The 69,649-nt window shown below is 37.1% G+C and overlaps 8 protein-coding genes and 1 pseudogene across 15 annotated transcripts; 6 read left to right on the forward strand and 3 right to left on the reverse strand.

Moving 5' to 3' along the window:
- The first annotated feature begins 13,660 nt into the window (after positions 1–13,660).
- LOC108987654 (anthocyanin 5-aromatic acyltransferase-like) lies at positions 13,661–15,146 on the forward strand. The gene has a single exon (XM_018960605.2). It carries the CDS (start codon positions 13,682–13,684, stop codon positions 15,107–15,109), a length of 1,428 nt encoding a protein of 475 aa, XP_018816150.1. The 5' UTR covers positions 13,661–13,681; the 3' UTR covers positions 15,110–15,146.
- Positions 15,147–25,736: 10,590 nt separating this feature from the next.
- LOC108987989 lies at positions 25,737–26,830 on the forward strand. Of its 3 annotated transcripts, none has more exons than XM_018961082.2 (2): positions 25,737–26,136; positions 26,791–26,830. In XM_018961082.2, the coding sequence occupies exons 1-2, from the start codon at positions 25,751–25,753 to the stop codon at positions 26,798–26,800; spliced, it is 396 nt and encodes a 131-aa protein (XP_018816627.1). In that variant the 5' UTR covers positions 25,737–25,750; the 3' UTR covers positions 26,801–26,830. The 3 variants fall into 3 exon arrangements, with proteins under 3 accessions (XP_018816627.1, XP_018816621.1, XP_018816615.1); XM_018961076.2 differs by lacking the exon at positions 26,791–26,830 and adding an exon at positions 26,224–26,493; XM_018961070.2 differs by lacking the exon at positions 26,791–26,830 and adding an exon at positions 26,246–26,493.
- A 484-nt stretch (positions 26,831–27,314) lies between these two features.
- Positions 27,315–30,390, reverse strand: LOC108987982. The gene is made up of 6 exons (XM_018961065.2): positions 30,122–30,390; positions 29,862–29,914; positions 29,470–29,525; positions 28,863–29,372; positions 28,581–28,755; positions 27,315–27,787 (listed from the first exon to the last, which is right to left on the reverse strand). Exons 1-6 carry the CDS (start codon positions 30,267–30,269, stop codon positions 27,635–27,637), a joined length of 1,095 nt encoding a protein of 364 aa, XP_018816610.1. The 5' UTR covers positions 30,270–30,390; the 3' UTR covers positions 27,315–27,634.
- Positions 30,391–31,988: 1,598 nt separating this feature from the next.
- On the reverse strand, positions 31,989–37,314 carry LOC108988007 (E3 ubiquitin-protein ligase BIG BROTHER-like). Of its 3 annotated transcripts, none has more exons than XM_018961101.2 (9): positions 37,263–37,314; positions 36,315–36,368; positions 35,994–36,171; positions 35,270–35,492; positions 35,107–35,141; positions 34,185–34,229; positions 33,205–33,332; positions 32,396–32,504; positions 31,989–32,295 (listed from the first exon to the last, which is right to left on the reverse strand). In XM_018961101.2, the coding sequence occupies exons 3-9, from the start codon at positions 36,132–36,134 to the stop codon at positions 32,230–32,232; spliced, it is 747 nt and encodes a 248-aa protein (XP_018816646.1). In that variant the 5' UTR covers positions 36,135–36,171; positions 36,315–36,368; positions 37,263–37,314; the 3' UTR covers positions 31,989–32,229. The 3 variants fall into 3 exon arrangements, with proteins under 3 accessions (XP_018816646.1, XP_018816635.1, XP_018816655.1); XM_018961090.2 differs by having other exon boundaries at positions 36,984–37,283; XM_018961110.2 differs by lacking the exon at positions 34,185–34,229 and having other exon boundaries at positions 36,984–37,283.
- A 1,993-nt stretch (positions 37,315–39,307) lies between these two features.
- Positions 39,308–42,481, reverse strand: LOC108988027 (ADP,ATP carrier protein 1, mitochondrial). Of its 2 annotated transcripts, none has more exons than XM_018961123.2 (4): positions 42,341–42,481; positions 40,674–41,194; positions 40,204–40,575; positions 39,308–39,861 (listed from the first exon to the last, which is right to left on the reverse strand). In XM_018961123.2, exons 2-4 carry the CDS (start codon positions 41,190–41,192, stop codon positions 39,565–39,567), a joined length of 1,188 nt encoding a protein of 395 aa, XP_018816668.1. In that variant the 5' UTR covers positions 41,193–41,194; positions 42,341–42,481; the 3' UTR covers positions 39,308–39,564. The 2 variants fall into 2 exon arrangements, with proteins under 2 accessions (XP_018816668.1, XP_035546120.1); XM_035690227.1 differs by lacking the exon at positions 42,341–42,481 and adding an exon at positions 42,193–42,217.
- A 410-nt stretch (positions 42,482–42,891) lies between these two features.
- LOC108987659 lies at positions 42,892–43,680 on the forward strand. The gene is made up of 2 exons (XM_018960620.2): positions 42,892–43,143; positions 43,379–43,680. Exons 1-2 carry the CDS (start codon positions 42,927–42,929, stop codon positions 43,606–43,608), a joined length of 447 nt encoding a protein of 148 aa, XP_018816165.1. The 5' UTR covers positions 42,892–42,926; the 3' UTR covers positions 43,609–43,680.
- Positions 43,681–49,015: 5,335 nt separating this feature from the next.
- On the forward strand, positions 49,016–56,586 carry LOC108988036 (putative RING-type E3 ubiquitin transferase C3H69). 3 transcript variants are annotated; one of them, XM_018961141.2, is made up of 8 exons: positions 49,018–49,263; positions 50,116–50,203; positions 50,307–51,100; positions 51,464–51,533; positions 55,235–55,323; positions 55,426–55,486; positions 55,746–55,826; positions 56,106–56,586. In XM_018961141.2, the coding sequence occupies exons 1-6, from the start codon at positions 49,253–49,255 to the stop codon at positions 55,460–55,462; spliced, it is 1,089 nt and encodes a 362-aa protein (XP_018816686.1). In that variant the 5' UTR covers positions 49,018–49,252; the 3' UTR covers positions 55,463–55,486; positions 55,746–55,826; positions 56,106–56,586. The 3 variants fall into 3 exon arrangements, with proteins under 3 accessions (XP_018816679.1, XP_018816686.1, XP_018816694.1); XM_018961149.2 differs by having other exon boundaries at positions 56,189–56,586; XM_018961134.2 differs by lacking the exons at positions 55,235–55,323; positions 55,426–55,486; positions 55,746–55,826; positions 56,106–56,586 and adding an exon at positions 53,983–54,447 and having other exon boundaries at positions 49,016–49,263.
- A 1,047-nt stretch (positions 56,587–57,633) lies between these two features.
- On the forward strand, positions 57,634–62,490 carry LOC108988057 (annotated as a pseudogene).
- A 3,164-nt stretch (positions 62,491–65,654) lies between these two features.
- On the forward strand, positions 65,655–68,502 carry LOC108988067 (transcription factor MYB83-like). The gene is made up of 2 exons (XM_018961171.2): positions 65,655–65,993; positions 67,309–68,502. Exons 1-2 carry the CDS (start codon positions 65,701–65,703, stop codon positions 68,003–68,005), a joined length of 990 nt encoding a protein of 329 aa, XP_018816716.1. The 5' UTR covers positions 65,655–65,700; the 3' UTR covers positions 68,006–68,502.
- The last annotated feature ends 1,147 nt before the right edge of the window (positions 68,503–69,649 follow it).

Genomic DNA, 69,649 nt, shown 5'->3' on the forward strand with positions numbered 1-69,649 from the left:
CATGAAGGGGTAGGGAAAGATAGTATAGCTGCACATTCCCCCTTGCATAGGCCTTCCATTCTTCTAGAGAGTGCATCCGCCACCTTATTTTCTTTTCCTTTCTTATACTCAATAGAAAATTGATAGCCCATCAACTTGGCCACCCATTTTTGCTGCATTTCAGTTCCTATTCTTTGTTCCAGCAAGTATTTCAGCGCTTCTTGGTTGGTTTTAATAATAAAAACTTGACCAAGCAAATAAGTCCTCCACTTTTGAACTGCTGTCACCAAGGCCAAGAGTTCCTTTTCGTATGTTGACAGTAACAAGGCCTTCCCCTTAAGCCCCTTACTCATATAGGAAATAGGTTGCCCAGCTTGCATTAATATGGCACTCAACCCCACTCCACAAGCATCATACTCAATAGTAAAAGGACTATTAAAATCAGGTAACCTTAACACGGGAGGCTGTGATACAGCTTGTTTCAGCTCCTCGAAGGCCTTCCTAGCCTTGCCATTCCACTCAAAAGAATTCTTTTTTAACAATTCGGTCAATGGTGCTGCAATGGTTCCGTATCCTTTTATGAACTTTCGATAATAACCCGTTAACCCTAGGAATCCCCTTAGGGCCTTCACATTCTTAGGCTCGGGCCATTCTAGCATGGTAGCAATTTTAGAGGGGTCGGCCATTACTCCATTTGCATTAATGACATGGCCTAAGTATTCGATTTCTTCCACAACAAACCTGCACTTGGACCTCTTAGCAAACAATGAATTCTGTTTCAGCAATGATAACACTTGTTTCAAATGGTCCAAATGTTCATTTCTAGACCGGCTATACACCAATATATCATCAAAAAAAATCAGCACGAATTTTCTCAAGAATGGCTTAAAAACATCATTCATTAACCCTTGAAACGTGGCCGGGGCATTAGTTAAACCAAAAGGCATTACCAAGAACTCGTAATGCCCTTCATGTGTTTGGAAGGCTGTTTTTGGAATATCCTCCACCGCCACTCTCACTTGGTGGTATCCGGACCTTAAATCCAGCTTAGAAAACACAACTGAACCAGCCAACTCATCCAACAGTTCATCAATCACAGGAATGGGAAATTTTGCCTTCACTGTTTCTTTATTAAGAGCCCGATAATCCACACAAAGTCTCCAACTCCCATCGGCCTTTCTTACTAATAAAACAGGAGATGAAAAGGGGCTCATGCTTGGTCTAACAACTCCAGATTTTAACAATTCAGCAACAATCTTTTCTATCTCAGTTTTTTGATAATACGGGTATCGATATGGTCTATTAGCAATGGGCTGGGTGCCTTCCTTCAGGACAATTTTATGGTCAAATTTCCTGGTTGGTGGTAACCCCTCCGGCTCCTTAAAAACCCCTCCCAACTCAGCCAATAGTTTGGTAAATTCAGGATCTAACTCTTCCTCTTTTTGCTCTTTAACTTCTTGGTTCATGATTTGTAACAAAATACCCCTGCTCTTAGCCGTGGTGGCCTTGAGCAGCTTGTGTCCATCTTCTACCACAGATGGGTTTAGTTTCAACCCCTTCAATTCCACACTTTTTCCTCCATATATAAAGCCCATCGACAACTTAGCAAAATTCCATGTTATAGTGTCTAACGTAACCAGCCATTGAATGCCCAATACAATATCATAGCCAGCAAGATTTAATAAATGAAGAGAAGGTTGAAACACTATACCTTGCACTTTTAATCTCACTTTCTTGCATACCCCATCGCTCCTCAAACTTTGTCCATTAGCCACCCTTACATTCAAGTTGCTGGAAGTATCAATAGGCAGCTTTAACTTAGTTATCAAAGTGGACTCCACAAAGTTGTGTGAGCTCCCCGAGTCCACTAGGATTACTACAGGTTCTCCCATCAAAGTTCCAATTAAACGCATGGTACTCATGGTGGGTGTTCTTGTAATGGCTGCTAGAGAAATTTCAGGTGCTTCCACATTAGTCTCCGCCACTCCTATTTCGTCTTCCGTGACCTCTTCCACTAGTGGTTCTTTCCCAGCCTCAAGTAACTCGTCATCCACTTGCATCAAGTAGATTCTAGGGTTCTTACACATGTGCTGTGGGCTCCATTTCTCATCACAGTGATAGCATAACCCTTTTTTTCTTTTTTCATCCATTTGAATGGACGAAACCTTCTTCGTTCCTCCCCCCCATGGTTTTTGCCATTTAGAACTGTTTCCTTCACCCGAGTAAGATCCACGGCTGTAACCTCCTCCTACCATTGGACTGATTTTATCTACCCCCACCTTGCTGGATTTCCTAGAACTTGCAATGTATTCTTCATGTATTTTAGCCAATGCGTACGCAGCACTTAAACTCACTGGATTGAACATGCGGATAGGAAGACGGATCTCATCTTTCAACCCACTTAGGAAACAACTGAGCTTGTGCACATCGGATAATCCTATTAACCGATTGGAAAGGGCCTCAAACTGTGCTTGATAAGCAGCTATAGAACCTGTTTGTTTCAAACGAGTAAGTGCCTCCATGGGGTCATCGTAAGCTGATGGTCCAAACCGAATTAGTAATGACCTTGCAAAGGTATCCCAATCCCGAAACTGACCCCCTTCCAATGCCTCTTGGTACCACACAAGAGCCTCTCCCTCCATATAATAGGAAGCCATGAGCAAACGGTGAGGTGGAGGTGTTTGATGAAATTCAAAATAGTGATTGGCTTTAAAGAGCCAAGCTGCTGCATTATCACCATGGAAATGGGGAAAATCCAATTTAACACCCCTTAGGTTTGGCCTTCTGATGTCCTGTTGGTCATGGTCATTTTGGAAATGGATGTGTTCTTGGTGATGGTCTCTGTTTTGGAGAACTTGTGTATTTTGGGCTAGGACAATGGTACGTACCAGGTCATTTAATTGCTGTATATCTGTTTTCAGGTCTTGCATTGTTTGATGATGATAGATGTTCTGCTGTTGAATCTCCTGCACCTGCTGGTTGAGGGCCTCATATTGCTGACTTTTGGAGCGTGTGTTGTCGGCTATAGGATTGCTGGTTGCTGATACCACTGTTAAGAACTCAGTAATGGCTCTGTTGCTAAGATGATTGGTGTATAGTGAGTAATACTGCTGCGGACGTGTATGGATAAATGGATGATATATAGACTTATTTGTATGCTCGATATTAGGCTGTAAGCTTGCGGATTCCAGAATGTAAGAAGAATAATGGATGAACATGTAGTATATAGATGAAATGGAGATGATGAACACTAGATGTTTGATAAAATGCGGAAAGCCATAGTATTGATACGGGAGTACTTCGAGGGCTCCCAGACCTCCACAAAATCAACTTCCAGAAAATATTCTCGATACCACCTCCCACTACCTTCCCTGCCTTAAATCATTTTCCTAACAGAATTAAGATTAAACTAGCTTGACCTCCCCCTGCATGAAAGTAAATGACAGACCACTAATGAAAAACAGCAACAGATAGATGAACGCACCGTTTGGAACAATTCCAAACGCTGCGTTTTACAGACCCATTAACTAACCGACAATTAAAACGGTGCGCAGCACCCACACTATCTAATAAAAACATTCCTACGGTGCGATTCATTCTTCATCCTCACTGCACGACGTCGTTCCAGCTTATCCACCACTTCAAGTTCAAGTCTATCTTCATCAACACTTCGACAGAACCTATCTTTACTTCCGTAAGTCACTTCGGTCTCCTTCTCAGCCTCGGCCATAAACGGGACCTTAACACTAAATGCTTCAGAGATCACCATCTTCTCTTTCTCTCTTAGACTTTCCGTATTTTGGTGTTTGGTAAATTTTTCTGTGATTTGGTTTGTGAAACAGTGAGCTTTTGTGTTTCGGCTGAGATCATTGTTGTCTCAAAAATCCAAGGTTTTTGATCGGATTCTTGATTTATTGTTGGGTTGTTTGTTGAGTTTCCATCTAGTGTTTTGTCACAACCCTTGAGTTGAGAGATCGGTTTGGCAGTGTTCAGCAGTGAGACGCCGTGTGCCGTCACTTTTGGCAACACTTCTTTTCACGTGATCTTCCAGATTTTATCCATTTCGTCGTGTGTATGTAATTTTCCCGTTTAATATTATTGTTGTAAATTGTTGATTGTATTGGTTTGTCGAAAAATGGGCCTTGGGCCGTTAAAATGTTGTATTGTGATTATGGTTAGATTTGGTGTTGGGCCTTGGGCCGGATTGGAGGACTGGATTATGCGTATAGCTATGAAATTGTATTTCTGTATTTATTGAGAATTTGTAAAATAAATTATTTAAATGTGTATTCTAATAAACTGTTGAAAAGTATATTTATCGTCTTTAATAAATTGTACTATGATGTCATGTGGTCTGTTTGTAATTGTGACTAAAAATGTGGGAGCGTGTGTACCACGACCCCAAGTCGAGATGGGGCATTATCTCGGTGGAGCTCCTCTGGTCACTCGGAAATGTAACAGACTGACGTGACAACGAGAACGGACGAGACGGTAAGATTCCGTGACCTTTGGCTGGCGAGGTTAGGGGATTCTTGGCCATGTACGCGCTGAGCGCGAAACTGGGCATCGCTCGTTACGAAGTCTCATGCACGGACGTTACCCATGATGTGACGAAGAGAGTCAGGTCGTGTGAACGGTCCATAGGGAAGACCGTGGCGCATGCTTAATAAAATAATAGTTATGATTGGACCAAAATGGGATTTTGGCGTGAGTGGTTTAAAAATGGTATTTTGAAAAAAAGAACATGTGCTGTTATTTTATGTGGATTATATCCGTATGGGAACGCGTGATTTTTATATATCTCTTGGATGTTATTTTGGTTAATTACTTCCTGAGATGTTATAATCTCATTGTGGTATTTTACCCTATTGTTCCGTTTTATGGTGCCGTAAAGTCTGACGCAGAGCCCGAGTTTGAACCTGAGGGGCCGACTCCACCAGATATATAAGTTGCTGATTTGTTGTTTAGCGTTTTGGGATTTGTTTCTCCTATGTTATTTTCTGTATTTAATTTATCTGTCAGATGACTATATAATTCTTGTAAAGTTATTTTACTGTTTTTGAACAAATTCTGGTACTGAATAAAGAAAGACTTTTTATTTCTTCGCTGTGAATATTATTTTGTACACTTATTGCATGTTGTACACACTCTGAGCATTGGTCGATGGGGTGCGTGATCCGTGTGGTCATCATCCCGGTGTCACGAACTCCACTAAAATAACACGTGGGGGTCTAGAGCGCCACACGGGTCAAGCGGCCGGATCGGGTCAAAGGGTTTTTTGCACAGGCCTACCTAAAAGATCAAAGACCCAGTATTATATTGATAGTTTTGGTGGCCAATTTGATGGAGATGAATTATGTGATATTTGGAATCACAATGGCCATTTGGATCAAAAGGTTTTATCTGATGATCAGGGGCTCTGCTACCACGTAAGAAGGTGAAAGATAGATGAAATCATAGAAAGAAAAACATGTAAATCTTATGAAACCGAAAGAATTGGGATATCTAGCGAGCTGGAAATTAATGTGAAGAATATATATGGAAAAAGAGTATGGAGAAAACTAAGGAAAATTCGATTGCGTTTGCATATTCGTTTTCGTACTATTCTATTTAATTTCGCTCCATTCATTCATATATTTATTCTTTATGCATTTAACTAGCTAGCTAGCTAGGAGATGAACAAGAGATTCTGGCTCCACGGTGATGACAGCAGCTCCATTTCATACTTTTAAAATAGTCCAGGATTTCTCTCTTAATTAGCTAGGGATCTCCTAATGCCCCAGTCTAGATGCATACAATTAATTATATTTCTGGTAGATTGAGAGATAAAAGCTTTCTCTTGGAGGCCTGATCGATCTCTCTTTTCAGCTTCTGATCAATTAAAAGTACTCCTTGCTCGATCAATTGACTCTAGCTAACTATATCTTATATATATATTGGGAGTCATGGCTGGCAGAGATGAAAGTAGAATATATAAGATCTGCTGGCCAGCATTTTTTGTGATCAGGAGATCAAAACTTCAAGTAATCATTAGTTGCAAGAGTTTAGTTTGTAAATAAAACCTCTAAAGACATGAATATATATTAATTTTGACAGATTAATGTTTCTGATCCTCATGATCTTTGATCCTTGACAAAGTAATCTGGCTTGCCTACATTCAGACATTAGTAATTATATTTGTACGTAATTTGAACAGGTTCCATACACAATATGTTATTCAGGTGGTCTACACATGCACTTTGTACATGAGTTCTTGGATGTTTCTCATGATCCGTTAACGAAACCAAAGAAGTGGATCGAACCCGATGGAGAAACAAAATTAAAAATATAAATATAAAAAACTAAGTATACTAATCATTAATGGGCACGAAAATGATCTTTTTATTTAATCCAAGACAAAATATATAATTCTATCTAGGAAATAAGCATGCATGCAATAGCGTCAATTAATCCAAGAACTTACAAATTATCATAAATAATATTATTATTATATATATATATTATAACATTAATCATAATTAATGTAGTTGATCATCCGGTCCCAATATCCTCGATCTCTTCAAATTCCTACAAATTAAATTGTTGGAGATCAAATGTACTAATTAATGCAAGTAGTAAGCGAGGAGTGAGACAAGAGAAGCAGAAAGCATAGAAGCAACAACAGGCAAGCTGGCGGGGGCTGCACTGCTTGGTCCTGGTGCGGGAGCTGGGGAGTAGTGCTGATCTACATGACCTTGATCGTGATCATGAGCCAATACTGCACTCATTGAGGCCGCAGTGAATACAATTGCACAACCAATGATCTTCTTCATCTCCATTAATAAATCGTGCGGCCTTGATCCAGAGTACTGAGAGAGTTCTCGCCGATCGATTACGCACGCCAATGGAATATTAAGTTGTATTACTGCTGCTATCTAGCTTGCCTGTTGAATGCTTTTTGGGGTTGTGAGGCACTTATTTATAGGGAGATGTTTGAGCTTTTCTTGGAATTTTTATTATCATTTATAGCCCAGATTTGCATTTTTATATTCTTCCTATTTTTAACATTTTGTTTTGGTAATACCACATTGATTTACGCGGTTTTGTTATGCATACATGTACGAGGTCCTGTGCTAACCGGGAAAATCGATTTTTATGCTTCTTTGTTTATACGTGTTTTGTGGCAAAACAATTGCTAGGCCAAAATGGAGGGGTGAGAATTAATTGAGGGAGACAAACAAGTTTTGACTCTTTTACTTTCTTATTTGATTTTTTTTTTTTTTTTGGAAGGGATTTCTTATTTGAATTATATATATCTCTTATTTTTTTAATTTACTACCTTTCCGATTTCAATCATTTTTCATTTTTGCTTTTAAGTTGTTAGGGCCATAATCATCTTTTTATGAATTTTGATGATCACTGACAATAAAATAATAGTTTAAGGAATTAAAATAGATTTAATTAAGGTCGTAATTATTTTTGGCAATTTAAGTTCTCTAAACTCCTCCAGCTAGTTCTCTCTATCTCTTCTGAGAAATACCCAAGCCATCCACCTTCCAGTCAACCGACGTCCCCAACTACTCTCAATACCCACCCAATCAAACTTGTCTCCCTAACAGAGGCCCTCTCCTGGAACAATCTGCAACTAGACCCTAGGCTTGCAACCCGATCTGTTACAGTTAGGTTCACACCCGACCCGACCCGACCCGACCCGACCCCTCCCGTCCCGTTTAGTCTTGATTAAAGCGCCAAACCGACCCAACCTGACCCGAAGAAAATCAAATGGGGTCGAACCCGTATGACTCGGCCTTTAAAAATGTCATTTACTCTTCCTTTTAGAAACGACTTGTTCACAGAAAAAAGCTCATCCCTTTTTGCTTCTTTTCTCTTCTCTGCATAGCAAACTCAAAAAACTCAGAAAGTATATGGGCCAAAACCATCCAAGAACGAAAGAACCAAAAAAAAAAAAAAAAAATCCTTTAAATCAATAAGGGTTGGGATTCTCCTGTTTAGATATTGTTGAAAATTTGAAATGGTTTTCAGATTTTAATTGTTGGAGTTTTTTTCGACCTTTTCAATTAAAAAAAATAGCAAACTCAAAAAAGCAATTTTTGTGAATTTCTTCTCTGCATAGCAAACCCAAAATTTTTTTTCACTAATACTTTCTTCCAGCTTCTCAGTGGTTCTCTTTGCTTTATTTCCATCTTCTTCAATCTACATATTGGACAGATGGGTCGACACAGATAAGCATGTTGCATCACCTCATACGCACTCGATTGCCATTTCCAGTGCCAAGAGCGCTCTCTCTTCCTCAACCTGTTGCCTCCCTGATTCTTCTGCTTAAGCATTTCAATCCCCGATGTTCCGTCATGCTAGAGTTGGAGGTGTTGCAATTGTGGGAGAACAACTTTACTGAGCACATTGCTCAGGGGCGGCTCTGGCTAAGGTATGAGAACAAAGTATACTTTTATACTTGAAAAGCTCAGTCAGGTTGACACCCAAAATACGAACCCGCTATTTTCCAGTTTGGAGACCTGCTCAGATTATAACCCGATAAAATTCGGTTCGGGTCGGGTGAGTCTCATCGGATCCGACAGGTGATCGGGTCACATGCACAGCCCTACTAGACCCTGCACCTGAAGCAATAGTCCGCAATTCAAATCACACAATGGTAGGTAGACTCATCTCCTCTCGCCTGCTAAATAGATTTACGTTCCATTCTACCATCAAAGCCATATGGAGCTTTGCAGAGGGTCTAACCTAGACCATAAATGATCTAGACATTAACACTTTCATTTTCACCTACACTTTCATTAACACTCTACCTTCTTGTTGCAAATCCATGGCCTCTCTCTACAGCTCATGACATCCGAAAACGCCATAAAAATAGGTAGGGTTCTAGGCAATATACTCGAAATAGACTACACTTCTTGTGTAGACTATTCTTCAATCTTGAGGGGTCAACCAAAAAAATCTCTCAGACTAAAAGTCCAACTTAAAGCCTCAACCCCCATTCAAGATGGTTTCCAGCTCCCTCGTTTGAGTAAATCCAATGCCAAAATCATCTTCAAATATGAAAGGCTCTTCGATTTCTGTTACTCATGTGGACGTCTAGGTCATACGCACCATCAATGTTCCTTCATAGTCGAACCATAAGAAATTTTCACCTTTGGCCCTTGGATGAGAGCTAAATCCCAAATGAAGTCAAAGTCAAAAAACCTATCCCTGAGAACATCTCCCACCCTCGAGAACCAACTTCAGTCAAATCTACCTATGAACCCTGAAACAGACAACCAACCCCATCACATCAGGTCATTACGAGCGAAGTGATCAACTTGCCCCACATCATCACTGAAAACCAATCCCGTAAGGGGAAGGAGAAAATGGAGCTCATCCTAGAACTGCACCATGAAAGCCTCCTCATGAACACAGTAACCCACCTCTCCTTCTCAGAATGCATGCAGAAAACTAAAAACAGTACCATGCCACTTGGCCAAATGTCGCGCTGAAGAAACATACACATTTAATTCCTGCCAACTTGTCCCCCTATCCCACCCCAAATCCAATACTGAGCCAACAAAAAATAACCCAAATAAATTCCATGTCCCCTACCCAATTATCTCTCGCAAATCCAACCACCCATTCTGATCAACCAATTCCCCATAAGATCCCTTGTAGCCTCCAGATTCCATCTCTGAACAAATCTTCTGCAACCCAAATAATGCCCATCTCTCCCTTCATTATCTCTAATCCCACTCTCTCGCGCATAAACCCATCTTCCACAGGCCCTTCTTTCTACAAGTTCATTATACCACAATTTGAACATATATTGGGCCCATCATAAATCAATCACCCAAACCATAAAATATTATTGCTCGTAAGCCCATCTAGAAAATCTATCCTATCCCTAACCGTAATAGACCCCAACCCAACATATCCCACTATCGCCCAACCCATGCTCCCCACCTAAACCCCCTTCCTTAACAACTAGTACTACACACCACTGAAACAAACCCTTGTTACCCCCTCTCCTTCCAATCGTCGACCATAGAGGCAATTTCCTCACCATCCCCCTATTGTTCAATCCCATAGACCTTCATCTAAATCCTACCAATTATAAACAACCCACTACCCCTCGCAAAATATCATTCCCATACACGTCTGGAGAAGCTCTCATACACTACAAGTTGATCTCGGAACTTATTACCCCAAACACCAAAGGCAAACAAAACTTTGGCAGACACGAAAAACAAGGTTTCTCAAGTCATCTTAATCCAGGATCTGAGAACTCGCTCGGTGATGATCTCACTCTGTCAGTATATCTCTCTTCTCAGAAGAAAAAGCCAGGTAACAAATCTCATCCATTTCACAAAGAAATCAACCCTTCTATCCCAACAATCCAATCCCCCCTCCCCCAATTTCTGAGGCCACGATGGCAGACCCAAAACTGCCACCCCCAAAGAAATGAAGTTACTATCCTAAAACAGCAGGGGGCCCCGTGCAATGAGAAGTTTGAGGGCCAACATTAGGGATCATAACCCTGATAGAGTCTTCTTGATGGAGACATTTTTTTTCTAATGTAAATACTCAAACTATTATAAATAGACTAGGCTTTACTTCCTATGTTCATATACCCCATCTGGTAAAAGGGTTGGCTTGCTGTTTATGTGGAAACTGGGTTTGGATGTAGAGTTTGTAAATATCTATAGTAATATTATAGCTCTTTTATTGTGTTTGGACCCTGTGTATCATCCATGGTTGCTTACCTTGATCTGTTGTCCAGCCCAACAAAAATACAAAATTGAGTTATGGAATAAGCTCAATTCAATCATCAACTCATTCCTAGGGCCTTGTTTAGGACTAGGGGATTTCAATAGCATTATTAATCAAACTGAGAAAAGAGGGGACCACCCCTTTGCTAGCTCATCCAAACCCTCAGGCCTCATTTCCCTGATGGAACAAAATGGTCTGATTGATTTAGGCGCTTCAAGACCCCAATTCACTTGGTCAAATAGGAGAAATGGGCTTGCTAACATATGTGAAAAATTAGACAGGGGCATTGCCAACAATCTCTAGAGAACCATTTTCCCTGATGCACATTTGACTAACCTTCCAATGGTCTCCTCAGATCACTCACTGATCATCCCCTCAACCTCTGGCCCAAAAAACCAAAAGAAACCGTTCAAATTTGAAGAATTCTGGACCAAAGATCCATCCAACACAGAAGTTGTAAAAAAAGCATGGCACCATCTCAATTATGGCTCCCCTACCCTTATACTCTGCAACAAAATTGTGAGCAACAAAACAAGCCCTGAGATTTTGAAACAAGCTCTCTTTTGGCAACATCCAATCTGGGATTCACCTCCTCAATGAAGCTTTCATTAAAGTTCAATCCTCACCCTTAGGTATTATTGATAGAACTTTGGAAGAACACCTCCAATCAAACCTCAATGAACTCATTTTGAGAGAAGAACAACTTTGGAGGCAGAAATCAAGCCTAACTTGGCTCACAACTACAGATCTCAACACTAGATTTTTCCATCTATCAACCACCATCAAAAGAAGGAGCAATGTCATTGACAGCCTGAAGATTGCACGAGCTATGTGGTCCTCAGACCCCTCAATCATCCAAATTTCTTTCATTGAACACTTTAAGAGCGTTTTCACAACCTCTAACCCCACACTCCCTAAAAATATAGGCCACATATTTCCATAAAAAATCTCATTCATTGAACTTTCATCCCTAATATCAAATCCTGATGATATTGAGATTGTTGTCCAGATGACTAACACAAGAGATGGGTGAATTGGGTTGGATTTAAAAATCCACTATTATAAACCAAATATACAATATAAAATATGAACAAAATATGAAAAAGCAGTAAATATAAAGAGTAAGGGTAAGAGGAAGTAAATTCAGTATTTTAACGAGGTTCAGCCCCACTGCTTATGTTATCGCCTCTAGCTACCATTTGAGGATTTCCAAATTCACTATTCAACCTCCTCTAGGTGGTGATAGAAACCTATTACACCTTTGAGCAGTACCGCTATAAAGAATCTGTATAGAACACCATCTACATTTGCAATCACTTTACACGTGGTGATTCAATTATTCCATGTGTATAACTTCTTCTATACACACACAAGGGTTATACACACTCTTTTATTGATACAAGAGTTGATAGTGGGTAGGTTATCAGAAAACATTCCTCAATGAGTGGAATAAGAACAATACAGTGCAAACAATATATTTCTTTCTCAAAATAAACAAGGGTTAAGGTTCAATGCTTAGAGAATAGAGATTGAAAGTTTTGAATGAATGTTGTAAAACTTACAATTGATGCATGTATGCTCTTGTTGTTGCATTGTGTTGTTAAGTTGAAGATCTCTATTGAGTTATTTATAGGTATATGAGACTTCATTTTCAAATTTTAAAAAATTCACATGTCAAAAAGAAGCACCACTCACTTTTCAAATTTTTCAAATAAAAATTTCTCCTTTTTGCAATTGTCAAAGGCAACATCATTCACTTTTCAAATTTTTCAAACCTAATCTTTTACTTTTCGCATATGACAAAGTGAGCATGATTTATTTTTCAATATTTTCAAACAAAAGCATCTACATTTCGCGTATTTCAAAAAGAACATCAATCACTTTTCAAAATTTTCAAACCTAATCTTTTACTTTTCGCAGGACAAAAGGAGTATTATTTACTTTTCAAGATTTTCAAACAAAATCATCTACCTTTTGTATATGTCAAAAAGAGCATCAACTACTTTTCAAAGTTTTCAAACAAAATATGCATATGTGAAATATGACAATCAATCATATTTCAAAAATTTAAATTTCAAATTTTTAATTTTTAAATATATTATGCACATGTGGAAAATGCAATTTGATGCTTTATGAGAAAATATTAATTTTGAGCTTTAATCCAATTTCGAGTTTTATTAAGAGATGTACAAAATTACTCTAGCAGCTTTCTTTGTAAACTTGTTCCATTTTTTACTCATACTTGGTTCATTGATGTACTTGGCTTCATTGTGTAGACAACCTGAACTTGAGACTCCTTTATGCTTAAATTTATTTGTTATCATTAAAATCTATATGTAGATATGTAATTACATGAAATTTGAAACATTGATATTATCTAGCAGCCCCAATGTTTACTGGACTTCCATAGTCGAAATGACCCCCCTATCTTCTTAAAACAGTTTGTAATAACTCGTTAAAATACCTCTATATTATTCTAGTACTATTTGCCAAGAAAGTGAACACAAAAATAAAAATGAAATGGCGTTAAGAGGAATTAAGTAAAAATCGTGAAAAATGAAAACTAAAAAGTAAAGCAGTTAAGATAATTTTTATAATAAAATATTATTTTTGAAGATGAATAGTATATATTTGAATTTAAAAATATACTTAAAATTATTATAACTCATAGTTCAAGTTTTTATTTTTTAAAAAAATTAATATAGATAATTTTATTTATATTTCTTTAAATTTTAAAGATAAATTTAAGGAGTACTCTTTATTTTCCCATGTGAAAGTTTCCGTTCTAACTTCTAATGGTCGGCCCCAGGAACTTAATTTTATTTGTTTTTTAACATTTTGCTGTCTCACGTGCACCTTGTCCCATATTTTTTTTTAACATGTTAGCTACCCAAGTCCCATTATATCAGAATTATCAGAATCAGTCATACTCTCCCTCTCATTCATATCCATGGCAAAGGCGTCCCCAGTCAAGGTACTTGAGCACTTGTATATCTCTCCCCCAGTTCCAAATTCATCACCTCCACAAACCGGCTCCTCTCTCCCTCTAACCTTCTTTGACATACCATGGCTATTCTTCTCCCCAAGCCAACCTTTGTTCTTCTATGAATATCCCCACCCAACCAATTATTTCACATCCACTGCCCTCCCTAACCTCAAGCGCTCCCTCTCCTTGACCCTCCAACTCTACTACCCTTTTGCCGGTAACCTTAACTTACCATCCGAGCCTGGCAAGCCCCACCTGGTTTGCTCCCAAGCTGACAACAATAAGGTTCTTTTGACCGTTGCCGAGTCTGCTGGAGATTTCAACCATCTTTCGGGTAATCATCCCCGGGATGTCAATGAATTCTACCAACTTGTTCCGGAGTTGCTTCCACCATATTTGTGTGCTGATGAAAAGCGCTTGCTTCCTTTGTTAGCTGTCCAAATCACAGTCTTTCCAGGCTCTGGCTTTTGTATTGGACTCGCTTACCATCAAGTTGTAGCAGATGAAAGGACGTTCAACAATTTCATCAAAACCTGGGCCTCTTTTTGCAGCTTCGGAGACTCTTACCCCATCAAATCTTTACCAAGCTTTGACCGGAAGGTGATTGTGGACGCATATGGGCTCGAGGAGATTCTTTTGAAGGAGTGGTGGCAGCGAAGAAGATTTTCAAAAAAGACTGTTTTTGGGACAGAAGCCAATGACGGATATTATTTGTCCAACATGGTTAGAACCACATTTGTCGTGGGTTCGAAGGACATGGAGCGGATCAAAATATTCATTGTTGAAGAATGCAACATTAAAAATGAATCTCTCCCGGAACATTTATCTGCGTACGTCCTAACATGTGCATTTATATGGGTATGTTTAGTTAAAACCCAAGAGGGGTTGAATAATGAGAAATATGGCAGAGAGGATCCGAATTACTTGGGGTTCATTGCGGGCGGTATTACCCGTCTGGACTTTCCGGTGCCTACAACGTATTTTGGCAATTGCGTCGGGTTTGGCCGGACCATGGCGAGGAGGAATGGATTAGCGGGAGAAGACGGGCTTGTTGCAGCTGCGAAAGCAATTGGAAGCACTGTGAAGAGGTTAGATAAGGAAATTTTAGAAGGTGCAGAGAAGTGGATTTCAGATTGGAAAGTGTTATTCAGGTCGGAGATCCATGTTATGCTTGCTGGGTCGCCTAAAGTGGATCTTTATGAAACTGATTTCGGGCTGGGAAGACCCAAGAAAGTAGAAGACATTTCAATTGATTCTACGGGAGCCATTTCACTCACTGAGAGTAGGGATGTGAAGGGTGGCATTGAGGTTGGCCTTGTCCTACCTAAACCTCAAATGGATGCTTTTTCCAGTTTCTTCAATGAAGGTCTCAAGGCTCTCCCTCTTCCATGATTGGGGGATTTATTTATTTATTTGGGTACTTCCTGCATTATTGACAACATTGGTATTTTCAAATTATTTCTTTGTGTTTTTTGTGAAAAGCATATTTAATTCGTCGCGCAACTTTCCATGGAGAATTAAAATTAGTTTTGTATTTTTTAATTAAAAAGAGTAGAGTAGTGCTACACTTTAATAGCACTTAATTAAAAAAGGGGGGGCCTGTATATAATATAGCATACTTAATTAACGTGGGTGTTTTTAAAATGCATGCTTTGTAAGAAGCTCTCCAACCAACCTGTCTTCATTTGTTTGTTTGTTTTTTTTTTTAATGAACCTGTCTTCATTTGTTGATTGGCCTTCATTTTTTTTTTTGTTTCTCTCTCTTTCCTTCTTTTTTTTTTCCTTCTCTTCCCATCGAATCCATTCTAGTTCTTGTTCTTGGCAATCATGGAAAACCCAGAAAAGGAGGGGGACCGGGGAGAACATACTTTTATTTTTCCTTAAATTTTTTTACCGCTTAAAGGATATTTGTAAAGAAAATAAAATTTTTTTGAAAAAAATATAAGAGAAAATTGGAATCCTTTCGACGTATTTTTGGATGAATGGATTTCGATGAGGAAAATGATTTATACATAACATTTCTCACAACACATTTTATAATAATGTGTTAAATGAAGAGTAATTTTATAAAACACTTTATAAAAATAACATTATTTTACAAAAATATACTTATCTTACAATATTATTGTGAAATATATTTTGTGTATATCAATACTCTTTCGATAATACTCCGTGAACTCTTAATGCGCATTCCTTAGGTAAGAGAAGCTACATGGCCAATGCCTTAGTTCTGAATATATCTGAATTGAGAGATACTACCAGCCGGTCGATTGAGGTACTCAGATTTACACTCGCGAATGAAGAGTTTACATGTAAAAAACAACACATACAGCCCAAAAAAAAGTCTACCATTGCAAAAGAAACAACTTAGCAGAAAAAAAAAAAAAAAAAAATACAACCCAATGCAAAAAATAACTCAAATTTGCAGCCAAAAGAAAGTGTACAACCCGGTGCAAAAACCTAGCACCAGTGCAAATACAACCCGAAGCAAATAACAACTCAAATTTACGGCCAAAAAAAGTTTGCTATTGCAAAAGAAACAACCCAACAGCAAAAAACAAAAACAAAACAAAACCCAATGCAAAAACCAACACAAATTTGCAGCCAAAAAATTGAGAATCAGAAGAGGGCGCTTAGGAGGGAAAAAATGAAGATGAGAAATAAAAGAAGGTGCAGGAGGAGAGTTTGCAATTCAATAAACTAACTCACACCATAAGATACATAAATCTCATATATGCGAGATCTTATTGGTCAATGTAAAGGGAAAAATATCACCCAATTGTTTGGAGCGTTTCTCATCTGAATTGAGCGAGAGCATCTTTTGAATGAAAAAAGAAAAGCCTTTAGAGCATTGACATTAGATTCATCTTAGAGGAAAAGAAAAAAAGAAAGGGAAAGATATAAGATGCGGAGTCTCAATATATACTATTCGAAGTTGTTGAGCAATGAATAATGAAAGAAAGAGGAGCATCTTTTAAATGGAAAAAAAAAAAAATGAAGGGACCAAGGAAACTTCCTTCATTAAAGGCCCTCCCTCTTCATATATTATGGGATTTGTTTATACCACCTCTACGCATATATGTTTTACTAATGAGATAAAAAAATAAAAAGTTCTTTTCAAAACGCAATGATTCTTATTAACCACTTGCCTTGGTTGAGTAGTACTTCTTGTAACTGGTTTAAATGTTGAGATGAAATTAAAAAAAAATTATAAATAATAATAAAATAGTCTGTTAACATTAAAAGAGTTCTCCACTCCTACCAAATAATTAGACTTAATCTCATTTTCTTTTATATAATTATCATAATTTTTTTAAATTTTTATATAAAATATAATAAATAATTTAATTTTTTTAATTTTTAACTTTTATCTTATCTCAACTTATAATTAAAAAATCAACTGTATAATTAAAGAAGTTATTCAATATATTTGTTAAATCTATCTCCAACAACCTTTCAAAACAAATAAATATAAAAAAAAAAAAACTCTCATTAACTACTGGTCACATCTCATATTTCACGTTTTATAAAAAATTATAAGGATTAGATACGAGAGTGAATAAAAAAATAAATAAAAGAGCCCGAACGTGCGGATTCCCAAAACAACTCCTAGAAACATGGCATAAAAGTATTTTGGTGTCATAAAAGAAACAGAGGTAGGTCAGTCTATGTGTTAATTTTTTTTTTATTAAAAAAAGTTCCCACGCCCCACCCAATGCCTTATTTTTGTTATTCTCATTTTTAATATTTTATTACCCCCTATTCTCTATTTTTTAATATTTTATTCCCTTTGCACATTTCTTTATCTTCTTTCAATGATCATTTCTTCTTTCCTGAGGAACAACGAATGCAAAGGAATCGAAACCTCGTTAAAGTTTTTGAGAACCTAAGTCGGGAAGTGGTGGGTGACGCCACACTGGTCGACCTCACCATCCTCAGCGTGGAACAACGACGAGGAAGAGGACGACCCGGAAGAAGACGGTCTCTTGGGGCCGCCCAGGAATTGGCTCAAGAACTAGAAGGGTTTGACGATAGTGCCAAAGAAAACAAAACGGAAGAGATTGAAGAAGGGGTGTTAGGGTCCTCCGTGATGAACAGGTGGTTGAGACTCTCCGTGATGTATGGAAATGTAAAACAACACAGAATTGATGATGCACACACAGTAATAAGAATACCTCAAATTCATACGCCGTGAGGGATTCGAGGTCCCCACTTCCTCCTTAAGAAACTACAGATTTCCGATCAGAAAAAGCTCCAGAATGAATACAACATTCTTCTGGCATGATACTTAACAAACAGCAATTGAAATTACATAAAAGCCCCCCCCGTAACTACCTTCTGAATTACTAAGACTACACCGTTTAATAACAACTCAAACGGTGCGTTTACATCAATAATTCAGCTTATTCGTTGCCTAAAACTATGCCGTTTCTCTTAGTTAGGTGACGTCGTTTCTTGCCCAGAAGGAACTCTCCAAGCTGCGCCGTTTTGAACTCATGAAGACACAAAATCCACAAGCCCGAACTCCACTTCACTTCGCATACTTCTGTCTTCCAACCTGCCGACTACAACCCTAAAGCTCCCTCTTGCTTTCCATGGCTACCCAACCTCGAGGGTCCTAACATTCTCCCTCCCTTAAAGAACCTTGTCCACAAGGTGTGGATACAAAGCCCTCATTTTCCACACTTTCTCCCAACTATTTTCTTCCTCCGATAGCCCTACCCATTTGATCAGTATTTCGGACACTGCTCTTCCTCCCTGCTGTCTCATGCGTCGATCTCGTACCGCCTCTGGCTCGGGTAACACCTCGCCGTCGTTATTTGTGGGTGGCAAGGTGGCCAACGGTTGGATCCGGTCTCGCACGACACATGGAAAACGGGGTGGATCTGCGAAGTGGAAGGCAACTCTAGTCGGTAGGCCACCAACCCGAGTCTCTGAGCCACCCTGAACGGCCCGTAAAAACGAGGCGCCAGCTTCATATTTCGGCGAGCCGCCACTGATTTCTGACGGTACGGCTGCAAGCGAAGGTATACCCAATCTCCCTCTGTGAACTGTCGCTCCGTTCTCTTTTTATCAGCATAATTTTTCATTCTTACTTGTGCTGCCGTGAGGTTTCCCTTTAAAATGTGGAGAATCTGTGTCCTATTCCGTAACAATTGATCCACTGTGGCATTATTAGATGTTCCCGGAATGTAATCTAGTAATCTAGGGGGCGCATACCCGTAGAGGGCCTCGAAAGGGGACATCTTGGCTGAGCTGTGGTATGTGCTATTATACCACCACTCAGCCAAACGAAGCCACTGACTCCATCCAGTAGGCTTAAGACTTGCATAACAACGCAAGTATCCTTCCACTACCTTGTTCACAGCTTCTGTCTGCCCATCGCTTTGAGGGTGATAGGCCGAGCTAAAGTCTAGTGAAGTTCCCTGGAGTGTAAATAAACCCTTCCAGAAGGTACTTAAGAACACGGGGTCTCGATCTGAGACTATGCTTTTAGGGAACCCATGTAGTTTGAACACTGAACCAAGGAACACTTGGGCCACCTCTGAGGCGGTGTAGGGGTGTGCTAAGGGCATGAAATGCCCGTATTTTGTGAACCGATCAACCACCACAAAGATAACCGAGTACCCTTTTGATTTTGGCAGCCCTTCTATGAAATCCATTGAAATATCCATCCAAGCTTGTTGTGGTATAGGAAGGGGTTGTAGGAGTCCTGCTGGTGGCAATGTTTCATACTTGGATGCTTGACATATCTCACACTCCCTAACCCATTTTTTTATGTCTTTTTTCATACCAGTCCAGTAGAAGTCTCTCTTGGCTCTTTGGTAAGTCTTCAAATAGCCTGAGTGTCCAGCCATGGGGTCGGTGTGTATAAATTGTAGTACCTTAAGTTTAAAGGGGGAATCGGGTACAATAAGAATTCTTCCTTTTCTCAGAATCAGCCCTTGTTGCAATGTTATCCCCTTAGGAACTTCATGGTGATTCAACAATTTTTCCATCAATGCAGTATATTCTTCACTGTTTAAGTAACTTTGCTTTAACTCCCCCACCCAATCAGCAGTTGGAAATGAAATTTGTGCACACAACCCCACATTTTCCTCCCTTCTTGAAAGAGCGTCAGCCACTAAATTTTCTTTGCCCTTCTTGTACTCAATAAAAAAGTCGTACCCCATTAGCTTAGTAATCCACTTCTGTTGCACCTCAGTTCCCACACGCTGTTCTAGCAGGAATTTAAGTGCTTGCTGGTCCGTTTTAATGACAAACGGTTGTCCAAGAAGGTATGGTCTCCATTTTTGCACAGCCTTGACTAGAGCAAGTAGCTCATTCTCGTATGTTGATAACAATAGTGCCTTACCCATAAGAGCCTGACTGAGGTAGTAAATAGGCTGTCCAGATTGCATTAAGACTGCCCCAATGCCCTTTCCGCTGGCATCACACTCAATTACAAAGGGCTTGCTGAAATCAGGTAATTTTAGCACTGGTGGTTGGGAAACAGCTTGCTTTAGGGCTGTAAATGCCTTGCTGGCCTTTATGTTCCAAGAAAAAGAATTTTTCTTGAGTAGGGAGGTGAGAGGGGCAGCAATCAGCCCATAATTCTTGATGAATTTTCGGTAATACCCCGTGAGCCCTAGAAAGCCTCGTAAGGCCTTTACATTTTTAGGCTCGGGCCATTCCAACATAGATATAATTTTAGAAGAATCCGCCATAACACCCTTAGCACTTATGATATGGCCCAAGTAGTCAACTTCCTCCACGGCGAACCGACACTTTGATTTTTTTGCATACAAGCAGTGCTGTTTCAGCATGCTTAAAACTGCCCTCAAGTGATTCACATGGTCCTCCCGAGTCTTACTATACACCAAGATGTCATAAAAAAAAACAAGCACAAATTTCCTCAAAAAAGGTTTGAAGACATCGTTCATTAACCCTTGGAAGGTTGCGGGAGCGTTAGTGAGGCCAAAAGGCATCACTAAGAACTCATAGTGCCCATCATGGGTACGAAAAGCCGTCTTAGGGATGTCATTAGGCACCACCCTCACTTGATGATAACCCGATCTTAAATCAAGTTTAGAAAAAATTGTCGACCCAAAGAGTTCATCCAGCAACTCATCTATCACTGGAATAGGAAACTTAGCCTTTACGGTTTCCTTGTTAAGTGCCCTATAATCCACACACAACCTCCAACTACCATCAGCCTTACGGACAAGCAAAACCGGGGAGGAGAAGGGACTAGAGCTAGGTCTAATCACCCCACTTTTTAACAACTCAGCCACAATCTTTTCTATTTCTGTTTTCTGGTAATAAGGGTATCTATATGGCCTGTTTGTGATGGGTTGAGTGCCTTCTTTGAGAATTATCTGGTGGTCATGAGTACGAGCTGGAGGTAGCTCCTGAGGTTGGTTGAATACCTCTTGGAACTCCTCTAACAGTTCTGAAAATTGTTCCTCAATCATTGCAGCCTTTTCTTCCTCTTTCCCTTCACATACAATTTGCAAAAGAATACCCTTCCCTTTAGCCATAGTTGCTTTAAGCAACTGTTGGCTACCCTCTACAACCGAGGGACTCAACTTCATTCCCTTTAATTCAATGATTCGGCCTTCCCAACCAAATGTCATTATGAGCTTCGAAAAATTCCAAGTTATGTTGCCTAAGGTTTCTAGCCATTGGACCCCAAGTACGATGTCACAACCAGCCAAGTCCAGTAAATGAAGAGGAGGGTTTAGCCAATTACCTTGCACCTTCAGCTGGGCTGTCTTGCAGATTCCCTCACTGCTAAGACCTTGTCCATTGGCCACTCGAACTTTTAATTGCACTGAATAATCCACTGGCAGCTGCAATTTTGAAGCCAAAGTTGAGTCTATAAAGTTATGTGAACTCCCGGAGTCCACTAATATCACTACTTGCACTCCAAGAATACTTCCCATCAAACGCATAGTTCGCACATTAGGAGTTCCTGCTATGGCAGCTAAGGAAATTTCCAACTCTTCCTTGTTGCTGGTTAATGCTTCTATTTGCAGTTTTTGCTCCTTGTCCTGGCCCGTTTGCTCCTCTTCTTCTTCTTCTTCTACCTCTTCGTCATTCCCTTGTATCAAATAAATGCGGGGGTTTTTGCAAGTGTGTTGAGGATTCCACTTCTCTTCACAATGATAACACAAACCCTTACGGCGTTTCTCATCCATTTGCATGGAAGATACTGGTTTAGTTCCCCCCATAGGCTTCCTCCACTTGTTGTACTGATCACTTGAGTAGGACCCTTGGGAATAGTTGCCCCCTATGCCCACAGAATTTGATCTCTCCCCCATAGGTTTACTGATTTTCTTGAGGCTGCTAAGGTACTCTTCTTGCATTTTTGCTAATCCATATGCTACATTTAAATTGACAGGGTTTTGCATGCGAATCGGAATGCGAACTTCATCTCTTAAGCCACTAAGGAAGCAGCTGAGTTTGTGAGGATCTGAGAGGCCTCTCAAACGGTTGGCCAATGCCTCAAATTGGCTCATGTAGGCAGCCACACTACTGGTATGTTTGAGTTTTGTCAATGCTTCCATCAGATCGTCGTACGCCGTGGTTCCGAAACGAAGAAGTAAGGCACGGGAAAAGGCTTCCCAATCACGGAATAACCCCCCATCGGAGGCATTTTGGAACCAAACCAATGCATTACCGTCCATATGGTAAGAGGCCATCAATAGCTTTTGAGGCAGTGGAGTTTGATGGAACTCAAAATAGTGGTTGGCCTTAAATAGCCAAGTAGCTGGCTCGACACCTTGGAACTGGGGAAATTCGAGTCTGACCCCTCTTGGATTCATTCTCCTCGGTTCTGGAATTTCAAGGTCCATGTTATGGTGTGGGGGTGGAGGAGGTGGAGGAAGATTCTGCTGTTGATTGAACCAGGTGCGTAACATGTCTTTGATTTCTTGGACATCCGTTTTCACCGTATTAACTTCTGTTTTCAACTCCAGGATTTCCTGTTGGTGACTCTCCACTTGCTGCTGCAAGAGTTCTTGTTGGTGTTTAGATCTGGTGTTGTCTGCCATGGTGGTGGATGATGCTGGTTGGGTTAATTTCTGAGTGTTTGTGTCTGATAATGGACTGCGTTTGTGTGGATATTTTCTGGATTGGTGATGGATGTATATACCTCGGTAGGATTTGTGTGGATGTTTTCTTGTGTCTGGATATTTTTTGGTTTTGGCTATGGATGATTGTGCGGGTTGGACTATGGATGAATGTGTATGGATGCTGTTTGGATGAATTTCTGGGTTGGGAATGGGTAGGATCGACGGCTCTGATACCAATTGTTAGGGTCCTCCGTGATGAACAGGTGGTTGAGACTCTCCGTGATGTATGGAAATGTAAAACAACACAGAATTGATGATGCACACACAGTAATAAGAATACCTCAAATTCATACGCCGTGAGGGATTCGAGGTCCCCACTTCCTCCTTAAGAAACTACAGATTTCCGATCAGAAAAAGCTCCAGAATGAATACAACATTCTTCTGGCATGATACTTAACAAACAGCAATTGAAATTACATAAAAGCCCCCCCCGTAACTACCTTCTGAATTACTAAGACTACACCGTTTAATAACAACTCAAACGGTGCGTTTACATCAATAATTCAGCTTATTCGTTGCCTAAAACTATGCCGTTTCTCTTAGTTAGGTGACGTCGTTTTTTGCCCAGAAGGAACTCTCCAAGCTGCGCCGTTTTGAACTCATGAAGACACAAAATCCACAAGCCCGAACTCCACTTCACTTCGCATACTTCTGTCTTCCAACCTGCCGACTACAACCCTAAAGCTCCCTCTTGCTTTCCATGGCTACCCAACCTCGAGGGTCCTAACAAGGGGTTGCTGGATTTTTCGGAGGAGGAGGAAGGAGAGGGAGTGGAACCGACGAGAGACGACCCAGCAGCGACCGAGAGCCTTGACATCGTTGATCTTGTTGAAGAAAAGAAGGATGAGGGAGTCGGGTAATTGGTCGAAGTGGGTTTGATTTAGAGATTGAGATGGAGATTTGGGAGAGAGAGAGAGAAAGAGAGATGAGAAACCAACCCAAAATACATAAAAAAAAAAAAAAAGTAATCGTTTGGTTTTCCAAGAGATAGAATTGTGGACATGGTGGAGGAGACAACTTGGGAAAGAAGAGAGGATCATTGAAAGAAGACAAAGACGAAATGTGGGGAATAAAATATTAGAAATGGGGAATAGAGGGTAATAAAATATTAAAGATGGAAATAGAATATTAGAAATGTCAGCTGTGGGAAGCAAATGAATAAAAAAATAGAAAGAAATGCTACAGTAAACTGTACACATCAGGCAGGACTCAAAAACGGTGGCTGTAGCATTTTTCAAAAAAGAAATGTGTCCACAGCTAGGGGTGCTATCCGCATAGTTTCGGAGTCCCGTTGGGATCAATCCGCTCCCCGCCCCTGCATGGGCGATGCGGGGTAGCCTGCCCGCCCATGCGGGGGCGAAGCGATCGAAGGCGGGGTAGCGGGGGGCAGGGCCCCGCTGCCCACCTCTACCCACAGCCTTTACCCCAACCATACCAAACCTACAAGTAGGGCTGTGCACCGACTCGACTCGGTCCGAAAGCACCTATTTCCTACCCGATCCGAATATGTTTTATGCCGATTCGGTAACCGATTATCCGAATTTTTCTTCTTGTTCTTTTTTTTTTTTTTTCTTTGGGAGATTTCTCTCACTATTCTAGTTGCAAATCACAATCAAACCCACGCAATAATCATCTTAAAATTGATATCGGATGGAACCCAGAAAAAAGAAAGACAATGAAATAAGATACGAAAGAAAAAGGAATCCAATAGAAAAATCCAGAAAAATAAAATAAGAAAGACTTTCCTTCCCAAATGCTTGTAGAAACAGAGAGGAATAGAACTAGTTTCAAAAAGTAAGCCTGGCTGTATTGAGAAAGAGAGAGAGTTTCAGTACTTCACTCACTCATTACTCACTAGTTTTCTCAACCGTAGATCCGTAACCCTTGTTTGGCCCATAACGTAAAATGCAGATCCTATGGAGGCACCTGAGTTTTTCCAGAGCGCAGGATTTTTCCAATGAAGACGTTGTCATTACTGACGGTACCATTGACAAGGCCGCTGGAAACTCTACTGAATCCTCCACTATTACCGTCGTCCACAGTTGAAACCCTCGACTTTCTAAAATAGATGAAGTGGGCTGAAAATCGAAAACAAAAAAAAAAACGTCTCCCATCTTTCTCCTACAGATGGCTATTTTTCGTCCAGAAAAACTTTTTTTTTCATTCATTGAACCCGGTGTCCCGGGCCGGGCTTAGACATACTCCAACTGGACCACTAATTGAAGGCCTATTTGCGTTTATAGAAATTTAATGCAGATGTTTTGCTGAAACAAAAGCAATGGGCCCATCTAATCTGAGCATGTCAGCGCCTTGAAATGCTAGGAGTGTCATCCTTCGTGTTCAAGGCCATGCATGCAGCAATCGGAGACTTTAATTGCTTACAGATGGATGCCCTTTGCTATTTTCGTTTTAATCAAATACAGATATTATCAATATTCTCACAATTTTTTTAAAAGATATATTTCGTTTGGTCAAGTAATAGAAATTTAATGACTGGTACTTTAGGAAAATGTTATATACGGTATTGATGTGATTCAAGAGTAATCTAATAATTATGAGTAAAATTATATATCATAGTGAGTTTTTACGACTTTAATGAGAAGTTTTTATTTTTAATTTATTTTCCTTTTGTAAAGGATAAAATCTCAACAAATTTTACTATTATATAGCATATTTAAAATTTTTATTTTATTATTATTTTTTACAAATATTTTTTTAATATTTTTAATTATTAAAAAAATTAAAAAATATATATTTTATTAATAATCACTTTCTTAATTAAATAAAAAAATTAAAAGAATGATACAAGAATAGTAAGCCATTATTCTTTTATTAAACCCCAGCCCCCCTCCCTCAGTCACATGACTCATCTCTACTTTTTCTTAGCTGGTTATATTATGCAGAGCAGACACATGGCATGATCAGTGATGGCCCCAAACCACCGACTTACCTGTTAAAAATCTCCATCTGCATCCAATTCAATTTATTCCTATTTCCAGAACTCTCTTTAGAACTATTTCCTTGGCTCTCTCTCCCTCCCCCTCCCCTTCTCTCTGACTCGTATCAAACATCAAGCTACTCGTCTCCCAAAATAGCTAAGATGGTGTTGCAGTTGTTCTTTACACTGGCTTTCTCCGCTGTTCCTCTAACTCTATATGTTCCTCCTATTAGAAGCTTAAACTTCTTTGTAGAGACCATGGAAGATCTACTGAGGGAGTCAAGAATATATACCAACAGGATTTATCCAAGGGCACGTGTTGTTTGGTCTAGGCTCTTGGATTGTGTGCTTTGCAGCAATATGAGGTAGATTTTGGTTTTCTCCGATATCAGACTCCTATGTTAATGAAGGGATTTTTAGTTTCATCTTTTTTCATTTTTATATTGACTTAGGTTGTTATAATTTTGTGAAAAGTTGTGTTTCTTCGGCTGCTGCTGTGGCTCTTTCGTTGCGGGATCATGTTGTAAAATCATAAAATTTCTGTTTGTGAATGTGAGTACTACTACTACTACTTCAACGCAGTACGAGGAGGATAAAGATGCTATTTTCTTGTCTGTTCTTTTTTTTTGTTTTGTTTGCTTTTCTTCTTTCCTTCAACATTGATCTTTTGGCATTTATGGGATACAAGAAATTGGAATGTAGTAGGTATATGTTAGATGATCTGTGTAATGACTGATGAGACAGAATTTAGAAATGTAGGATTGGTTTTGAGTTTGCGACATGATTACTGATATACACTTGCCTACATTATATATAATTCGTGTATATCTTTCAAAAACAACTCGTTTGTCTTTTAAAATTTATACTCTTTTTGTATGTGTATTTGAAACTATAAACACGTATTTAATTAGAACATAACAACAACTAATTTGATTTGATACACAGCGAAGACTAATTGCAATAAATATATCCTCGTGAGGTTCTTTTGTTTTAAAATATTTAATTATTGAATTAACAAGGGAAAAATAAAAGCACAACACACCAAGGACGATCAAGCTTGAAGAAAGTGAGTGAGGCGGTTTGTCCTTGTTGCTATCTTGGCCGTCCCCAAATGGTTATGCGTCACACTATATGACAATTTGACAAATCCAGTACTTGTTCTGTAAATATCCAAGCAGAAAGGAAAAGGTCTGGGAAAAACGACCTCTACCCTGGAGAACTTGGGTGGCATGGCTTTAAAGAAGCATTCAAGGTCTTTGCTTTGGACTTTTGGCGAAGGACGGGTCTTACAAACGGTAATGCTAATATGTCCCTGGAAATTGGAAATTTGAAGAAAAAGAACAAAACCAAAGTGTTAATTTGACAAGAAGTACAAGGAAATTTTGTTTTTGTACCCCAATCTATCTCGGGCATATATTACAATGACTTGAGATTGTTGGTCTCTTATCTTATATCTTTCATGATTCTTCCTCCAGGAACTTTCTTCTTCCCATTGGAAAAGAAGAAAGATTAATCCGAACACGTTTGGTCAAAGTCATTTTCCTTGGCTAACAATCAAAGTTTTTCTCATAGAAATTGGGGTGTAAAGTGTAAACTACAAAAGTTTATTGATGACTAAATGATATTGAGTACAATTATTGAGTGCTTAATTACAGCTTCTTTTATCAGCACCAAATGAATCAAGAAGGGAGGAGACTAATAAAACAATGGTGATAAACCTATGGGAGGAGATGTAAAAGAATAAATAAAACAAAGTACTAGAACAATGGTGATAGACCTATGAGGGATGCAAAAACATAAAAATAAAACAATGTACTGTACTATACCAGACACTAAAAGAATGATTTATTTATTTTCAACCAATTAGTTGGACAATGTGCAAGGCTTGAGGAACCAAAATACATCCAGGGTTCTTGCTTCTCTTCTGTCGACAACAGACCCACGCCCTTTCTCTGCCGATCCTTCTTTTTTAACCCCCTTATTTTGATCCACCTCTTGAAGTACTCCCCCCCTCTCCTGTGCAGCAGCCCATAAAAAGATAAGTCAATCAGGACAATCGGCAATTCTTAGCTGTAAGAAAACAGACTAACATAGAAGCCGTTCTGCAAATGTGCACTCTCTCGTCAAGTCAACACAAAGACATATCGAGTGCAACCATAAGTAAGTATCTTTAATACCAGTACATATCGAGTAAACACAAAGACATAGTAGGTAGAATTACTATTGCACAATGGTAGGTCCTCCCATGTGTTAATGGGCGTCTCTAAACCGAGTATCATAATTGAGGCAGCACCATTGGCTCGGCGACAAAAGCCAACTGAGACAGAACAAAATCACTTGCAAATGATTTTTCCTAGATTCATATGTCATATGTCACCATCTATATAGCTGTATTCAAGTTTAAGCTCAATATCAAGCCAAAGTAGGTTCCTTTCGAGGATTAGTTCACTGTTCACGAGTCCAGATGAATATTTTTCATGTGAGGTCAAAATTTAAAAGATCTCTCAATCATGTTTTCTATTAGAGTAATGGTATACACAACACGCTCATCCTATTTTGATTATACTAAGCAGTATGTGGCACATTCATCACTATTAGATGATAAAGAAGCATGTAATAAATAATCATTTAATGGTGATAAATATGTCACATCATACTTAATGTGATGAAAGTGGAATGATAGTATGGTGTATAGAATTTTCCTTTCTATTATATTATATTGGGATAACTAAAAGAGAAGATAACAATGAATTTTGATTATCATTGTTATATTTAATGCAAAAAGAAAAGCACACGGCTAGATAAATACCATCAGCCTGGATTTGGCAGTCCTAGAAGCGGTTGTTTTGGTCCATCCACGAGTAGCTGAAAAGCATTGAGGAGAGGGAGGATTTGTTCGAATATGAAGCAGGGTCCCATCCCTTTTACGCTTTACACTATCCAAATCCAGAGAAATTGGAACACTCTCTACCTCATCAGCTTTGCTGCAAAAATGATAATCAAAATTCAATCACTCGTAATCATCATAGCATAACAAATAGTCTATGTTATGCACATAGGTAAAAAAGTACAGAGGGAAAAATAGACTTACTTCTTCGTCCTCTGCTTCTCCTTCACATTGCCTTCCCCCATTCCTAGAGATTTCTCTTTACCCACTTCAAGAAAGGGCTTCCTCTCTTTCTCCCTCCCATTCACCTCCCCCAAAACCTCAAATGACTCTTTCACCTCCTTTTCCTCTACACCCCCATGTCTCTTCTCCACACTCAAACTCTCAATATTCTCTCTCTCCCTAGCCCTTGTTGCCATTCTCTTCAATTCATTGCAAATATCTGTAATCTGATTAAGTATATCCCGTCCAATTAACAAGTTCCTTGCCGAGAAGGTACTTTTCAGCTCCGGTGCCTCATTGTTCTGGGACACGTCATCGGTCATTTTTCTCTTCTCTGCAGCGGATTTAATTGTTGCTTTCGTGGACTTGGCTTGATGAATTGGAGGAGTGGATAAATTTGGGTTCTGGTTTTCACCATCTTCATTGAATTTGGGATTGCTAGTTGAAGAAATTGAAGATTGAGTAAGCCCTCTTCTCTTCAACTTTGCATCTCTAAATTAAAAAGAAAAATAAGAGTATTCATTTAGATGACTTTATGGACACTACCATTCAGCTAGGACTATGATAAAGCTAGGATTTTTGTTATTACCGTCTATTCTGATCGCGTACTGGAAGAGATTCAGAAAGATTAGATGAGCCAGTGATCTTCACCAAAATCAAAAAGAAGAAAAAGAAAAGAGTGAGGAAATCAGGCAGCTTTAAAAGCTGGAAGTTCTGCTCAGAGAAATGAGTAAAAGAAAGGAAAAGGAAATGAAATCTTGGATCTCCTCTCCTTTTGTTGTGTTAATTCCTGAAGAGGCTTTAAAAAAAGTTCTCTTCAATCAAACCTCATAAGCCAAATGAAGATTAATCCCTCTTTCCCAGGTCCCCCGCATAAAGAATCACCCAAGATCAAGATTTCAATCTTCCACTTTCTTTTCATACATTTTCTACAAAAATCAGCATTAAAGAATCCAAGGAAAAAAAGAAGAATAAAAAAACCTTAAATGGAGTTGACTTGAGAAAATCATCAGCTGTCTTTGGATGCTTGCAATCTGTAAAATCAAAGACAATATTATAAAACTTTCTGTTCCGAGAAAAAACCACCGACAATCTTTCCGAAATATGCATACTAACATGTATACAAAGAGAGAAATTCGTGTAATTTTGAAACCAAATCTTATTCATGCAGTAATATACTCTGGAAAATGTGAAGGAGAAAAAAGGTTAAGAGGGTAGGAAGGAAGGAAATGAGAGCTTACTGGGTGTGCAAAACCAGGCGTCGTCGTCGTCCACAGAATAGTCGGGAGCCAAGAAATCTACCCACTTGGGTGCGTTCAAGTGCTCGTACAGCTCGTCCTCTACAAATATAGACTCTATTCTCTTCCAATCAATTTTCGCAGGTTCCATCAGAGAGAGAGAGAGAGAGAGAGAGAGAGTCGGGGTCTTGGAGAGACAGTACTGGGGGAAACGTAACGGTTAGTGGAAGGAGGCAAGGCAAATAATGAACGTTAAAGGTGGGGGTGGGGGTTCTTTGAGTCTTCTGACCGTTGGGTTGTATTATTTTTTGAGATTGACTACGCATCAGCTTATACTTTTCACTCGCTTTACGTGGCATCATTTTTTTTTTTTTTTCTTTTTTAACCTACAATATTAAGTGTGCTGCAGCTATAGCATACAGTAGGCTGTTGTAAATATTTTTTATTATTTTTTAACGAACAACTGACCAGCTTCTTTGGAAAAGAGTAGTGTTAGAGATGTAACTCGAAAATCTACCGAAAAGGCAAAAGGTATTTTTTTATTTTTTATTTTATATATTTTTTTAATCATCATAAATATTTTTTTAAAAAATAAAAAATTTACAACATCATTAAAAAATATTTTCTTAATTACTAAGTAAAAAAAAAACATTCAGGACATAAATTCAAAACCTAAATTCGGGTTCCAAAGTATTTCTCTTTGAAAAAATATCAAAATTCTTCTCTTATTTTGTATCATTTCATTTTTTTCTTAAATATCATTTAAATATAAATATTTTTAAATTAATTATTAAAATTTTTTAAAAATTAATAATTACAATTTTTTTAAACTTTCAAATAAAAAATTAGAAATATTCAAATTTTTCAAATTTTTAAATAAAAATTATATTAAAAATTATAATTTATCAATATTTTAACTTTATAATATTTTTTATTCAATTTATCTTCTCTTATCTTTTAAAAATTTAATAAGTATTTAATTCAAACTATCTCATTATTATTCATATATTTTCTTCGAATGTACTCGGAGTAGTCGAGACCATTCGCGACTTTCTTGAAGTAGTTTCTAACCTATTTTATGTACATATCTAACGTACTCGGGATAGCCAAGGCACAAGACCACGCGTGTCCGTCTGGTTTCCGCCCAATTTAATTTATAAATTTATTTTTATATAATCCGTACGTGTGCTTATCACTTATCTTATATCATGCGCTAAATCTGATGATGTATTGTTTCAAAGGTTAGATGAGATAAAAAATTTATGAATAATAATAAAATAGTTTATAAATAATAATAAAATAATTAAAATTAAAATTTTTATTAGATTTTAAATAAATTAAATAAAAATATTATAAATTTAAAATATTATTATAATATAATTTTTTAATATAATTTTTGTTTTGTAATTTGAAAAAATTAAATTATTTTTGATATTTTTATGAAAATTTGAAAAAATTTTAATCATTACTAAAAATTAGATGAAAAAGTATGAAATAGAAATTAAAAAATGTTCTGAATAGCTTTTAGATGTTGAGATTAGATAAGAGCATATCCAAATGGGGCCTTACTTATGCGTATTGACTGTTTAATTTTTGTTTTAAACATAACGAACTAGATATGAATTGCCCGAGTAAGCTTAATAAATATTCTGAAAGTGGTAATCTCTATCACTCACTGAGCCTAGAGCTCGTGAGTCTTGACCAAACTCCAGGAGATCTCTGTCCCGCAGGCACAATCTCGTGGACTAGGCTCGGTAATTCCCTCGTATTCTCTCTCTCCCCATTAATTCCACGTGAGTTCTGACTCTCAACGCCCATGAAATCCATAATGTTGCAAAGAAGATCTGACCCAATTCAAACTCCCAACAACTAAACAAAGACTAATTCAAATAGCAATTCTCCACTATATGGTTGTGGTTATGGTTATACAAAAGCTAAAATTATAAGGTTTTTCGGCTGAACAAAGCCTGCATGATAAACGAGGAAGTCCCTAATACTCCATAACAAGCCCGAGCATAACACCACCCCCCAAAAAAAAAGGAAAAAAATTAGTAACAAGGGAAAACTGAAATTGATGGAGCAGAAAGCACTCAGTTCTTTCAATGATTTGGTCAGTGGATGCCGTTAACGCTTTGATTTTCCTCACCAAATACCTCTGCATTGCAAACTGGGCATATCTGGCAAGAACAAGGTAGCTAAAAGATCAGGCATAGGCCTAAATAATGCACATCTACAATTCTTAATAACTTTCAGCTTTCATGGAAACCATTGACCGACCTTGTTAATGCTAAGCCATCTGGTGATGCATACGCTATGGTAAGCATGCTTGCACGGCAATTTTATCTGCCGATCACCCCTTTTGTACCTCATCTGGCATATCACACATCTGGCTCACAAACAATACCATTATGAACAGATGAACATCTAATGAAAAAGGAAAACATTGCATTTGGTAAAAACTTCTTGGAAGTTGCAGCAAAACCTCCAATCTATACAACAAATTACAAAATGAATGAGGTGAAAGAAACATATGGCATCACAAACAGAGGCACAACCGTGAGATGCAACTGATGACCTCCTCCTTATCACTAAAAACACCTTTTGTAGCAGCTCAAGCAATTTTGCAAATGCATAACCCATGGATGCAGGACATGGCACAAGAATGACTAACTATACCTCACATTTAACCAGTAAATCTCTTAGTAAAACAAAGTTCATCACAGATTGCCATCATTTCAGCAGCCACCATGCCAGTCAAGCAAGCAGGATGTTGCATGTTTCATGCTGTGGTTAATATCAAACTTGAAAATTATTCGCTATGTACAAACCAGTACAACTTCTTCAACAACTTATTTGCTAGTAATTTTTTTGTAAAACAGAAAAAGGCTTGTTTTGCTAGATAAACATACTAAATCAAAGACTTTGGACTGCATATAAATTAGAGGCAGATAACAGAAAGCTATTTATCTGTCACCTGAATTTATGAAATTTCTGGTTAGAAACATTTGATGGCAGATAATATATAGAGCAGAAAGGGGTGAAGACAATTGGCATTAGTAAACAAAGCATCTATAGACCAGAATTACCTCTCTCCAGATTTCTTTGTTGAGAAGAAATTTTTGAATTTGTACTTTGAAGTTGGAAGCAAACTAATAAGTTCTTGTGAAAGACCCCGACTTTGAGTTCCAACTGCCTCACCTAAGTCAAGTAGTTCCTGCAAAACAGAACAATTGATGTGCTGCAATTATGACTTCCTAATAATTATCCTACTAAAGAAACACCGACATCCAAAGTACCAACACAGTTTCAATGCTAATCACACAACCTCATTTTAAAACTTGTTCAAAATTTTCAAACATAAACCCGACATGTTTTGGAGACTTCTGCAAACCTTTACAGCCAGCGAATGCTTCTAACACTTGAAACCAACCCTAGGATTAAATAGGTAATTCCTTACCATATAAATCGGCTTTTGAAAAATGATAGGCAATTGTTTATCATTTGTTCCACATGGGAGATTTGGGCTACAAAATGATGACTCAAGAAAGTAATGAGGAGGACTACTCATAAAGCTGAATGAATATATCATATACAGGCTCAGTTACAAAGAACGAAAAACAATTCATTCATTCCTTGGATTTGGACTGTTCTTAAAACACAAATTGTCTACTCATTCTTTTTTTTGCTATCCGTCTCAATCTCATTCAAAATGTCATGAATATTACTGTCTCCTCCATTTATTGCATTATGTTAAAGTAGGACAGATCTTTTGAGACACAATTAGTTTAATGCTAAAGCTTTCACTTGTTTGGTGTGCGCACACACGAAAATATAGGGAGTGTATTGGGAACTGAGTAGTGATTTTAGTTCATCCAGTAAAGCTAAGCCCCAGTAACATTGATCTACGGCTTGATAAAAAATAGAAGGAAGCGATCCACCCGCTCCCCCCCCCCCTCAAAAAAAAAAACCACCCAACCCATCCAAAAAAAGAAGATATATTGCTTTGGTTAAGAAGAATGCAAATATACCACGTTGTAACTATAATGATAGGGCTATTTATAGCAACCTCATAAGTCATGTTATCAGGATCAACACTGTCTTGCCATGTGATCTGCAATAACATACATGAAAGATAAAATGTTTAATGAGTTTTTCATATCCAGGACCGTGCAGATTCTACCCCTAACATTATCAATTGCAATTGGAAGTACATAAGATTCTAATGAAAACAACAGAAATTTATAGGAATATGATTATTAATGCGAAATAACGGTAGAAGTATTACAGAGGAAGAGAAGGAAGATGCTAAGAAAAAATGACTGCATAGATGAGGGTTCCAATGACATCCATAGGAAGAGAACATGCAGAGAAACTTAGATGAATTTGAATGGTAATGCTGCCGCGGGGGGGTGGGGTGGGGTGTGGGGGAGGGAGGGAATTAGTGATGTTAGCTCATAATAGCCAGAAGGGTATTTGGGATGATCCAGAACCCCAACCACTAAAGGCCCATTGCCCATATGGGCTACACTTCCACCCTCTCTACTTAACCTTTAATCCCCTCTATTGTAAAATCCAACAGTCATCTATTTCTAGCCAACTAAATACCAGAATTATGGAGGGGGAAATGCAGGGACTTTGACCCAATTATGGGCAAAATTCTAGATTTCAATCAGGATTTAACAGAGTTCGTAGATGTGTACCATATTTGAGAGTACGGAGAGTCATTCCAGAAAACCAAATTATTTGGATAGAAAAAGAGCAAAATTCTGAAAGCAACTCAACGTATAAAGACATGATGATTTCAATTTCTTCTTTGGATTACTTCATGCACAATATGTTTTTAATATTCTGCATGTTTGACTGAGGTTATATGCACAGAGTAGTGTGCAACTTCTTAAACCTATATATATTACCCAAGTATAATAAACTGACACCAATGAGAAGCAATCACAAAAACATAAAGCTGTATTAGCAAGCAAGCTTCCTACCTGAGAACTATTACTATTATGATGTGTTGGACTGCCTGCAAGAATAAAGAATGAATTTTTATTAGATCGTGAAAGTAACTATGGTAATTTATGATTAATGCTTATTAAAATTGAAGAAAAGATCAACTTAAGTAAAGGACAAAACAGCATCTCTTAAACTAACATTCTTCAGGAATAGAATGTACACCCATGATTGCATCTCCTTCAGACTGTGAGTCTGCAAATGCATGCTCTCGATTCATTGTCGAAGGAAATTCCCAGACACTCCTACTGACCTCCGTTCTTGGTAAATGTTCATTTACCTCATAAGGACCATAGTAACTACTCCCTGGGCTGGACAATCCAAATTTATAGGAACTCATATTCGTTGACCAGTATGCACTTTCCTGGACAGAGAGAATAAGACATAAGATTTCATCATGATGCAGAAATTAACTTTGAAGAGGAAAATATTTATTTTATTCTGTTCAGAACCATTTGCCTTTTCACACAAAAGTAGTTTCTTGATCAACACATTTAAAAAAGAATTCCAAATCAACATTTTCAATAACAATAAACGGGCAAGAAATACAGGAAAACTCGAACTTCCATTAGTTTCATCGGCATCCTTACTGCATCAAATATAGTGAGTTCACAAAAAAAAAAAAATTCTCTCTCTTTGTTTTCTTATTTTTCTTTCTTTAAAAACATTTTTGCTGCCATACTCACCTGACATTTATGAATAAAGAACTTATTTCTCAATGTCAAATGGGGAAAGGAAAATAAATGCATCAGCATGACAACCCACGCCCTCCATCAATTTAGGAACAGCATGGACAATACCACCACCGACAAACGCATGAACAAGCTAATGGGGCATGATGGTATAGATATGGAAAGAAAAATACCTGATCATGTATTGGTAGAGAATGGCCATAATTTATTGGTACATGTGTGAGACCTTCAAAGAAGTTCATAAAACTTTCCGTAACCGTGTAAGGAAAGCCGGTGTTTATGTAATGCACCTCCATTTGTCCATTCCCGTTCATATTTGACCACTATACAGTCTCCGATTCACACAACAAGCTGCAAAATTCCATAAAATACAAAATGACCAACTGTAAACTTCCAATTAAAGTACAACCCCAAGAGCAAATAAGGGAAGTACATGAACATAAAAGCAAACAAGGACAAAAATAAAGCATGAAATTAAGAAGAAAAAATCCTACATGATTAAGGTTTTGGCTTTGATTCAATCGAAATGCGAGCTACTTTCAATAACCCTGCAAACCAATAGAAAAGCAATTGAAAAAAGAAAGCAACACTGCCGATTCGATGGAGATATATGATATATTGATATAACTATTAGCGGATCTGTCTAGCTCTTGAGGCCACACATGGCAATCTACAAACTGAGGCAGCATTTACGGCTAACTTCAGTTCCCTACAAAACTTAAACCCAAAAAGTTATTTTTATCTCCTTAAACGCCCATATTGGTTTCAGAGAAAATGCAGGAGAGGAAAAGAAAAGAAAACTTTGAACATTACACACCACGAGTATAAAATTTGCCACTCGACTAAGCTGACAAGAGAAGTTTCACATTTTTCAGAAACAAAAACTAAGTACAACACAACATTCAGTTTTCTCCGCACCCAAACGGCAGATAAAAGAGATTTTTACCGAAAACAGTTTTCTTTACCAAATTTTCTCAGTAAAGCCGCCACAAAAGTTTTTCATAATTTTTGCCCCTCAAGAGAAGGAAAGAAAAAGAAACAGCATACAGCAAAAATCCCATACGTTATTTTTCTCTTTAATTTATTTGTCGCAGTTTCTCCAGTTTTCTTAGCAACCAAACGAAAAGAGAAGGAGAAATAACTAAAATATAACGGAAATTTACCGGTGGAAGCATATTCAAGAAAAGTCCTTCGCTTAGAGAAAAAAACTAGAACTACGAAAAAGGAAAGACCAAATGAAGAAAACTCGAAAATTCAGGGAACTCCTCCGCAATTAGAGCCATAAAAATTCATCCATAAAAATTCGGAAAAACAGCAATGTTACATTCAGAGAGAGAGAGAGAGAGAGAGAGGATATTGATTGGTTTTGAAGCTTTAGATGGAAGACAGACATTCAGGTGAGTGTGCGTGGGGGAGTGAAAGGAAATGGGGTTCTCTCTCACCCGTTTTTTGTCATTCCTCATGGCTCATGCTGCTGCTTAATCTGCTGGGTTTTAGTTACAACGCCACGTCAACCGAGCTTTGACGGGAAACGGCGACCAACAAATTCTGAATTTTTTATTGATAATAATTTTGAACACAAATAGTTTTTGTAGTTAAATTACTTTATCTATCTATCTATCTATCTTAATTCCTATAAATATGGGAATTTATTTATTTTTTGAAAAAAAAAAAAAACAGAGAGAAACCTATTTCAAATATTATTTTTGCACTCTCTTTAGTTTTTTTTTTTTTTTTTTTCTATTATAGGTTTGCATTAAATTTAAAATTAGTATATGGCATGGCAAAGCTAATCAGTTTTGTGTTACGCACAGAAATGAATGAGATGATTTGAGCCATTGTTTTCAACGTCTTTAACAGCCACAATTGGTAAGCCTTGCCTAATCGGCCACCTGATATTATTATAATCCAAGATTGATTATATATATATATATATATATATATATATAGAATTATTCTTTACTCTAGGGTGAGTTTGGATGTTGAAATGAGTTGAGTTGAGTTGAGTTGAGATGATAAAATATTGATAAAATATTATTTTTTAATATTATTATTATTTTGAGATTTGAAAAAGTTGAATTGTTTATTATATTTTGTATTGGAATTTGAAAAAGTTGTAATGATGAGTTGAGATGAGTTGAGAGTAGTTTACTAACCAAACGCAGCCTAAATCTATTAGAAAATGTGATTTTGATTTATCTATTGCGTAAAAACATGACATGAGAAATTAAGTTGGTTTTACTTTTCTCCATAACTTATAAAATCAAGAATGGTTGAGGATAGATAACCAGAACCAGCTGATTCTTTTTTTAATAAATAAATAAATAAATGATTGCAGTTGAGCTCAAAGTAGAGCTTGTGTTGCAAGCAAGGAATTGATCTGTTCATGGATGCACACAGCTATTTTATATTTATTATTATTTGTTAAAAAATACGCAACTTTAAAATTAAAAAAAGCTGGTCAAAAATTAACCAAAGGAAAAAAGAATGACACAACTATTCCAAAAAAGAGATTTGTTGTTGAGTCAACTTCATAAAGTCGGATTAGTTTGTTTAATCATGATTAATTAATTATGTTAAGCATAGTGAGCTTAATGTGAATTTGGAATCGATCTTTTGCTTAGTCCAATTAAAAATCATAAAGCCAATTGGGTCCAGCTGCGAGATACAAAGAAGAGAAGATCATGACACTCCCTTTTCACCCAGAAAGAATAAAACAAAAAAAAGAATAAAATGTTATCATGCTTCTCAACTGCTAACTATATACTGCATACAATATTGCCAAAAAAAAAATATATATATATATATAAATATATATATTATTATTATTGCTACCATTCTCGTATAGCCTCCATGAGCTTTTGTTATATTCTTCTTGTATTGTATTGAAATTTGCCCAGGATTATTAAAAAACAAAAAAAATAAATCCATGCTTAATCTGCACAGCCAGTGGCAACCACATCAACTTCTAGACTTCATATGAATGAATGTTCTTAATCCATTTTTAAAGTCCATGTAGCAATATTTGACGATACCCAATGAGGAAGTCATTAGCCTCCCCCGGCCCGAACATGTTATGTTACAAAGGAGCCAGGGGATGAACTTGACTGGCGGCCAATGGTAGAGAAGAACGACCAGCTAATCAAACCAGTTAGTTACACATTGTATTGGTTGTGTTAACTGTTATGTACCATAAAAGGGTGTCTTTCTCCGTCAAGTCATTAACCACAACAAATGCAGTTCATTTTCCCGCCCCTGGTAGGCCGCCTTCCCCCACCACCACCACCACCACCACCATTCATCTTCCAACTTGTTCAAATCCCTCTCCAGCCAATCGCTATTTTATATATATATATATATATATATATATATATAAATGACACTCCATTTGCCATCATTTTTGGGCAACGGTGTTCCAGCAATTAAAAAAACTCTCCTCCAAAATTACCAGAGCATATTTACATCTATCTATGTATAAAAATATATAGAACCGAAACTCTTAAATCATAGAACTGAAACTCCAAAAGGTAACTGGGGCATTGGCAGCCACATCGATAAATCAGGTTATATAGGATCAAAATCCATCCAAATCTAAAACTAAAACTTGGTTTGGGAATGACTCCCTCTACATCTGAATTATTTCAACAAAAAATTTGCCGGAATAAGTTTTGTTGGAACTCAAAAAGATTTTCATCACCATCTAAAGCTAATTGGCACAGACGGCAAAGTATACCCCCTCTTAATTTAAGCACCACCTGATCCGTATTTCTTCCCAAACATAATCAGCTGTAACTTGTCATAACCAGCAAGGACACCAGCACCAGCAACAGCACGGAGGATGTTCGCACCAGCACCCTTGAAGAGCGACTTGGCACCCTCATTTTTCAGGATCTGGGCAAAAGCATCATATGAGCTCTTGTACTTGACAGCTTCACCAGAGGTCATCATCATTCTTCTACGAACGGTATCAATTGGGTAGGATGCAAGACCAGCACCATTGGTGATGAGCCAACCTAGAGCAAAGCTAGCAAAGAAACTATCCTGTAATCATCAAAAACACAGAGTACGATGTCAGGAAGCAGAAAACTAACTCCAGAACCAAACTGAATCGGCAGATCCAACAGTCAAGTGAGCCCCCACAGTTGAAGAAATTAATTTATATTTTTTCCTCCAAAAAGAAAAAAAAAAAAAAAAAAAAAGAGAGAGAACAATTATATAGCTTGACGCCATATATTAATCTAGATTATCAGAAAATCAAGTTTGAAATGACATCCATCAAGTTCAAGCAACATATATCTAACATAGCGAATCCATGGCCTATACAAACAATATATAATGCCAAATGCTGTCATGTTAAAGGACAAGCAGAAGAAATAGGCTGACCTGCATATTTCCAGTCAGGACAACTGGCTTCAATGAATCGTACATTCCAAAGTAGAGACCACGATACACAATGATACCAACACATGAAATGTTGAATCCACGGTAAAGTCCAGCAAGACCATCAGATTTCAACGTCTTTCTGTAGACATCAACCAGGCCATTAAATTGCCTTTCTCCGCCCTTCTTTGCAGCCTTTGCGTCATTAGCCAGACGGGTACGAGCATAGTCAAGTGAATAAACGAAGAGAAGAGATGAAGCACCAGCAGCACCACCTGATGCCAAGTTACCAGCAAACCATTTCCAGTAACCATCCTTGTCTTTCTTGAAGTTAAAAAGCCTCTTGAAGTAATCCTTGAATGCAAAGTTCAGAGCCTGATGCAAGTTTCAGAGAGAAAACTTAGCATAAGAAGCTTCATAAATAAAACTTTTCTTGACCAAAAGAAGGGGAAAATAAATAAAACCACACTCACCTGAGTAGGGAAGTAACGGATGACATTAGCAGTGTTACCTCTCCACAATGAACCAAACCCCTCATCCTTAATTGTTCGCTTAAAACAATCACCGATACCCTTGTAGGGTTCAGACAGTCTCCCACTTTTAATCATCTCATCCTGATTCTGAATCAAAAGTTTAACACGCTCAATTGGAGCAGCAGCTGTTTTGGATACGGCAGCAGAGACTCCACCCATAAGGAAGTCAATAAGAAAGCTTCCTTTTGGTTTTTCAGCAGGGGCTGCAACAAAAATGGGGGACGTAGTTGAAGCAACTAAAGATAGATCAGTGGTTGCACCACATGCTGGCATTATGGGATACTGAAAAGCAGCATTTGAGTAATTCCCAAATGTGGCACGCCTTTGGTACAGTGCTGATTGATGGAAACCACCATTGTAACCCTGAATATCGGTTGAAAGACCAGAATGAAGATGTAGTTGACCAGCTACCTTCTGAAATACTGTGGGCTGTTGAACCGGTTCAACCATTTTGACCATCTCTGCAATGATGTACACCACAATGTCAAAAAGCACTGATATTACACCGGAATAACATAGATATGTAGTCCCATTAAAAAATATATCAGTGAGAAGAGACCCACACTGGTTAGTCATTCCTAGAAGACCAAGTAATTAAATCCAAAGACTGTTTGCTGTAAATATTTTAATCACAACTAAGAATGCAGAATGCGGTGCGTGTAACAATTAGTAGCATAGGAGTGCATAGCAATCCAACATTCAGAGTCACATGGGGCACCAAGGAAATGGCTCGTTCAGTCACATAAGTGCCATAACCAAAAATTCCACAATACAAACAATCATAAACTTTAACACATTGATTCAACGAATATGAGCTCCAACAAAAATTGAAGCTCTATTCGCATATTCAATATGGGATGTGCCAGAATACCCGAAAGAGCAAATGAAGCAATGATAAATTACTTATTCATCCAACAACAATCAATGAGTTGTTTATAAGATCCGCAAATGAAATTCAATAGTCACAATCAAAGTAAAAGGCAGCGGAAAAGCAGCAGATTTATTCAATGTAAGCTTCCTATACAGGAAATTTAAAAGATAACAAAATCGCTCCAAAGATAAAAGACAATTAACAAGATTTACAAAACTAATTTTGGTGAATTCAAAGTCTTTCCCGAGAAAAATGCATAATTATAAGAATACAGATTCTCCAAAATCTCTATTCAGATCTATCATGAGGTCAACCCAAATATAAATGCCATATCAGCTTATACAAGATAGAGTGGAAACAAAACAGCTCCAATATATTCAGATCGGATACGTTGAAAATCAAATTAAAATAAGTCGAGATATAAATAATAATATGAAAGCAGAAAAATGAAACTAACAGAGTCAAACACAAAGGAAGAACCAACCGGTATAATAAGAAACAAGAGGCACATACAACAATTCGATACCAAATATCCTCAAAGGAAACAAAAGGAATCGTATCTAACTGGCGGCTAAAAAAAGTATCGACCTTGGGAATCGGAGTGAGACTCGAGCTAGAAATGGAGGAATCAGGAATCACAGAAAAAAATTGATCTATCAATAAATAAGAACGATTCATGGGATACCAAAGATTCGTAAGCAAAAAGAAAAAAGAGGGAAATCTGCATTTTGATTACCTTCAGTAGGTGTCTCCGCCTTTCGCAGGTGCTGTTAAAGAGAGTGGTTTGGTGCGAAAGGCGTGGAGAGCAGCCGGAAGGGGCAGAGAGAGAGAGAGAGAGAGTTTAGTGAGGCGGAGAGGGTTTGTGAAACAGGCAAAAGAGTAGGTTTTTATTGGGGGGGAAAGTGGCGTGAGATCCACGTGGGTTTTGGGGGATGCGATTTGCTGCATTGGGATGCGCGGCGCTTCAATGTTCATTCAATCGGTCCATATTCATAGTTTGGAGTTCCATTCACCAGTGGTCTTTCTCGTTAATTTGGGCCTGCTTTCTAACTGAATCATATAAAAGGGGTTGAATTTGAGTGCATTGTTTTCTTCATTTATCAAAATAACAATTTAATTACAGGGATCGACGCTGCTAGCTAGACGGGTATAATTTTTCATTTTACAAACTACAAAGCCTACAGGCCTGAAAATGGCCTTTAAAACTCTACCCGCCCAAGCCCAAAGCTCATGGGCTTCTTAGCTAGCTTAACTATAATACATCTGACAGTCGCATGCAGTACCATTAATCATTCTCGTTTCTCACAATAATACTCACATTAATGGCTTTAGGTTTCAATCTTTCTCAAAGCCTCTTCAGGTTCAGCAACTGCAAGCCATCATCAATTCGGATAAACATAAAGTCGTGCTCCAACACCAACCAGAGCGGACCATCCGCAGCCCAATTTCAGACAAAGAAACGATGCTTAAGGTGCAACACCCTTTACCTGGACACACATAATTCTCCAACAGCTTGCTCCTTCCACGGCCACACCACTGGTATGCACTACTTTTCTCATCCTCATGCTTCATTGCTTGGTGTTTTGAAATTAATATTTCTTTCAAAAATTTTCACACCTGATTGGACTTTGTTTCTAATCAAATGTAAATACATAAATTAATGTTGCAGCTGGCCTGAGATATATGCAACCTATCTAGGGCTTCTTCCTGATCTCCTCTAAAATTACAGTGCTGTCGGTGTTGTCATAATTATGGTTGTAATTTTGGTTGGTAGGAGAGAAGGGATTGTTGGCTTTAGCTCCTCCTCACCAAGGAATTGATGGAGAATGGAGTGACCGCTCTGGAGTAATTGTTTACAGATGGAATGAAAAGAAAAACAGACCAAACACTGGAAGTGCCAATTGGAAGAAAAGATGGAGCTGTTGTGCTGAGTACGGTGAAAATGCCCCACCTTGTCGACGAGGGTGGCATGTTTCCTATGATGATGGGTTTACTTTGTATTAGCCGCATTTAACTCGATCGTGTATTTTATGAGATTAGCACAAGATCAAGTACTACTGATGATGATTATTGCTTGCCAGCTAGTACCATGATATGCGTTTATATATGCGCATCTGGTCCATATAAAAATCAAATCAGCTAATTTTGAGGCCACCTTAATTTAGAAAGGAGAAATGGCAAGTCTTAATGTAATTTTAATTTCATGTGTACTTTAAAAACTAGAGATTGGGATCTTATTCAGGAAAGGAATTTCCCAACCACAAATTGACTCAATTATTAACATGCATGAAAGTATAAAAATGGTTGTGCGATCATTGTGAACAAAAAGGGAATCCAGCCCATATCTATATATAAAAATCCAAATCCAAAAGTTAATCTCTTGCAAGTTGAAGATCGAATAGAAGAGGAAGCTGCTGTAAGTGAGGACAGTAGAGAAGTTAGTATCTTGGTAGAGAGCAAAGGGAATGAAAAGGAAGGGGGAGATTTCGATTCATGCAATTGCTGGGTATCATAGCAATAATGCCATGAAGCTCTTAGGGAGGATTGGTACATGCCCAGTTGAGATTTTAGTAGACTTAGGAAGTACTAAAATGCCCAGTAGATTTCATACAACTTCTTGGATCCACTTGTTGTAAATGCAGTCAAGTTTCAGATGTATTCTGATTCCAGTTTGTAGGTGAGGGTGGCAAATGGGGCTAAAGTCCTGAGTAAAGGGAGTTGTGAAGAGGTAATTACAATTCAAGGAGCCAAGTTCACAGTACCTTTCCATGTTTTTATCATTGGGGAGTTGTGATGTTGTTCTAGGAGTCCAGTGGTTGAAAATCTTGGGTCCCATTAACTGGGATTTCAGTAGCATGTCGATGAGTTTCTATGTGGGTAAAGTAAAGATGTCCCTGCAGGGCTTGAACTCTGATAATGTAAATGTTCAACTTGGAAATAATTGTTTGAAGTCTTCTTTGGTAAGGAAACAAAGTTGGTTTCTGCAGTTGATGGCAATAAAAGCAGTTCAAAAGATTGTTAAGTAGCATGTGGAGTTGGCTAAGGTTCTTGAGGAGTTCAAGGAAGTTTTTGCTGAGCATGTTGGGCTGCCACCAAGGAGAGCCTTTGATCATCACATTCCATTGAAGGAAGGGATAACACCTATTTTAGTGAGGCTTTATAAGTTCCCACACTACCAAAAGTTAGAGATTGAGAAAATTGTCCAAGACTTATTGAAGTTTGAAGTTATGAGGCCTAGTTAGAACCCTTTCTCTTCACCAGTCCTATTGGTGAAGAAAATAGATGGAACTTGGAAAATGTGCATTGATTATCATGCACTTAAACAAGAAATCATCAAAGATAAGTTTCTCATACCTATCATTGATGAGTTACTTGATTAATTGTTTTAGGGCTAGAATTTTTTCCAAGTTGGATTTGAGATCTGGTTATCACCAAATTAGGGTCAGTGATGGGGACATTAAGAAAACAGCTTTTAGAACTCATGAGGGCCACTATGAGTTTTTAGTAATGCATTTTGGGATTACTAATGCCCTTGCAACCTTTCAGGGCCTCATGAATTATATCTTTAAACCTTTTTTTAAAATATTTGTTTTAGTCTTCTCTGATGACATTTTGATTTACAGTTCAAGTTTAATAGAGCATGTTGAGCATCTTAGAACTGTATTGGGGGTATTGAAGCAACATAATTTGTATGCAAAGATGTCCAAGTGCAGATTTGGGTTGGAAGAAATCGACTATTTGGGCCATCTAATTTCTAGCAGCGGAGTTAAGTGTGATCCTTCAAAAATTTCTTATATGCTCGAGTGGCCAATTTCTAAATCTGTGAAGGCCTTGAGAGGATTTATTGGTTTTATAGGTTATTATAGAAAGTTTATCAGAAACTATGGCATGATTACAACCTCATTGACTGAGTTACAGAAGAAGAATTCATTTGCTTGGAATGAGCTAGCTACTCAAGCATTTATTAATTTGAAGATAGCTGTAACACAAGCTCCTGTGCTGAGGTCACTAGATTTTTCTCAAAGCTTCACAATTGAATGTGATGCTTCCGGTGGGGGTCTAGGAGTTGTACTCATGCAGGAGGGTCAGCCTATAGCCTTCTATAGCAAGGTTTTGAAAGAGAAGGCAGTATTATTGTCTACTTATGAGAGAGAATTGTTAGCATTAGTTTCTGTAGTCTCTAAATGGAGACCTTACTTGTTGGGTAGAGCTTTCAAGGTCAAGACTGATCAACAAGCCTTGAAGTATCTGCTTGAACAAAGGGTTGGCAATGAGGTCTAGTAAAAGTGGTTGATGCCCTTACAAGGAAGTCCGAGGAGGAGACAACTGCTCTTGCTTTAATCACATTGCCCACTCCTATTTGGACTGAAGAGTTGAAGTAAAGTTACCAATCTCATCCACGATCAGTGACATTTATGCCTAACTATAGAAAGGTCAAGAGGCACCTAAGCATTATACTATTCAACAAGGGCTACTGTTGAGGAAGAGTAAGTTGGTAATGGTGCAGAATTCTCCATTTAAGGTTAAAGTTTTGCAGCATATTCACCATAATCCACAGGCTAGTCATGTGAGGTATCACAAGACATTGCATAAAGCCAGGTAGGATTTTTTCTGGGAAGGTATGAGGAAGGATATTAGGAAAGTGGTTAAAGAATGTGATATATGCCAGAGAAACAAATATGAAATTGTTCATCCAGCTGGTCTCTTACAGCCACTTCCTATTCCTTCTTTCCCTTGGTTGGATATTTCTATGAATTTCATAAAAAGATTGCCTTCTTCTAAGGGATTTTCAGTGATCTTTGTGGTAGTGGGCAGACTTACAAAGTTTGCCCATTTCTTCCCTATGGCTCATCCTTACACAGCCACTAAGGTAGCTGAGGTGTTTTTTAATGGAGTTTTCAAGTTACATGGAATTCCCAAATCTATTGTTTCTAATCGAGATCCTATCTTCACAAGCAACTTTTGAAAGGAGCTATTCCAGCTACATGGTACTGCCTTGAATTTTAGTTTTACCTATCATCCCCAATCTAATGGGTAGACCGAGACTTTGAATAAGGTGTTGGAGGAGGACTTGAGATGTTATACTAGTGATAAGCTTAAGGAATGAACTTTGTGGCCTACTATCGCAGAAGGGTGTTATAACACCACTTGTCACTTTTCTACTGGTTTATGTCCTTTTGAGGCTCTCTATGGGTTTCCACCTTCAAGGCTGCTGAATTACATTTCTGGCACCACTGCTAATGCTGCAATGGATCAACAACTAAAATCGAGAGAATAGATTTTGGGTTTGTTGAAGGAGAACTTGCTTTAAGTCCTAGTAGAGGATGAAGTTGTTTGTTGATAAAAATAGAACAAAGAGATCCTTTAAGGTTGGTGATTGGGTCTTTTTGAGACTTCAGCCTTATAGGCAGGAGTTTGTGGCTATGAGGCATAATTTGAAATTGGCTCCAAGGGTTTTTGGACCTTTCCAAGTGTTGTAGAAAATTGGAACAGTGGCTTATAGGTTGGATTTGCCTCCTACTTCAAAGTTGCATCTGATATTTCATGTATCTTGCTTGAAGAAAAAGCTAGGCCAGAACATTTTCTCCTCTGCCTACACTGCCACCCTTAGATTCTCAAGGATAAGTACAACTTGAACCTAAGCAGATTTTGGAGAGTAGATTAAAGAATGTCGGCCATCATGCAACTACTGAAGTACCAGGGAAATGGCTAGGAGAACCTATAGAAGATAGCTCATGGGAACTACTGTGGAATTCCCGTAGCCTTTACTCATACCTTGTAGACAAGGTCCTTTAGTGGGCTTGAGGTCAAGGACCTTAAAGGGAGGAAGATTGTAAATGTTGTTTTGATATGGAGTGTGAAATGAAGAAAGGGAAGATGAGCCAACGACTTTACTTGTCTAAAGGTTTAAACGTTGCGTTTATGTTTTGTGATGCTATACGTTTTGCCTCTAAGTAGAACGGTGCATTTTGAGAGACATGGGAGTAGGATTGATAGTTTGTATTCATTCATTACGTCGTCGTTTACTCTTGTAATAGTTGTATAAATAGATAGAACTCAAATTACTTGTAACTGTTGAGAACTGTGGAGTTTAATAATTAAAGGAGGTTGGAAGTCCCTCAAAGTCTTCTTCCAAGAATCAAGAATTGGATTCTTGAGTTTTTCTCTCATTTTCTTACAAGTGTTTCTTAGAATCGTTTCGTTCTTGTTTATACTAAAAGTAGAATTGAAAGAGAAGGTACTTAACATCAAGTCACATATTATGCTTCCTACCCTTACCATTGAACCAAGAGTTCCACTTGTGCGCAATTATGGGCCTTCATCAATAAATGCTCTAAAATCTGATTATGGCTTAAGGACCCCAAGCATCCATTGGTGGAAGCACATGCTTGATAGTGAACTTAACACCCAATATTTTTTTTTTAGTTGGGAGATGTGGAATGTATGGTGTATTTGAGCAAATGGGGTAGATCTAACCTGTAGGCGATGGCGCCGTAAAATCTTGAAAGGGCTGGAATATTGTGAGACCAGCTTGAAGTTGTGTGAGTGAGTCAGTGAGACTTGTTGATATGGTTGAAGTCGAAGGTATGCCCAGAACAGAGGTCATGTTTACCTCAATTGCAAGGTTGTGTATTCTGCGAATAGCTGGATAAAACTTAAATAACTTGAGTACGCATAGGCTTCTACACCATACATTGCTTATATAATATAATTTTATTTGTAAGATAAATTTTAAAATTTAAATTGTATATTTTACTAATGGAATTGAGAATATAATAATTTAAATAACTTTTATCACCAAAGGATCTATGCTATTCACAAAAGCACATTCATTAAGGAGATGTTTGGATTCGAAGATGAGTTGAGATGACTTGAAATGAGCTGAGATGAGTTGAGATGGATTGTGAATAGTAGTGAGATTTGTGAGTTAAAGTTACTGAATAGTAATGAATAGTAGTGAGATGAGTTGAGATGAGTTGAGATGAGCTGAGATGACTTGCGAATCCAAACAAGCCCTAAGATCACGTTTGGATAGTGAGATGAGATGAAATCATTTTAGATGAAATTTAAAAATGAAATAAAATATTATTATTATTTTAGAATTTGAAAAAATTGAATTGTTTATTATATTTTGTGTATAAATTTAAAATAATTGTAATTATAAAATAAGATGTGATGAGATTAGGTTGCGTTTGGATATTGAAGTGAGTTGAGTTGAGATGATAAAATATTGTTAGAATATTATTTTTTAATATTATTATTATTTTAAGATTTGAAAAAGTTAAATTATTTATTATATTTTATATTGAAATTTGAAAAAATTATAATAATGAATTGAAACGAGTTGAGAGATGTTTGTAATAAAACGTTTCTGTATCCAGCCTAAACGCTACTTTGACACGGGGATATTCCAGTAATTGAACTTCAAAACCAATAGCATCTTACACCGCAACACCAACCGCCAAACACCCTGAAGCTGGCTCGCAGAAAGAATGTCGCATGGCGATGATTTCATTTGACTTGGTGGAACCCTAGATTTTGGCTTCGTCTTCTTCCTGCTCCTTTAAAGAGCCGATCTTCTGGTTTACGGTTTCGAGCCTCGCTCCTTATTAAACTTCTTGTTGTTTTCAGGATTTCTTTAGTCGCCATGTCTAAAAGGTCGTCCTCGATCCTATTATAATCTTTTGCTTTTATTCTTTTATTAGATTTAATCATCTATCATCCTGCGCTTAGTTTTCATTTCCTCAAAAGTTTGATTCGATTCTATGGCATTCATAGCGATTCGAGCATATGTGTTGACGTTCTTGTTCATTTTACTAATTTATTGTTCATGAATCTCGAATTGATTGTTTGCCAATGAATTTCCTGGTAGTATTACTGAGTCCTTTTTATTTTTTATTTAATGTTGAAGTGTTAACCTTTTGCAAAGAATTATTAATGAGTTTGAAGAGGCGGATTATGGGTGTACAAAATGCGACATATTGCTTGGTTGCAAAGCCCAAGAAGAAGAAGAAGAAAAAGGAGTCGAAAAGATTTTTCTTGATCACGAATCCCTATTTTTAGTAGGATCTGATGTTCTCTGTCATAAATTATTGATTAGAATGCCTAGCATTGACATTATATTCGTCGATGCAATTATACCTGCATAAAAAATCTGTCCTAGTGTAAAACTGAGGTCTTGAGATAACATGCTTATTGGAGACAGCTCGTGGCAGATGAGGTTGTGGAATTGGTTTTGCACTTCATTCTTAATATATGCAGTAGTCTAGTTGGTTACTCAGGATTGAATTCAAATCGAGTATCTTTTATGGGTTTTACCTGTCGAAAATTACTTTATCCGGTCATGGATTTTTTGAATCAGCTCCATGGATAAATGCTGGCACTTTGCTTAACAGCAACCATATTGCATAAGATTTCCTTTGTGTATGTGTGTGTGTTTGTTTTTTCCTCTGATTCTGGTTAAAGAAGATATAAATTTTTTAATAATATTGCTTTTCCTCTTTCCTCCAGGGTTCTTTGCAAGTTCTTTGCTCATGGGGCATGTCTCAAAGGGGAGCATTGTGAGTTTTCGCATGACTGGAAAGCTCCCCCAAATAATGTAAAGTTTTAAGCACAACGTGCTTCTATATCTGCCCATTAATTTTCAGCAATATATTTTTTTTCTTTCATCACCCTTGATTTTTTATGGCTTTTCACTGCAGATTTGCACCTATTATCAGAAAGGAGTTTGTGCATATGGTAGTCGTTGCAGATATGAACATGTTAAAGCTTCTAAAGGCAATTCTTCTGCTTCATCTTCATCAACAAATCCATACCAAGCTCTGGTCTCAGATCCTGTTTCTCCAGGTCATGATACTAGAACTGCATTGAGTGGAGCTAGTCCAATCCAAGGCACTCCATTGGAGCTATATGCTTCATGTAGACCTTTCATTCCTCCCACTAAACCTGCCTGGAATGAAGAATTTGTGCACCACGATCTTCTAGATGACAGGGATATTGGGGAGCCTAGCAGTATTCGGCCAGCTGACCGTTCTATCTGTTCATTTGCGGCTGCTGGTAATTGTCCCCGTGGAGAAAAATGTCCTCATATTCACGGTGACTTATGTCCCACCTGTGGAAAACATTGCTTGCATCCTTTCAGGCCTGAGGAAAGAGAGGAACATTTGAACACCTGTGAGAAAAAGCAAAAGCAACTGGATGCGCTAAAACATAGTCAAGAAATAGAATGCAGTGTATGCCTGGAACGTGTTCTTTCGAAGCCCACGGCAGCAGAACGGAAGTTTGGGCTGCTTTCGGAATGCGATCATCCATTCTGTATATCCTGCATCAGGAATTGGCGTGGTAGTTCTCCGACCTCAGGTCTTGATGTCAATAGTGCTTTGAGGGCCTGCCCAATTTGTCGCAAGTTATCATACTTTGTTGTTCCTAGTGTTATTTGGTATACTACAAAGGAAGAGAAGCAGGAAATTGTTGACAGCTACAAGGCCAAGCTCAAGTAATTTTTCAGCCATTCTATAGACCTCTTTGTTACTTGTAATCCAATTGTTTGTTACCATTTCCATTTTTAAAAAAAAAAAATAGTTCATGAGAAATAATTATATTATTTCTTGAATATTAAGTTGTGATTCAATAAAATGTATCAGGACAGTGCCATCTACTGCTACTGTTTTGTTTATCTAGGAAAAGTATATCAGAAAGTCTCTGAGATGACATCTTTCAGATATTGTTCAGTCAATTTCCTGAAAGGGGTGCTGATAATGAGTTCAAGAATTTGTTGAAAAATTTAGATAAACCAAGAAAATAGGTTCATGAATTTGCTTTTTTGTTGGGTTTGTCCTCAATTATTTTCTTCTTGCAGGTCCATTGATTGCAAGCACTTTGACTTTGGAAACGGAAACTGCCCATTTGGGACTAGTTGCTTTTACAAGGTAATATGAGTGTTAATAATAAATCAGTAAATTTTAGAAGAGTTCTTGTTTGCTTATTGCATTGCGTTATTTTAAGCTTCTTATTTTGTCCAAGTTACTTCTTTTCTTGTCCAAGTTTCCTGAATATGTGTTGTTAAAGATGATAGCTCATTGATCAGAGTATTGTGTTGCTGATCTTATGGAATATTGACATTGAAGATGTGGTGCTCTTTTGTCATTGATATGCTAGTTTTGTTGGTTGATGATTTGGGTTTTCTTTCTCTCCCCTTCCCTTTTTTCTTTTCGTCATCTTTTTGTGCCATTTTTGAGGATATTATTTTAGCCATCCATTTTAGTCTTGTAGAAAGCACGCTCAGTTGCTTTTTTGAATGTTTCGGTGGCCCTTTTTTTTTTGTTTCATGTCGTTTTTGTTTTTAATACAATAGAATGTGATATAAGTTAACAATTTGCACTTATAAAAAAATAAGTTACCACAGTTTGCTTTCTGAACAACAAAATTTTATTTTGCACTAGCTTTGGTGATCAAATTTATTTCCATTTCTTCCCTTCTCAATGTTCTCATCCCCATTTGGAAAAAACATTGTGACTAACATCAAAATTTTATTACTTTATAACTTAGAAAATGACCTATTTAAGAATATAAAAGCCTGCTCACATAATTTCACATTCCATGGTATGTGGCATATCATGATCCCCTTTTTGTTTCAGGTATTATTAGGACTGTCTTTTGGGTAACTTAGTATGTATCTTGGGAAATAGAACTATAGGATAAATCTTTAATGGTGCTTTAGGTTACTTTTCAACAACGCTTTAGACCCTGTAGTCCAATTAGTGATGCTAAGAGTTGAGGAGAGCTTGCTTAGTATTAACTGAAGAATTTCGGATCATTTATTAATTTTTTTGCCAACTGATAGAAGAAACCAGACTCAACAAAACCATGCCTTGGATGGCCCATTGGAGATCCAATTGCATTTTATATATAAATTTGCATAGTTTGCTATGTAGGTTTGTTGGTTTCGTTCAAACCTATTTCAACATGCATGCAACACAGGAGCAGGATAGAATAGCACTTATAATTAAATGCTGGGCATAAATACACTTGTGAGATTATATGCTTTTGTCAGATATGTATAATTAACGTCCCTATCCATGCATCATAGTCATTGTTAGTTTTTCAAGGTGACTTGGGGGACTTTTGGACATAGAGATGAGACACAGAATTCTCTTAATTCTCATAATTTCATTTTGAAACATCACTTAAACACGACACTTTTCGATTTCAAATATTCAACTTTTTCATCTGATAATTTTCTAATCACTATCCAAACACAAAAACCAATACAACTTTTACAAACTTCAAAACAAAAATAATATTAAAAAATAGTATTCAAACAATTTTTAACTTTATAATATTTTTATTCAACTTTTTCTCTCTCATTTCCCAAAATCCAATAGAACATCTTAATTCAAACCGTTTCACTATTATTCACAAAATTCCGATATACTCCAAGTGTCCAAACGAGGCCTTAGTAACATGTAAAACTAAAAGATGGGGGGGCTTGGGCTTGGAGCGATAGGTTAATGGGCTCAATGTCCATGATTTTCTTATTTTGATTGTAAACCCTTGTTATGTATTACTTGTGTATATGTCATGTATACTTGGCTATGCCTATGGGGTCTTCAAACCCCACTAAATTCCCCCCCCCCCAAAAAAAAAAAAAAAAAAGAAACTACGAAGGAACCAGTACCTGCTATTGGCACCATCTCATGGGTCATTTTGGTCTTTTATTTGCATTCTTTATTCCACCTCATGGGTCATTTCGGTGCCCTTACTCCCCTAGTCCACTAGATGTTTTAATGGTGGTACTAACCCTTTGTGATCACCAATGGCTCCATGTTGGTTTATTGAACATGCTCCTTTTCTGCTTTGTGCTGACATCAAAGAAAACTGAGTAATTCTCTCACCTCCCATATCCATTATCTTCCCAAAATGCCTGAATGTCTCTTACAATACTTGGTACCATCAAGTTTCTCTTATCAGTGGAAAGAACTGAAATTAAAAGCTGTGAATTGCTCCCCTTGCCTCTAGCATATCAAATTAGCAAGTTTATTGAAACAATTTGCCTTTTATTATATGCTTATGCTTCATGCTTTCTCTCTCTTCTTGTTTCTCTCTTTGTTTGGTTCTTCAAAGTCTCCGAGGTTTTTTTTCCTTTTCTTCATTTTTTTCTTTTTTTTTTTTGCGCTCTAAGTATAGGTAGTGCACAACGTTTCTGTTCCTTTTCTTATCAGGCACTTGTATTTGGTGATGTCGGTAGAGTGTCTGTTAGAACGGCTTCATGTGAATACTATTATCGGAGTTATAAACCTTTTATTTGTCATTTACTTTCATCTAGGAAAGGGTTAGCTTTATGACTCCTTTAATGGATAGAATTTTGTTGTGTTCCAGCACACAGTCAAGCCAGGCTCGTACACATGGAGACATCACAGACCACCTCCACGAAGGCCACCTCCACACAGAACCAATTTTGTGGCTATGGATGACTTGTTTGATGTGTTTGATCCCTTAGAAGGATTGCAGGATTTTAGTGCTGAAGATTTATTTGATGAAGAACTAACATCCTTTGAGATGGCTCTTTTATTAATGGATATGGGTTCTGATACGTGTGACTCATTAAGTGACGAGGAAGATTTTTATAGCCCATGAGCTACTAGATTTAGCGAGTTGTAATCATGTTCATCTCCTGTGGGTTTTCTATTTTGTAATCATTGCGGCGTTTGTATTTTGTTAGCATTCTACTTTTGCATTGGCAAAAAGATGATCAAGCTTATAACTTTTGAACTATTTGGCTTTAGATTGTGTAATATCAAGATACTGTTATTTATAATTGATTTGTAGGTTTCCATGTCACTATTAGATTGTTCCACTTTGATGGTTATTGGCATGATCCAAAACTGTTATGAATAAGCCTCAAAAGTATAGGTTCTTTGGTAGATGTTCTATTGCAGAGAGAGCTAAAAAATTCATGTGTGTGGCTAATAGTTTATAGTTTCCTTGATACTGATAAAAAGAAAGTTTATAGTTTGCTTGCATAAGTTGTAAGCAAAGAACTTTCTTTTAGTTTGACATGTACACTTTGTTTTCCTGTTTGAAGGTTTTGTTCTCTATCCCCTGTTCTCTGTTTGGTGATTTTGTGCTCGTAAAAGCTGGAGTCTCCCCATGGCATATGATAGATTCTATGTATTTCTTATATTTCTTTTCCATTGGTGCAAGAGGATTTACAAGGCTTGTTTAACTTCTTTGGAACTTGGACAACTTTCAGCAAATGTTCTGTGGACAAGGCTTTCTGAAGTTTATCTTTTTTTTTTTTTTTTTTTTTTTTTTTTTTTTTTTTTTTTTTTTTTTTTTTGCTTTATTTAGTTTAGTTTAATCTTTGTTTTCTGTTTTTTGCGGGTAAGGGCTGTTATAATGGTCTCATCTTTGCCATGATTGTTCTAGCATCTTATGTTGCATCTGTGCTCATTTTCTGTGTTGCATCTTTTTTTTTTTTTTTTCTCTCTTTACTGATTTATGTGCCTTTTCATCTTGAAAATAATGATTTGCAGCTACTTTGTATTTCCTTTTTGTCATATATGTTGCTGCACTGTAAGGAGATCAGATCCTCATTAGGTTTTTCTACATGGATGTGTTCTCAATGCAGCATGCATACCATGATGGTCGTCTAGAGGAGGTAGTTCTACGTCATCTTGGGGCTGAGGATGGACACACTGTGATAGCTAAAAATATTAGGTTCTCTCTTTTCCTCTTCTTTTGTTTCCAGTTGTCAATTTCTCTTCTTGTTTATTTTTTCCCAATAGGTTCGTTCACTCACTGAGTTTTGGGTATTGTCAGGCTGTCGGATTTCCTTGCTAACTTGCATATAAGGTGAAGGGGTGCTGTTAGATATTGTAGAGTAAGTAACAAGTCATGACTCAGCTTCTGCATTACATATATGTAACTGTACATCAGAGCTTTTCTTTACCACTAGAAAATTATCTGTCTAACCACAGCTCAAATTAAAAAATAAAAGAAGTGTTATGTAAATTATACTGCTTACCTCTCTTGCGCTAAGATTGGCATTACTTGTATGTACTAGGGTTGTGTCTCTTTGTGCTTTTTAATGAGATTATATTACTTAAGAAAAATTGCTTGGACCCATATCCATATTGCAGGATATTGAGTCATATGAAGAACTCACGTGCCGCAAAGTTCTCTTCAATTGTCAGTGTGATGATACATAAGTTTTTTGTGAGGTATGATGATTTTATGTTATGGGGCCAGTTGTATGGTCTTTTTGTACAATGGGAATTATATTCTTTTCCACTTATAAAAAAAAAATTATATTCTTTTCCATGTTTTGTGTAGGTTTATGTGATGACGTCTGAAGCCTTTTGTTTTTAATATATTTTACTTATTGTCATCTTAGTAGGAACATGATAATTTTTTTTTTTTATAAGTAGGAACATGATATTGAGAGTGATTTGTCTGACATTGCTATACTCTCTTTCTCTTTCTCTCTCTCTCTCTCTCAGATTATGCTTTTGGCAAGTTCATTCTCCCCTGTTCCCCCAAAGTCATACTGCTTATCTGAACTTCTCAACGGTGTCAAATTCAGATTTGCGTGCTGGAGGGGGCGATATTGAGGAAATCGGGGCGTGCTGCGCTATTTATTAGACTGCATCATTTATGAGATCTATAAAATCATAACTTCAATGTTCATTTGATGCGTATGCTTGAGACTTGTCATCTGCTGTCCAATTTATGTTCTTAATGGACGCGCGTATATATAGCCTTTCTGTTTCCATGGTTCCCTTGTCACCACCGATGAGAAAACTGTTCAAGTAATGGGTTTTTTTTTTTCTTTGTTATCAATATCAAGCTATGATGGCATGCTCTTTCTGGGGGAAGGGGAATTGTGTACTTTCTATTTTCCGTTCAGGATTCTGCGAACGACATTTTTCTGCACATGTTTGATGTATATTCAGTTGGAAAATGCTACTTTAAAGACTTAAATTTGACAACTCAGTTTGACACTTTCTTTATTTTAATTTTTTACTTAATGATTAAGAAAGTAATTATTATTGTATTGATATATTTTTATATTTCTTAAATCTATTTTAAATTGATAAAAAAATATGAATAAAAATAAATAAATAAATAAAAAATTTGACCTAGCAATTACTTGGAGCGGTGCTATTCAGACGGTAGAGTAACACTCTATTCAGTTTGGTTTCTTTTTATTTTTTGGTTTTTTGTAATACGTAAATAGCCGGCAACTAGGAGCTCTTTGTATTTTTATTTGTTCTACAGAGACTGATTGCTTGCTGCACTCTTGTTGGAGTTATGTTCCCAAATGCTTGATTATGACTCACTGTGGATGACTATAGCTCTCTTATTTTATCCCCCTCCCTTCCTAAGTAATATTATTGCATTACGCTATTAGACTGTTGGGTCTTCTAAATTTTATATATTTTTCTTTCCTCTCAATTTTAATAATTAAATATGGAACAAATTTGACGTTACAATGCTCCTCGCCCTGTGACAAACAACAGCATAACATATGTTTAATAAATTTTTAGTTAATATATGCACTCCACAATCAAATATTCTATTTTATAGGGTCTCAATTTCAAAATCCACAATACTTTAAAAAATGTTAAAATATATTTGAAACAGCTCTCCAGTTGATTGGACGTGTAAAAATAACCATATCAATGCACAGGCCAACCGCGCACTCAAGTCATTCAAGCGCTTCCCTACCTCATTTGCTCCTCCAGTCCTGCGATTCCTGCCTTTAGTCTTCCATTGGCAATAATCTCTCCTTTCCTCTCTCGATCAGTATCACAGATTTTGGGCTCGTAAGGAAAGGAAAATGCTGGAGCTCCCGCTGGAGGCTTCTGCTGGACCTCTAGTATATTTTATATGTGTATTTTTTAATTTTTTTTATATAGATATTTTTAATAATTTTTAATATTTTTAAAAAATAAAAAAATTTATAATATTATTAAATAATACTTTCTTAATCACGAAGTGGGGGCTGTAGCACTATCCCGTAAGGAAATGACGTCGGCCCCTCGCATCTAATCGGGCCTTCCTCTTCTCTCCAAGCTTCTCCGTTCCGGTTCCCTTTCTTCCCAGAGATCGGATCTTTTCCTCTCAACCTCTGAGGTATGTCCAAAACCTACTAAATAAACCAGTGACTATAAAACCAAATTTTTACGTTGTTGTGAATGAACTAGATTTGATTTGACTTGGTCGTTGCATTATATGTTTTCGAGAAATTGTTGACAATTTGAGAAGTAAATTGAGAAACGGAAAGTTTTCTCTTTTCTTTTCTTTTTTCCCCCCTTTTTTGTTCGTTTCTTTTTTTATGAAAATTTGAGAATTTTGGAAGCGCTTAGTCTTGAGTGAAGCCTTAGCTGATTTTTTGTTTTGTGGATTATTTACTTTCGTTTTTTCTTTCGTTTTTGTTTGATGCGTTTGTTTCAGTTTTGTTATGGCTACATTACGACTATTATTTCCCGTATTCGCAATCCAGTTTCGGATTTCTGTCTGTGTCTGAAGGGAAAGATACCAGTGAAAGACCGTTGGATGTTTTTTTTTAATGTTTCTGGTTCCGAAATGTTTGAAGTCTCTTGCGAACGAAAGACTTGCATTAGAGGTTGGAGATAAGTGGGTTCCTTTTTTGAACAAAAAGAAATAATAATTCTCAGTTCCTGGGAAAAGATATATGTGACCGAAGAAGTTGAATTATTCTAATATCCGACTTCCAAGTTTTCCTTAGCAACATGTTTCGGTTATTTACTTGAGATATTTCCTTTACTATCAATCGAATGAAACAACTGTATGAGAATTGGGGAGATAATTGCCATTTTTAAAATTTTTCAGAATGGGAAGCTCATAAAACTATTTTCTTTCATTCATGCCGTTTCTACTTAGAGAATTTATATCGACTGTTATGTTCATTGATTGACGGTCCATTTCATGGACCCAAGGACATTACTATAGTAACCGAGTATCAAATTTAAATAATTTTTCATAGATTTAATACTAAATCAGTGCTCTGATCTGACATGTATGTGAATGTGACTTAACAAGTTCTGCTTAATCAGGTCTATATCTTTTTTTTCTTGATTGTTCATCCTCTTGTTTTGTGCTTTCTAACCTGTTTGGTTGTTAAACTCATCTGAGTTCAACTTAGTTCAGTCTAATTTTAAGCTAAGTCTAACATTCAAACACCCAACTCTCAAATTACTAAACTCATCTCAACTCAAAACCTATTTCACAATCTGTTTCAATTCAATATTGTTTTACACGTAAGACCCATAATCTTTTTCAACTTCTCATAAATACATCTAAACTCATCTTAACATCCAAACACATTTAGGCTGTGTTTGGATGTTGAGCTGAGATCAACCGAGCTCAGTTCTTTATGAATAGTAGTGAGTTGAGTAGTGGAGGGAGTTATGTGAGGCCCATCTAAATTGAGTTTAAAGTGTGTTAAAATGAGTTTAATACTTTTTATGAGAAGTTGAAAAATGTTATGGATCTCACGTATAAAGATGTGTTAAGTTGGAAAAGATTGTAGGTCTCACATGTAAGGAGGTTTTGAAATGAGATGAGTTTAGTAAGTTGAGTGTTTGGATGTTAGATTCAGTTTAAAATTAGACTGAACTCAGCTGAGTCTTGCAACTATACGCAGCTCATCTTAGGTGGACTCTACAAAACTCACTCTACCATCTCAACTCATTACTATTCATAGAGAATTCAATTTAGCTCAACATCCAAATGCAGCCTAAATATGCTGTTATTTTCTTGTAGTTCTCAAGGAATTATGCCATTGCCGCGGGGCAAAAGGAAGCTAAAGTTAAGGTAATTGAACTTGTTAGCCTTCATAGTATTCGGTTGTACTTTTTCAATATTCTAAGAAAATATCATCGTTTCATATTTATTAAGTGGTATTGTTCGTCAACAACATATGGTATTGTTAAAAGAACACGATTATTTTGGAGCTTTACGAATTGATGCGTTTTATATGTATCAGCCTTACGAATTGATCTGCATCAAACATTTAATTTAATTTGAAGGGAATACAGTTGTCACTTCACATCTCATCAATCTTGTTTTATATTGGTTTGTTGCTTTTCCATGAAATTACAGGTGCCGCTAGCTTTGTTTGGGGGATCCGGAAACTATGCATCTGCATTGTACCTTGCGGCAGTTAAACAAAATGCCTTGGACAAGGTTGAGGCTGAGCTTCGTGATCTTGTTGAGGCTTTAAAGAAAAGTCCTACCTTTTCTGAGTTCACAAAGGACCTCTCAGTCCCAGCAGATATCAGAGTAAAGGCCATCCAGGAAATTGCTAATCAAGCTAAATTTTCAGAGGTGACAAAGAGTTTCTTTGGTACGATGTGCATGAATTACTTGATGTATCTCTTCTCTGCATGAACAATATGTTATTTATATAGTTTTGTGAACCTGATTTATTTTCTGGTCATGCTACTTTAAATATGTGAGCTTATTCTTCCCTTCATGTCTCCTGGAGTATTTGGTGTGAGAGAAATAACATAAAGTGGAGGGTATGGAGATTTTTCTGCACAGATCAAACTTGTTCATCACTTGTTGTAATTGCTATGGTGTTTGGCTTCAATGTTTGCATCAATGACTTTAATGTGAAATTAATTTACCGTCTGGACTTCTGGGAGGTTTTTAATGTGCTGTAGTCATTGTGGTTATGGAGATTGGGATGAATGGGTAAAAGTTTTGGTCTTACCAAGATAGCAAGGGATTTTATGTCAAGAAAATTGTTTCAGATTGGAAAGCAATGTCTGTATATTGTTTCCAAGTTTATCTTTCAAGTTCATCTTATCAACTTAGACCATCCTTGTTTGTTTAGGGTTTATTTTTTGAGAATACTGTTTTTTGGCTCTTCTTGTGAGGATACGAATGCTGACCTGGGATGTGGAGTGTTTCATGGGTATGTTTAGTTTTGATCTGATAGATTATTTTTGTAAACGGTTTTCATTTGGTGGATACATTTTGCTTTCATATGGTTGCAGTGAGGAGAGTTGGGACTTGTCTTGTGTAATGATATTGGATAGTGTTGTTATTTAACTTGTGGTTATCTCACATTTTATCCTTTCCTTGGTTTGATGTCTAAATAAATCTTTGCGCATGCAGGCTACTAATTGGTTGTTGGATTAACCTGACCGTAGCAAAAGGGGATTTCAGCCAGGTGTTGGAGGTGATGGTGATTCAGTTGATTTATGTTGGCATAAACCAGTGCATCAACTTGTACAAAAAAATTTCATTGATATGATTTTTTCCCCTTTTCCCATTTCTTTCTGGGCTGAAGGGGCCTTAGTGGCAAAACAGATTTGGTTTTGGACATACATCCTAGGTTATTCGAGGTAATCTGTTTTTGGACATACGTCCTAGGTTATTTGAGGTTGCCTTGGGACATCACCTTATCTTGTCATTGTTCGGTTTTTTTTCTTTTTGCATAAAGAAAGGGCCATGTAGTTGATACCTCAAGTGAATGACTCTTTCACAATTTCTTTTGCATATCCATTATGCTATGATAATTTGGATTTTCTGCTGCTTCATGAATATCATATCCAATATTAGTGGTAACAATTGTTGTTGTTACCATGGGGAAAGGGTAGTGTTGGTGTTCTCATTGTGTGGTTGAGCTTAACAATTATACTGATGATTCTGTACATTATTCCGTGTCTCTCACCATCGAAGGGTTTTGGTATATTCAAATTTGTATTCATTTGATCTATTTTCTTGATTAATTGATGCTCAGTTTTATTTTTTATTTTAGGTAATTTCTTTTGACTGTAGCTTCATTGCATTCTTTTCCAATAAAAGCTAAATGCCTGTAATTAGTGTAATCCTTTATAAATTATTGTAGTTTTGTTGGCTGACAATGGGAGGCTAAGATTTATATAGACAGCATCTCTAAGAGATTTGTGGAGTTGACCATGGCACATATGGGAGAAGTGAAAGCTGTAGTGACGACTGTTATTGTAAGTTCCTCAATCCCCTTGATTGTAAAATTGCTATTGCTAGGAGAATAACATACTATTTTATTACTTGCATAATTCTCGCACATCTGGTATACTAATCATAAGATTTATGTGGGTTGTACACAGCTTAAATGGGTCTGTGTGATAGTCCTATACAACCTTTCGTTATGAGAATTGGGAATTGATCTTGTGTTCTGATTGTTATTATTTTGCCCTACTAGCCCCTTCCACCAGAAGAGGAGAAAGAACTGAAGGAAACACTTACCTCGTTTGTTTTCACAACTCCTCTAAATTCATCTCATCTCATCTTATCTAATCATTACAATTTTTCTAAATTTTCACTCAAAATAAAATAAACAATTTAACTTTTTCAAATCTCAAAACAAAAATAGTATTAAAAAAATATATTCTAATAATATTTTATTCAACTTTTAACGTTAATTTCAATTCATCTCATCTGCGAAAACAAACGAGGTTAAAGATATCATTGGACGTGGGAAGAAGGTTAATCTCGAGCAGAAGGTATGCGTCCAATCAATGATATCATCCACGACTCTTATTTTCTTGCACTAGTTCATTTACGTTGAACAAAAAGCATATCATTTTTTTTAACGTATGTCAGATTGATTCGAGTATTCTTGGTGGCCTGGTGGTTGAATTCGGACAAAAGGTCTTAGATATGTCCATCAAGACCAGGGTTCGGCAGATTGAGGGAGCCCGTAAACTTTGGTAGCCAGTGAAATGTGTTTTTTAGATTCCGTGGATGTCTGAATTAGGAGGAAAAGTTATTTTCCTGTTTGATTTTGGTTCTTGTAAACTCATTTATGCATGCATATATGGTGGAATGCCGATCCATTTGCAAATAAAAAGCTACCTTTTTCTTCACATTTGTAAGATCAATTGATGTGAGATCTGTTTATTCCATGGGTTTGTGAGTATTCTGTATTCATTTATAAGGTCGGACAAAGATGAAACTTACGGTCTAAGTACTACTGTTCAAACTTTGAATGACGGGCACATTCTAATTACAACATGCTACGGCCTATTAATTGGATAATAGTGTTTCCAAACATAAAATAAGGGCCTTAGTGCTGTTCTGCATGATAGCCTCGAAATCATGTACTTGTGGAATATATTGTTCGATCCGGCCTATATTAAGATCATGATGAGAGCAAACAGGCAACTCGGATGATCTTAAAATAGGAAATGATACCTATATATATATATAGCATCTATCCCAGAACTATTGTTTTAGCATATATGCAACCATGAAAGAAAGTTTTTTTTTTTTTTTTGTTTTCAAGTTTTTATATTTTCTTTGATAAAAATTACTTTTTATTGATGTTTGTCGAATACGGTTAATTGGAATTAATAGAAAATTAATTATTTTTGTTAAGAATTGTAAAAAATTGATTGTAGGGATGCCAAGTGAAGTCGCTGCTGCATGCTTTCTTAAGTTGATGATGATATTTCGGTCTTCAAAAGGAGGTAAGGTCAAAGCCCGTCGCAGCTTTTAATATTCATGTGGAAAACACTTATATATATACGTACGTACGCCAATTTCGACCATTATGCATGCCTGGCTCTAGCTAATTTATAAGCATGCAAGCGTCAACCAGCAACTTACTCACACGATCCATCGTTCACCATGATACATATACACACGTACATCATCGACCATGCATGCGGTACTGTGCAGCCTCTTGGACTTATACTGATCACCATACATATACATATATATATATATATATATATGGATCGCCATGCATGCAGCTTAATTATAATAAATTATTGTTGCTGTTTCTGGATGATCAATTAATTCCAGTACGTACCAGACATGTAGTAGAGTTAATATTTTGTTTTTAATGCATTCAGTTATTAATAATTATCTTTTGCTTGAATGGTCTTGGTTGCCCAATATTCCTTAATTTTCTTTTCATTCGACAACCGAAAAGCTCAAAAAGGTTGTACTCCATCATACGTTGCTTTTGTCTGCAAACCTATTAAGAAATCTTTAATAGTTCTTCGATGCACGATTCTTCTAATTAATTCTTTATTTAATTTTCTTTAATTAGCAGGTAAACCTCATATATAATTTGTTGAAGCACCGTTAAAATACTGCCGGGCTACCGGCCATGCATTTTGAGACAGATTCTCTACGAAACAATATTATTATATATTCTCATGGCCGGTACTGTAACATTAGTTGAATATTAATATTAATCTGGGTGAGTTGGTTTTTCTTGTCTTTGTAACCAAGTAGCTAGCTAGGTGTTGCTTGGAACAGCCCCCTTCAGCATGATGTTATATATATATATATATATATATATATAGATATTTCCAGGATGCAGTACAGCTAGCTGTAGATCATAGACGACAGAACGATGTCTTTGAAACGTAGCTTGAGAGTTTTCCACTACACTTTTTTCCTAGAAAACTGCGGTCATAGTAGCTAGACGTAGTACTGTTCATGCATAGAATTAATTAAACAAATTAAGATTTAATTTGAACAACTGATCATAATTTGCGCCCTTACAATTTACAAGAATATTTGACCAATTAGCTGACTGATCCCTTCAAAAATCTGCTTTAGAGCAGCTTGGACAGACAGAGACTGATGAGGATTGCTGATGAGGGAGGACTGGCATGACACGTATGAGGTTTCACATGGCAAATTCTTCAACATGCAGGGAGAGAATTAGGTAAAGAAAGGGAATTCTTCGAGAAGATCATCATTAGCATACATATATATATATATATATATGACAGCTAGCGCATGGGGATAGGGAAATTAGTTGAGGGGTATATTAATGGATTCGGGCGCTGCAAATAGAGTTAATTTCTAATTAATTAGTAATTAGCTAGCAGAGATGAAATTAGGATTATATATCTAGATCATTACGAAAACATCAAACCTAGCTACTAAATTAATCTCATGTTATAGAATGAATTATATATCTATATAGATCAAACCTTATTAAGTTAATTAATCATGGATTTAGATAATTATACTAATTACAGCCCTTAATTGCACATTTAAATTAATTAAAGAATATATATATTTATATAGATCCCGTACATATGATTACAAAGAAAAATAATGAAGTTATAATTAGCTGAAATGTACAGCTTTAACCGTACGTGATCATATATATATATATATATGGTCCGGATCCATTAATGTCTTAGCTAGGTAGGTAAGTAACTTGGAAAAATAGAAAGCCAGCTAGCTAGCCATGGTGCATCTAATTCTTAGGTGGAAGTTATAAATTGATGCATGGTAGGTACACGCACAACTTGTGAAGCATGTTTAATTAATTAGTTGTTAGCTAGCACGATTAATATAAGTTATAAGCCAGCTGGGACATGCTAGAACTACAAAAACAAAGCAAAGCACAAAAAACGGATCGATGGACATGATCAATATCATCATGTCAAATGTGCAACATTTTATTGGCAAAAAAAGTGCAATTGCACCTTCGCCTCATCAGCTAGGATATAATTAATATATCTACCTAAAGTACCTCTCTCTCTCCGCTTTTATGCTCTAGCTAGGTTTATTCTTCAAATTCACGTGTGGAGAGAGAGAGAGAGAGAGAGAGAGAGAGAGAGAGAGCTGGGAGAGATTATTATGTGAAGTGGAAGCAAAAATGTGGCTTTCTCATATATGATCGAAGATCATGATGATTACCTTGTGAGTGAAGAAAAATGTATCGAAAAAGACAAGAATAGAGTCAAAGACAAGAAGACCAACAGTCCCTCTCTGCTTTCTTTTCTATCTCAAGGAGGTCCCCCTCCAATCCGTTTTCCACTCCACCCATCAACCAGCAAACATAATCCTCTCTCTCTCTCTCTCTCTCTCTCTCAGTTCATATTCATATTCTAAGCAAACCCCGCAACCATCACCATCATCATCACCATTACCACCCCATAAAGACTCCTCTCTTGCTCGTACAAAAGTATTCACACATATATAAATAAATATATATATATATATTTATATATGTATGTCTTTCTCCTTGGATTTCCATCAAACCGATTATAAGAAGACAGGCTTAAGGTGAGTGCCACATATCCCATCGAAAACAAGCTACCAATGAGGAAGCCAGATCAGATGATAAAAGAGAGGGTACTCAAGAACAGCAATAACAAGAGCAAGCTTAGGAAGGGCCTTTGGTCACCAGAGGAAGATGAGAAGCTTATGGGGTACATGTTAACGAATGGACAAGGATGTTGGAGTGACATTGCTCGAAATGCCGGCCTACAAAGGTGTGGGAAGAGTTGTCGTCTTCGTTGGATCAATTACTTGAGACCTGACCTCAAGCGCGGTGCATTCTCACCCCAGGAGGAAGAGCTTATCGTCCATTTCCATTCAATTCTAGGCAACAGGTCCTCTCTCTATCTCTCCAAAACCAGCTAGTGTACAAAACATTGCCCCAGATTCGGCTACTGCTTTAGAACGAAACACATTGAAAGTTGTTTTCATAGGCTGATCTTCTTCCGGCCCCTTCTGGCATTGATAATCTATGTTAAACCAGCATTATGTTTTTTTTTTCTATGAACAACCTAACCATGAAAACTAAATTCAGCCAACTAGTAATATTAATTAGCCTAGTTAGCAATAACTATAGATCAGAAAGTTTAAAATTTCAAATTTTTTTTTATAAGTACGTTTAAGATTTCAAATGGCACCCACATAGTATATAAAGGCTTGATATCAGACAATGATGTATGATGTTAAATATCATTTATAAAATGCATTAAAATTATCGGCTCACAAATAATATCAACTGCGTGATGTGAATCATATATATATAGATATACTTTTTCTTGGTCAGATTCTAATAGCAGGCTAGCAGTAGCCACTTCTTGGATTTTGGATTTTGGCTGATCTGATATATCAGTGGGTTGGGGGTACTATAGATTATTTTAGGTTCATACATTTTCGTGCGTAAAAATAAGAAGAAAGAAAAGCCACTTGTATATGGTTCAAATCTTGAAACTCAGCCAATAAACTCATGTTAAGCTAGAAAAGGGCCACGTACTTTCAATTTGGCTTTCCCCAGCTGTTACTTGAATATTGCTTGATATATATAGATTATCTTATATATCATACATGCAGAGCCGATCCAGATTCACAAGTTTATAGCCAACACTAGATCCGGCCAGATCTCTAGCTCTCTCCCTGACAGATTTGACAAACATATAGCTAGGACATATATATAATCACATTGTTGATTTTCTTCTTTATTTATTTATTTATTTATTTTTGCTTCTTTTTTTAATATGATCAGCCTCCAGTAACATGTATACCGTTGAGGGTAATTTGAGCATCTAGTCTAGCTAGGGGCATCTTTCAGGAAGTTTTCCATCAAATGATGTCATCAAGATGTATAATGTTTTTCAGATAATTAGAAGGTAAAAGGCTTTAAAATTTTAGAGCATATTAATTAATATGCTTTGGTCCAGAAAGTAATTATAAATAAGGAACGTACTTAATTAAAACAAAGTTCTATTTGTGTTCAGACCATGTCAATCTAATTCGAATTACGTACATTCACATACATCGAAATTCATGCATTTTTTAAATACTAGTCACTTGATCTCTTGCAGCCTATCATGTGCATATAATATATATGGTAGATTACTATATATCGCATGCAACTATTTTTCTTCTTATTTTTTTAAGCAAATACGTACTCAGGTGGTCTCAAATTGCGTCACGTCTTCCAGGACGGACGGACAATGAAATTAAGAACTTCTGGAACTCCACATTGAAGAAAAGGTTGAAAAATAACAATTCCGCACCCTCACCAAACGACAGCGATGCTTCAGAGCCTAGAGATGTCATCGGAGGTGTCATGGGCTTGCATGAGCATGAAAATTTCATCAATATGCAGTGTATGGACTCATTTTCGTCATCCTCATCATCATCTTCCTCCATGCACACTTTGGTCACAGGCAGCCAGTTTGATCCCTTTTCCATGCTAAATGATAACCGCTATGACCTGACTATTACTGGTGCAGCCCGCGGGTTATTCAACAATATTATGCCAACAGGGTTTGCACAAGTTGGTAAGGGGGATGTACTTTATGGAGATTATGGGGTCTTAGAGCCTGATAATATGGGGTTAGAAAGGGACCTTTCACTTCCTCCACTAGAGATCATCAGTAGAAGCATTGATGAAGAGGATAATGCTCCGGTAGATCATATGAAAAGCAACATGAGCAACCACTTCAATAATGGTTGCTTTAACAGTACTGAACATCAGAGCTTTAAAGTAGATAACAATTTGTTTGGGTTTGGAAATCATGGACAAGGAGAAAACTTAAAGATTGGGGAATGGGATTTTGAGGGTTTAATGCAAGACTTATCCTCCTTTCCTTTCCTTGATTTATAAGTTAACTGAATAAAAGCTAGCCCAACCTTGGCTACCTGCCGGCCAGCTCCCTTCTCCCTCTCCCATAAAACTGCTGGCCAAAACATACCCTAGGAAATTTTTTTCTTCCATCAATACCTGTTGTGTTTGATCTGTTAGTTTTTGAGAAAAAATGAATCCATCAATGATGTTAGTCCTGCAATAAAGTTTGCACTATAGAGATTAGGATGAGGAGTTTCTTGTATGAATTTCAATTTAATTGTGAGGCACTTCGAGTCAACTGGCGGGAACAGAATGGTGCAATAATCATCTTGATCCGGATGAAGAGAAATGTGAATAGACATGCATCATATATATACCAGCTGAGAAGGAAATAAAGATTAGTCGGTAACTAGCAGTTTTGTGTACAAAAGCAATAATTTGGTGGTAGAAGTTGCTAAATTGCAGATTAGTGCATGCATGGCATCGAGAAAGAAGTCTGCAGTGACATCAATTATGTAAACTCACGTCAATTATATGAAGCGTACGTAATAAAAAAATTATCTATTGTTTTCTTACATCTATATTATATATATATATATATATATATATATTTATATGATATGTGTTTTGGTTACAAAATAAAAAGAAAATTTTCTTTCTAATTGTTGTGAAAAACACACATCAACAATGGCAAACAAATAAAAGCAACAATCAAGCAATCACATGATACACAATTATGTAGTTCGGCAACGTATCTACGTCCACAGAGCTGCAAAGATTTTATTAATCAGAGAATATTACCATCATATAATCTCAATTCACTCACTCTAGGGCTTTTACTCTCTCATAATATGCACTCACACTTTGCATCTTTTGTTCTCACTAAAAATTATTGAAAAACGTGTACAAGAGATCAAAATATTACATATTTATAGAAACGGCATTGAAAATCCTAATTTGGCAAAAAAATATGTTCTTCGCTCGACTGGTGTATCGAGTGCGCCTCAAGCGAACAACCAATGAACATTGACTCAAGCGATGTGTTGAGCGTAGCTCAAGCAAAAACTAGGATTTGTGTCTTGCTCGAGTCCACTGTCACACCAAACTTAAGCAAACCCAGAGGTTAGTTTTGCTCGAGCGACAATCGAGCGAACTCACATGTTCCGCCTTTTTTGCTCACGTACCAGGCTTCACTTGTAACCCAACACTAATCTAGTCTCAAACAAGCGCATAGATCAGGAACACAAAAACGAACAGTACATGATGTCCACGTACGTACAGCTTTACATGAGGCCATATATAGCACCATCATCATTTGAGAAGCAGCCTGCATCCACTACAAGAAATCAAGTTTTTTTCAACACTCAAAATCGTCGCAAATACCCATAATAATCGCAGCATTTGATCATTTTCAGCGATTTATAAATCGCAGCAGTTTTGACAAAATTAAAGCGTAGCTTCTGATCAATTTTAGTGATACGCAAAACTCGTTGAGAAAAATCCATTTTTCCGGTGATTTTAGTTCGTCGCAACTTCATAAAAATATGCTGGAAATGGTGGGATCCGTTTGCCACTAAATCGTCGAGAAAAGTTAAACGCAACGAAAAATAACGTCGCAAATTCTCAATCCGTTTACTTTAGGAAATATTTTACTTTTTCCTTCTAAAGTAAAAGGTTGCTTCT

This window comes from Juglans regia, chromosome 5 (genome assembly GCF_001411555.2).
Source record: "Juglans regia cultivar Chandler chromosome 5, Walnut 2.0, whole genome shotgun sequence".
NCBI classification, from domain to species: Eukaryota; Viridiplantae; Streptophyta; class Magnoliopsida; order Fagales; family Juglandaceae; genus Juglans; species Juglans regia.

Bases quoted from the DNA above. Each gene is read 5' to 3' on its own strand.
- LOC108987654 (XM_018960605.2), top strand. From the start codon at position 13,682: ATGGCAAAGGCGTCCCCAGTCAAGGTACTTGAGCACTTGTATATCTCT.
- LOC108987989 (XM_018961070.2), top strand. From the start codon at position 25,751: ATGATCAGTGATGGCCCCAAACCACCGACTTACCTGTTAAAAATCTCC. The intron at 26,137-26,245 runs GTAGATTTTGGT...TTTTGTGAAAAG, and splicing joins GTGCTTTGCAGCAATATGAG to TTGTGTTTCTTCGGCTGCTG.
- LOC108987982 (XM_018961065.2), bottom strand. From the start codon at position 30,269: ATGGAACCTGCGAAAATTGATTGGAAGAGAATAGAGTCTATATTTGTA. The intron at 29,915-30,121 runs GTAAGCTCTCAT...TTGATTTTACAG, and splicing joins CGCCTGGTTTTGCACACCCA to ATTGCAAGCATCCAAAGACA. The intron at 29,526-29,861 runs GTTTTTTTATTC...ATTTTGGTGAAG, and splicing joins TCAAGTCAACTCCATTTAAG to ATCACTGGCTCATCTAATCT.
- LOC108988007 (XM_018961101.2), bottom strand. From the start codon at position 36,134: ATGAACGGGAATGGACAAATGGAGGTGCATTACATAAACACCGGCTTT. The intron at 33,333-34,184 runs GTTGCTATAAAT...TCTGTTTTGCAG, and splicing joins CTGATAACATGACTTATGAG to GAACTACTTGACTTAGGTGA. The intron at 32,296-32,395 runs GTCGGTCAATGG...TGTTCTTGCCAG, and splicing joins GATGGCTTAGCATTAACAAG to ATATGCCCAGTTTGCAATGC.
- LOC108988027 (XM_018961123.2), bottom strand. From the start codon at position 41,192: ATGGTCAAAATGGTTGAACCGGTTCAACAGCCCACAGTATTTCAGAAG. The intron at 40,576-40,673 runs GTGAGTGTGGTT...AACTTGCATCAG, and splicing joins TCCGTTACTTCCCTACTCAG to GCTCTGAACTTTGCATTCAA. The intron at 39,862-40,203 runs GTCAGCCTATTT...TGATGATTACAG, and splicing joins TCCTGACTGGAAATATGCAG to GATAGTTTCTTTGCTAGCTT.
- LOC108987659 (XM_018960620.2), top strand. From the start codon at position 42,927: ATGGCTTTAGGTTTCAATCTTTCTCAAAGCCTCTTCAGGTTCAGCAAC. The intron at 43,144-43,378 runs GTATGCACTACT...TTTGGTTGGTAG, and splicing joins CTTCCACGGCCACACCACTG to GAGAGAAGGGATTGTTGGCT.
- LOC108988036 (XM_018961134.2), top strand. The intron at 50,204-50,306 runs GTAAAGTTTTAA...TTTTCACTGCAG, and splicing joins GGAAAGCTCCCCCAAATAAT to ATTTGCACCTATTATCAGAA. The intron at 51,534-53,982 runs GTAATATGAGTG...GTTGTGTTCCAG, and splicing joins GGACTAGTTGCTTTTACAAG to CACACAGTCAAGCCAGGCTC.
- LOC108988067 (XM_018961171.2), top strand. From the start codon at position 65,701: ATGAGGAAGCCAGATCAGATGATAAAAGAGAGGGTACTCAAGAACAGC. The intron at 65,994-67,308 runs GTCCTCTCTCTA...ATACGTACTCAG, and splicing joins CATTCAATTCTAGGCAACAG to GTGGTCTCAAATTGCGTCAC.